Source organism: Cydia fagiglandana, chromosome 20 (genome assembly GCF_963556715.1).
Source record: "Cydia fagiglandana chromosome 20, ilCydFagi1.1, whole genome shotgun sequence".
NCBI classification, from domain to species: Eukaryota; Metazoa; Arthropoda; class Insecta; order Lepidoptera; family Tortricidae; genus Cydia; species Cydia fagiglandana.
In genome coordinates, this window is record NC_085951.1 from 4,794,072 (window position 1) to 4,866,160 (window position 72,089).

At 40.1% G+C, this 72,089-nt stretch overlaps 2 protein-coding genes and 1 pseudogene across 2 annotated transcripts; 2 read left to right on the top strand and 1 right to left on the bottom strand.

The window, feature by feature from the left end:
- Positions 1-19,258: 19,258 nt before the first annotated feature.
- On the bottom strand, positions 19,259-21,021 carry LOC134674932 (cytochrome P450 6B6-like). Its single transcript, XM_063533090.1, has 2 exons — positions 19,649-21,021; positions 19,259-19,428 (listed from the first exon to the last, which is right to left on the bottom strand). Exons 1-2 carry the CDS (start codon positions 21,006-21,008, stop codon positions 19,259-19,261), a joined length of 1,530 nt encoding a protein of 509 aa, XP_063389160.1. The 5' UTR covers positions 21,009-21,021.
- A 15,464-nt stretch (positions 21,022-36,485) lies between these two features.
- On the top strand, positions 36,486-46,152 carry LOC134674816 (chymotrypsin-1-like). Its single transcript, XM_063532968.1, has 4 exons — positions 36,486-36,627; positions 37,055-37,322; positions 44,863-44,988; positions 46,006-46,152. Exons 1-4 carry the CDS (start codon positions 36,530-36,532, stop codon positions 46,150-46,152), a joined length of 639 nt encoding a protein of 212 aa, XP_063389038.1. The 5' UTR covers positions 36,486-36,529.
- On the top strand, positions 37,918-43,440 carry LOC134674817 (uncharacterized; annotated as a pseudogene).
- Positions 46,153-72,089: the final 25,937 nt, after the last annotated feature.

Consider the following 72,089-nt stretch of genomic DNA (forward strand, 5'->3'; position numbering starts at 1 on the left):
AAAAACTTCTAGTCGTAAAAGCTTTAAACAAACCAAACTATATCACTAAATTAATTATTTGGAAAAGACGAACAAATTAAAAAATAGTGCAGAAATGGTTGGCTCATGGGACATAACTACAGGTATGTGAAAAAAAAAGGCTTCTTAGATAAAACTAGTATCACATCTTAAACTTTCCTGTCTTTGCTGATGTTCATATATCTGTTTTTTTAGCGTAACTTTGAAACTATGCACACTTTTCAGGTTCCTTAAAGGCGGAGACAGATTGTTCCAGCATTTTGTTGCCAAATATCTGAAACTTCCGCGGAATGCAGCCGAACAGTGACGGTGCGTTAACAACTGCAACCCACATTGTCGAGCTACTCGCGTCTTACGGAAGGAAAGTTTCTCAAAGAGATACGCAGGAGACCGCTGGTGTACTACCTCAAAAAGAAGACTTGCCAGATGAAGCTTACGTCGGTGTAGCATTTTAAGCATGTTGCATTTGTTTAAAAATGGGGTTACATGTGCCCTTAACGGAATATTGAAGCAAAAACGGGCACAAGCGTTCTGAACTCGTTGCACCAGTCGCTTTGTTTTAGTGAGTAGTCGTGGACCATATACTATATCCATATAATTTAATTTTGACAGAACAAGTGAGTCAACTAATTGGATGCGTAGAGTTTCACACAAGAAAGGTCTTATCTTGTACAAAACTTTTAACTTATAGAAACAGCTCCTAACTAAATTTGAAATATGTTTCTCATACCTGAGCTCCGAATCCATTAATAGGCCTAAGTTTCGTGCTTCACTGACACGCTCGATGGCATTTCCCATTAATTTTACATCCATTGTAGGATTAAGCCTAGCCAGCTGATGTTTACTGCCAAATGCTAGGTACTTTGTTTTGGCAGGGTTCAATAATAAGCCATTACTGGTAGCCCAGTCCGCTATTCTACAAAGATCCTCATTTAGTTTGCCTATTGCATTGTCAATGTCCAACTGCTTGAATGAGATATAGGCTGAGATGATGATAGATCTTAGACATCTTAGGTGGTAAGTGTCTAGTCTTTTGACATCTGGCTTGTACAGGCACCATGTCTCTGCGCCATACAGAAGGACTGGGATTATTAGGGCCTTATAGACGCTTATCTTAGTCTCTAGATTGATGTCATGGGACCTCCAGACACGATCAGTGAGTCGGCCGAAACTTGCAGCGGAGTTGCAATGCGAGAAGGTATTTCTGAAGCCAGGGTGTTGTCTTGGCGTATAGTGCTCCCAAGATATTTAAAATGGCACACTTCATCTAGTGGTTTTCCATCTAGATTCAGCGGTGTTGAATCAGATTCAACTCCCCGGGGTGGTTGTTTGAGGATTTGCGTCTTGGAAGCACTTATTACTAGGCCGAATTGTTGGCAAGAGCGGTTTAATGCGTCCAGGTAGCTTTGGAGATGCGCCATACTGTCAGACATAAGGCATACGTCGTCAGCATAGAGTATCTCCAATATGGAGACCCGTTGCACTTTAGATTTCGCCCTGAACCTTGATATGTCAAAGACACCTTTCTCAGTCCTCACATTTAGTTGTATTTGGTTGCCACAACACTTTAAAGCGTCTCTCATCACCACTGAGAAGTATATGGCAAAGAGGGTGGGTGCCATGACACATCCCTGCTTCACTCCGCTTGTAACCTGAATCTCCTCAGAGAGTTCGTTTTCATGTTGAACCTGCGCTTTCATGCCATCATGGAAATGGCGAATGAGGTTTACGAACCTCTTTGGATATCCAGATTTTCGCAGAACAAGCCATAAAGCTTCGCGTGGGACTCTGTCAAACGCCTTTTCCAAGTCCACAAAGCACATGTAGAGAGGCCGTTGGTGCTCAAGGCTTTTTTCTTGGAGTTGCCTCACAACAGCGATAGCGTCAATGGTACCGCGGCTAGGACGGAATCCACATTGGCTCTCTGGGAGGTGTTGTTCAGCTAACTCACTTAAGCGGGCGTTTATAATGTGAGCGAGGATTTTACCAGCACAAGAGAGAAGCGATATTCCACGGTAAGAGCTGCAATCGGAGACATCCCCTTTCCCTTTATACAGCTTACAAATTACCGCATCCCTCCAGTCCTGAGGCACCTGTTCAGCATGCCACGCTCTTAGTATTAGTAGAATCGATAACAGAACATGTTCCAACAGTTTTTAGAATTTTTTTCTGTTTGTCTGTTTGTCTGTTTATCTGTTTATCTGTTTATCTGTTTATCTGTTTATCTGTTTATCTGTTTGTCTGTTTTTTTGAACGCGCATCACGTGAAAACGGCTGAACGGATTCTGATGCAAACTTTACTAATCTGTCGAGAAAATCTCCGGCCAGGTTATAAGCTATAAAAATCCAAACCCTAAAAGGGGGGGTAGCCACAACACCCGTTTGATTTAAGTTTGCCCCTGAATCTTATGGCGCTACTTAGGAAGGAGGGGCAAACTTTTTTCAAATATGTGCTACCACTATTGAGTACCCTGGAAAACTAACAGGTGGCGCTGAATTTAATACGTAGTGACACGAATAAGCCACCGAGGAAGGATTTTGCCAAATTAACTCTATGTTTAGAAGACCGGGTATCAACAAATTTAATTGAATAATTATGTTGATTGAATAATACAACAAAATTAAACAAATTAATTGCCCCTAATTGCACAGTGCCGTCTTTTTACACTTCACGACTGCCCAAAAGAAAGACCAGTGTATGTAGGTATATATTTATTTATGTGAGTTTCTTTATTCCGCCTTAACTTCTGAATGCCTTAACCGATTTAGACGTACGATACATCACGCCTTCGGCGCCCTCATACTCAAAGCATCGGGCGTAACCCGAAGCACGCGGCGCGCTGTGCCAGTTCCAAAGCCGGGCGCCTTCGGCGCCCTCATACTAAGAGAATCGGGCATAGCCCGATGCACTCATACTCAAAGAGTCCGGCGTAGACCGACGTACGTGCCACGCTATACGCTTACCTAATCCGGGCGCCTTCGGCGCCCTCATACTCAAAGCATCGGGCGTGACCCGACGCACGTGGCGCGCTGTATCAGTTTCAAAGCTGGGAGCCTTCGGAGCCCTCATACTAAAAGAGTCGGGCGTAGCCCGATGCACTCATACTCAAAGCGGCGGGCGTAGCCTGAGGTACGTGGCGCACTGTACGCGTTCCATAGCCGGGCGCCTTCGGCGCCCTCATACTAAAAGAGTCGGGCGTAGACCGACGTACATGCCACGCTGTACGCTTACCAAATTCGGGCTTCGTCGGCGCCCTCATACTCAAAGCATTGGGCGTAACTCGACGCACGTGGCGCGCTGTACCAGTTCCAAAGACGGGCGCCTTAAGTGCTTCATACTAAATGAGTCGGGCGTGGCCCGATGTATGTGGCGCGCTGGAAGCGGACCAAAGCCAAGCGACTACGACTTTCTCATACTAAAAGTGTCAGGCGTAGCCCGACGTACGTGTCACGCTGTACGCTTATCAAAGCCGGGCGCCTTCGGCGCCCTTATACTCAAAGCGGCGGTCGTAGCCCGACGTACGTGGCGCGCTGTACGCTTCCCAAGCCGGGCGCCTTCGGCGCCCTCATACTAAAGGAGTCGGGCGTAGACCGACGTACGTGCCACGCTGTACGCCTACCAAAGCCGAGGGCCTTCGGCGCCCTCATACTCAAAGCGTCGGGCGTAATCCGACGTACGTGGCTCGCTGTACGCGTTCCAAAGCCGGGCGCCATTGGCGCCCTCATACTAAAAGAGTCGGGAGTAGACCGACGTACGTGCCACGCTGAACGCCTACCAAAGCCAGGCGCCTTCGGCGCCCTCATACTCAAAGCGTCGGGCGTAATCCGACGTACGTGGCTCGCTGTACGTATTCCAAAGCCGGGCGCCTTCGGCGCCCTCGTACTAAAAGAGTCGGGCGTAGACCGACGTACGTGCCACGCTGAACGCCTACCAAAGCCGAGGGCCTTCGGCGCCCTCATACTCAAAGCGTCGGGCGTAATCCGACGTACGTGGCTCGCTGTACGCGTTCCAAAGCCGGGCGCCATTGGCGCCCTCATACTAAAAGAGTCGGGAGTAGACCGACGTACGTGCCACGCTGAACGCCTACCAAAGCCAGGCGCCTTCGGCGCCCTCATACTCAAAGCGTCGGGCGTAATCCGACGTACGTGGCTCGCTGTACGTATTCCAAAGCCGGGCGCCTTCGGCGCCCTCGTACTAAAAGAGTCGGGCGTAGACCGACGTACGTGCCACGCTGTACGCCTACCAAAGCCGAGGGCCTTCGGCGCCCTTATACTCAAAGCGGCGGTCGTAGCCCGACGTACGTGGCGCGCTGTACGCTTCCCAAGCCGGGCGCCTTCGGCGCCCTCATACTAAAGGAGTCGGGCGTAGACCGACGTACGTGCCACGCTGTACGCCTACCAAAGCCGAGGGCCTTCGGCGCCCTCATACTCAAAGCGTCGGGCGTAATCCGACGTACGTGGCTCGCTGTACGCGTTCCAAAGCCGGGCGCCATTGGCGCCCTCATGCTAAAAGAGTCGGGAGTAGACCGACGTACGTGCCACGCTGAACGCCTACCAAAGCCAGGCGCCTTCGGCGCCCTCATACTCAAAGCGTCGGGCGTAATCCGACGTACGTGGCTCGCTGTACGTATTCCAAAGCCGGGCGCCTTCGGCGCCCTCGTACTAAAAGAGTCGGGCGTAGACCGACGTACGTGCCACGCTGAACGCCTAAAAAAGCCGGGCGCCTTCGGCGCCCTCATACTCAAAGCGTCGGGCGTAATCCGACGTACGTGGCTCGCTGTACGCGTTCCAAAGCCGGGCGCCTTCGGCGCCCTCATATACTAAAAGAGTCGGGTATAGACCGACGTACGGTACGTGCCACGCTGTACGCAGTGTACGCCTACCAAAGCCGCTTACTGACACAGACTGAATTCCACGGGGGCGGAGCCGCGGGCACAGCTAGTACATCTATACAGTCCACTGATTAACAGTCCGCCGGACGGTATTGGCCTGTCAGTTGTTCGGAGGGCCCCTTTACTGTAAAAGACTTATAAAGAAGTTTAAGTACGAGTATATGCATGATTTAAGATAATTTAATTTGATGAAATTACTTTAAACTATTTTTACCTTCATCCATGACAATTGAAAAATCATCATCTCCGTGAACAGTGAAAAACTGATGATTGCTTACCTGTAACAAAAATAACGTTTGTGATATTTATTAAGTAACGGATTTCAATAACTTTAAAATAATATTATTAAATAAATATAAAACATTAAATTAACTTAAAAATAATAATACAAACTATCTCTAAACTAAATAAACTTAAGTAACTGATCACATCAATATATTTACTTATTGACCGAGCGTTAGCAAAGGTCTCCGTTTCAGCTTGGACAAAAATGCTTTCGTATATCCTGGTTTTGTTCTCTACCTGTAGTCACATTTCTCAACCGTATCTCGTGGAAGTTTGTGAGCAGGTTCAAGATTTTTTTATGTCGATTAAGTATTCGGAGTTTTTTGGCTGATGCATTTCAATTTCATCAATCAATGGCCTGTCACATCAATAAGATGATGGTTTAAGCAGCGTCTATATTAAGAGTGCGGCACTTCCGTAAATGACTATTAAGTCCAATGCGAGAGCGGCAGCCGCGACCGCATAGCTGGCAGGAGAATGCCGTGCCCGGTGACGAAGGTGGGAGGGCGGCGCGCTGATGTCTCAATTCTCGCCTAGTGTGAAGAAGGCTAAACCACGCTTCATCGTGTGCAACTACCCCTTCACCCAGGGTTTTCCTCCAGTGGTCGCGATCTTCAGCCTCCCTTTCCCAGTTGGAGGGAACGATCCGGAAGGACAACATGTCTCGCTTTGCGCTATCCTTAAAACGAAGCATTGGTAAGCATTTCAATTTAGTACCTACCATTATTAGCATAAGATTACCAAGCGGACCGCAGTATAGCGAAAATCAGTGCCTACGCCAATCTAATGTCTGCCTTGGCAGGCCTAGGCAAAAAGCAGGGACAACGCAGATAGATGGAGGGCATAGACTAGGAATCCTCTAGACCGAGTTTAGAGCAATTATTTCATGAAACCGATCATGCCAAAAAACACGGGGGTGCGCGGGACGAGGTGAGTAAAGTCCCGTGCCGTGATTGGTCCGTTCAAAGACACGGACGTCACACAAAGACACTTTCGACTCGAACATGGAGTAAATTGATCGTATGCGTGGCAGAGGGGGGTAGCGCGACTATGCTCAGTCTCGAGGATGTTTTGTCTGTGATGGAGGGTTAAAGATACCCGGTATTACACTTGGAGTTATTTACCCGCCGCCCTCAATTAGTTTCAGCCACAGATATATATTGAACTAGACACACCACTCATCAACATCGAATATGACAGAGTTATTTTTTGCAAATTTTATATCTACCTTCATTTTTTGATGATTTATCGGATACAGGTTTCACTCATCATGCGAGTACGTAATTGTGATAGGTGTTTTGAACTTTTAAGGTCTGACTTTTTCATAGATTTTTGTCAGGTAGTTTTCAGTCAGAGAATAAACCCGCTACCTTACACCTTACATAGGTGAAAATATATTCAGTGCTCATTGCTTTTCTAATTATACAATAAGTGGGTCTTGTAGTCACGACACGGCCAAGCGACGTATTAAAATATATATTTCTATAATAATAACATTTTGAGTAAGGTGTAGTGTTCATAAAGTTAGGGCTTGTAGAGTTAGGGAGTGTAGAAGCTTGGCTCTACATGAGATCTGATAATTTTTGACAGTGGAAGCCATATGGGCTCGTCTTGTCAACTTTTTACATGAAAATGTTTTTGGTGAGATCACTGTTTTTCAAGGCAGGCCATCTTTGGCATGGTAAGCAATATTGACCAAGAAAAATATAGTCAGCGATAAAAGCTTGTACAAAAAACATGCTTAAAATTTAATGGTTAGACTGAGTGATTGAAAGTTTACGATCTTGCGGGATCTAGTTCAATCTATGGTCTGTGGTGTCGGCAAACGCACGCGCGAGACGAACGCTTCAAGAAGCGGTCCTAATAGCGTTTACTTTCCTTAATACATTTACCCGGCGGTTTCGAAGAACATCAACTTTCTTCTTATGGCTCCTCTATACGATGGGCCAACGCCGGCCACTCCAAGGGACGCAGCCATGCGGTAGAATGAGATAGCAATATCACTTGCTCCCTCTAACGCAAATGCGTCCCTTGGAGTGGCCGGCGTTGGCCCATCGTGTAGAGAAGCCATAGGAGGATATAAGAGACGCCATGTCTATAATTTTCGGTACAAAATAATCTGCCGTTTTTTGCGGGGGAGGGGCACATCAAATGTATACGTAAAGTAAACATAGCCATGTCAGATAGCCGTCAGCCCATACATGTGGTTGACACATAGAAGTAGCATCCTATAGAAGTGGTGTGCGCGTGCCTCCGTGAGGGACAAAACATACGCAATGCGACAATATTAAAAACACGTTTTAACATTCCTGACAATATACCAAAAACAATCTACGTAATTCGGTCGGGTTATTTGTCGCCCACCATAGCCCATACTAACAAAAAGGTGGGGAACAAACAAAAAGTGAGACTGTGGCAAGGACAAGCAATAGTACCGCTTTCTCTGCTACTCCTACTGAAAGTTCTATAAGTGTATCTCGTTCGGTCACTCCCCCGTGTCTTCTCTATATTATTGTTCCTCTATGGGTTGACATGTCGTTGACCATTGGCCGCCTATTTTCGACAGAGGGGAACGCCTGTTAATGACCACTCCGTTTGGTTATATTCTCTAAGTTATAAAGGGTTAAAACCCTATAGTTCGTTTTTTTAGCATTAGAAAGAACTTGCAAGAAGGTAAGCGATGTTGACATGTCTTTTAATTGAAAAACGCTTTTTAAAATTCAAAAACTATTACTTATGAAAGCAGAAGAATATAAATGATCGTAGGTATTAGATTCATAATTGTTACATATTTGCCGTAACTTATTTTTAAAATGTGTTTTTCAATTAAAAGACACATCAAGATTGTTTACCTAATTTCTAATGCTAAAAAAAACGAACTATACCTTATAGTTGTCAAGATAAGTCTTTAGTCTATTCCCCAAAAAAGGATTTGTGCATACAAGCAGTATCTTTTTGGCGATTTTACGATACTTCGTGTAATGACCACTTAAAAAATATTGAATGAAATACAGTGTTACGAACCTTATTTTAAATGTCATCTCTGACAAATAAGTGAACCATAGACATGTTTTTTTTTTCATTCATTCATTCATTTTTTTCCCGCCCGTACCCTCCATTTTTGCTACTTCTTGAATTAAAAAGATTTGTTAAATTTTCAATTTTATTTCAAAGTAAGTGCTTGGTCGTAGAAAAAGTAATGTATGCAACGTTGTTTAACTGAGTCAAAAAATACTCGTGGCGTCGCCTCAAATTGTTACTCACGCCACTCGCCTTTTTTGACCTCTCTTAAACAACGGTTGCATAAAATACCTACTATTAGCTTTTGTTCAAAAATAGTTAGCTACTTTTTAATGGTGCGTTTTAGACCTATGTTCATGATTTTTTTTCTATCGAGCGAAAGTTGTTTAATCATGTTTCGAATCGATGAACTTACTAGAGAAAGGCTTTTCATTTTTTTTTTGCAACCGTGATATGAACTAAAAAGATGCTACGTTTTTCAAAAAACTGCTGGCTGAACTCAGTTAAGGAGGAAATAGCAAATAAGATTTAGGTAAGCAACATATGAACTGTATTAGAAGCTGCACGGATATGATGGTCGTTCTTGTCTACGCGACAGCGTGATAAAACGGTATCCGTCACTTTCTATCCCGTGGTGTTAGAAAGTGACAGTTATTTTATCACGTGGATAAACGTGGATAAAGCCATCCATAATACGCAGGCTGTTAAGCAAAGTATATGTATATACAAACGGACTATGTTAGCAGCAGTTAAGTCCAAATGGGCTATTATCGCAATTAACCGGCTACTTGGCGATTCCAGCGGCATAAAGGATCTTCACATTGGATGCAGATCCGCTCGCCGGTCCGGCGTGTGAGCTGGACATCGCTATATACGCGCATAGTGCTGTCTCGCTCATTTGTGATAATGGCGTATTCTGAGGTAATAAACTGAATGTACTCGCGATACGGGCGTTATCATCATAATAGAGCCCAATTAAGATAACGGGTGAATGTTGTGAAGCAGGGATGTTGCGGAAGCAGATTTTATGACATCCGCGGATGCGGATGCGGATGCGGATATTTAAAGCCTCACATCCGCGGATGCGGATGCGGATGTCAAGATTTGGTACTTAAAAACCGGGCAAGTGCGAGTCGGACTCGCGCACGAAGGGTCCGTACCATAATGCAAAAAAACGGAAAAAAATGCAAAAAAAAAAACGGTCACCCATCCAAGTACTGACCACGCCCGACGTTGCTTAACTTTGGTCAAAAATCACGTTTGCTGTATGGGAGCCCCACTTAAATCTTTATTTTATTCTGTTTTTAGTATTTGTTGTTATAGCGGCAACAGAAATACATCATCTGTGAAAATTTCAACTGTCTAGCTATCACTGTTCGTGAGATACAGCCTGGTGACAGACAGACGGACGGACGGACGGACGGACAGCGAAGTCTTAGTAATAGGGTCCCGTTTTACATTTTATTAGAATGATGACTGTGTTCCTGCAGCGTTAGCATGGTCGTGTTTTTATCCATGTATACATACATATCCTATCATGTCATGCATGTGTCACTTTCGCACTTACATACTTGTTAGAATGGGACCGGCATGGTGACAGGCGATAAAAGCTCGACCATGCTATCGCCACTGGTCCGTACACGCTGTAAACTACGGCATCCAATGAATGACTATGATCATTGATCACACCATGAATAACTATGATCATTCGATCGTATATCGATCATACGACGGTAGAATATAATCTTTTAGTTTTTATTGGCAAGTCTTTGGTAGGTATTTATACTAAGTGGGTCCCCCCACTCTGTCACGATTATTTTTGTCTTAATATCAAATCAATAAATAAAAGTTGAGTGCTATTGGATGTCTTTCTAGCTGTGGATTAAAATTATCTTGAGATAAATTTCACACAAAAAGCTTCACTCCGGCACATTTTTTCGGGACAAAAACAAGACAACGAAAATAATTTTGACCCGGGTAAGTAATAGAACGTATACAAACCTATAATATATTGCTCAGAATATATAAATTCAATTAGTATAATTTTGAATGGCATAACGTGCAATTAGTATAACGTGCGATACGTATAACAATGAATTCTATAATTGTATATTGTATAACGTACTTTACATATAATATCGTTTATGATAAGTAGGAAAATGTATAACATTGAAATAATATAATATACAAAACGAATATCACACAATAAATATACCAAAAGGTGTTTTCTGTGCGGGGTCACAGTTCTAACCTAACCTAACCCACTTTTCTGGTAGCAGTTTTTTTCTCTGAGGGGTCACAGTTCAAACCTAACCTAACCCACTTTTCTAGTAGTCGTTTTTTTTCTCTGAGGAGTCACAGTTCAAACCTAACCTAACCCACTTTTCTGGTAGCAGTTTTTTTTCTCTGAGGGGTCACAGTTCAAACCTAACCTAACCCACTTTTCTGGTAGCAGTTTTTTTTCTCTGAGGGGTCACAGTTCAAACCTAACCTAACCCACTTTTTGGTAGCAGTTTTTTTCTCTGAGGGGTCACAGTTCAAACCTAACCTAACCCACTTTTCTGGTAGCAATTTTTTTTCTCTGAGGGGTCACAGTTCTAACCTAACCTAACCCACTTTTCTGGTAGCAGTTTTTTTCTCTGAGGGGTCACAGTTCAAACCTAACCTAACCCACTTTTCTAGTAGTCGTTTTTTTTCTCTGAGGAGTCACAGTTCAAACCTAACCTAACCCACTTTTCTGGTAGCAGTTTTTTTCTCTGAGGGGTCACAGTTCAAACCTAACCTAACCCACTTTTCTGGTAGCAGTTTTTTTTCTCTGAGGGGTCACAGTTCAAACCTAACCTAACCCACTTTTTTGGTAGCAGTTTTTTTCTCTGAGGGGTCACAGTTCAAACCTAACCTAACCCACTTTTCTGGTAGCAGTTTTTTTTCTCTGAGGGGTCACAGTTCTAACCTAACCTAACCTACTTATTACCTGACAGTTATTATTAGTTAAGTACTATGAACTTTGAAATTCTGAGCTATTCTATTCCAATAATTTTACCAATGTTTTGGTCAGATAATTATATGAGATTTTATTAATTATTTTAATTTATATGCGTAATAAATGTTATATTAAATATAGTTAGTTTATATGTATAGTATACCAAACAACGATATGTATATAGAATGTTATATTATTTTTATGTATACTAATTGAAAATATACATTTAGTGCATTATACATAAGATAATTATACTTTTTGAACGTTTATAAACTGTAATTATACCAAAAGTGCATATTCATTATGATACGCACCCGAGTGGTCAGAGACAAGACAATGAAAACAATTTTGATCCATTGTACAGTCGCCATCAGATATATCGGAGCGGCCAAGGTGTTCACAATATCTGAACATGCACTCAGCGGGCCACTCACACACCTGCCGCAGGGGCAATACCGGTCGCACGGCGGTCGGAGCAATTTTAGGCAGTTTTCTACACACTAGCCTGCCACTCAGTGTGTAAGTGATAGTCCCGCTGAACGCACGTCGACGAGAATGGCTCCTTTTTATCCCACATGTGGGGCCGGCCTTTATATACATCTATTATCCGTGTCCAAATTTCACGCTCTTTATTCATTGTGACAAGTGACCTCCGTTTGGTTCGGTAGTCGCCAATGAACTGACTGGAATTGCCCCAATCGTACTACACATGTAACAACCTAACAGGGCGGTAGATACAATCTAGGGAGCTAGGAAGGTCTTGCGCCCCTGCCGCCCTGCTGCAGGCCCAATCTAAATATTGCCCCTGCTTCTCTACACACATCACAATTAAGGAGGCAATTAAATAAATAAATTAAATAAATTAGATTTATTTAAGACCAACAAAGGATCAATTTCGTTAGTGACACATTTTAATCTTACAACTAATGTTAGTAGGTATACACACACAACTTATTGACTATCTATTACATATATATTTACATAATAATATAATTAATTAATTTAATTTAAGCACATGTGGAGTGCACCACAGTGGTTCAAGTAGGCCCCATCAAACCTATCTGCATACATGGCTAGGATGCTGTTGGTGCTGTTCCTCACTCTGCATAACAATGAAGTGGCTCTTTTGCGCATAATGGCAGCAAAACTATCCACGCGCGCCTCCGCAAACATTGTTGACGCGCTGCAGTAGCGAGGGAGCCCCATCAGCACCCTAAACGCATTATTATACTGTACGCGCAGGGCACTGTACTGTTTTTGCGTGTAGTTCACCCACAGACTGCTGGTGTAAAAAGATGTACAAAAAGCTCGGAACAACGTAATCTTTACTGCCGGTGAGCTACACGCAAACCTGCGGGCAATCATGTTCGCCCTTACAGCCAGTGCCCTGCGCTCCCTTTCGACGTCGGAACCGTCCTTGAGGTCAGAGGTAATCATATGTCCCAGGTATTTAAAATTGTCTACCAACTTAAGCGGGTTATTGTTTAGTTGTAATACTGGGACTGTTGATGGACATTTACCTCTGACTCCAAACACCATCATTTCGCTCTTTACAGAGTTGTATTTAAGACCGTGTGCGGCAGCGTACTGCTCGCAGACCGTTATAAGCCTCGCGAGACCACAGGGTGACGCGCTCAACAGCACCATGTCGTCCGCGTAGCTAATGTTGTTAATGCAAACGCCCTGCACATGGCAACCGACATGTGTGCTGCTGAGCTCGGCAATAAGTCCATTTACGTATAGATTGAAGAGCTTCGGGGAGGTTAGCCCTCCCTGCCTTACCCCGCACTCCAAACTATACGGTTCCGACAACGCTCCCGCCCATCGAACGCTATTGACCTGTCTTGTGTACCAAAATTTGAAAATGGATATAAGATCTGGAGGTACCTCCATCTCCTCAAGCTTTCTCCATAGTATATCATAACAGACCAGGTCAAAAGCCCTCGACAGGTCGAGAAAGCATGCGTAAACAGGTGTGTCTCTATCAGTATAATACCTAACAGTCTGCTTTAAACACAATATAGCACTTTCAGTCGACAATTAAGGGTCCAATTCCAATATTGCCCCTGCGGCAGCTGGTGTGTGAGTGGCCCGCTTAACGCTTTGACAATAGAGGCGTGTTCAGATATTTGTGGCCACCTTGGCCGCTCCGATATATCTGATGGCGACTGTACTAAAAATAGATTCACTGTACGATGTTGGGAGGTAGATTTATTTTTCTACGTTCCCAGCTCCTAATATTTATTTTCAATGACAACATTTACTAAAATCCCGTCCCATATTTTCCCTGAAGACCCTTCGGTCCTCGACTGCTATTCTTACTGACCACTTATTCCAATTATCCTGATTCCATGAAGGACTCATCTCTAGAATAATAAAAACATTATTTAATCCAGTAAAACATTTTCAATATACCTATCGCGTATAATGAAATGATCTTCATAGCATCCTGATTTTAATTAGAATAATTAATTTCCTTGATAAATTGCGTTTCTGTCGTTTTTGATTTTCTGCCACGATTAGAATTTTCAATCCGTCACTCATTTTATCAAAAAGTTGACTGACATAAATTATATCACCCGCATTAACAGCAGTGTAGGAGTCGCGGTGGCTGCTTAAAGGTGACATTTCCAACGACAGCTGCACTACTGTTCATTTTACTATGCAAATTGACAATAACACCGACGCGTTCCAGCTGCGGTCAGAAATGGAATGTTACCATAACACCAGTCGGGCCACACGCTTGTTTGCCACCATCGTGGTATACAAAACTAGAGATGCACTATCCGGTATCCGGCCTATCCAGCTATTATTTTTATATCTAGCCCGATACCGGATAGTAACTTTGCTTGATTTCACAAATTGGTTTTATGAAACAGTGTCCGCGCAGTCCGCGCGAAGGTTCACTACGAAATCTGCCCAATGTTCACCTGAAAAATCGAAATGTAGATATAGTTCTGCCGGCCGAATATTCGGCAATCAGATACCGAATATTCGGCAGAACATCCGGTATCCGGCCAAACAACTATCCGTTGCATCTCTATAAAAACCGGTCAAGTGCGAGTCGGACTCGCGTTCCAAGAGTTCCGTACGTAAGTCCGACTCACGCTTGACTGCACATTTCTAATAGGTTTTCCTTTCATCTATAGCACAGAATAAATAATAGTACTAGGTACAGAAGACTCATTCTCTAACAAAACGCGTCTGTTACGATCAGCACAGATATGGCCGCTAGATGGCGACAGCGCCACGCGCGGCTTATGGCAAACCCCAAAATTGGGGTCGAACGGATGGACTTAGCTACCTGTAGCAAAGCGACGAATTCGCGGAGTGAGCCACGCCTGTCTATAGGTAAACTACCTACTATTTTGTGTATTTTTTTCAAAATTTTAGACTCAGAAGTTTCAGAGATAAAGGGGGGGGGGAATGGTCGGACGACAGACAGACGCACGAGTGATCCTATAAGGATTCCGTTTTTTTTTTGAGTTACGGAACCCTAAAAAACAGAATCGGCTTCCCGGACGGCACGTTCCTCAAATAAATTAGACAAGTTCTGGGCCATTATTCATCCTGGGCGAGGTACCTTCCGCACGCTTGGTTATCAAACTAAACTTGCGCGTTGGCGTTTATCTGCTTATTAATTACGGCTTTTAATCGGGTTATACTGGGTTAGTGGATTATATAATCTGACCTATATTTGGTGGCTTAATTAATGAGCCCGACATTAAAGAGTGCAAGTTTCAAAACAGTTTTATACAATGATGTGAATATGACATACATACATATGAGACCACGGATTTCCACTTGCTACGATCCTGACATACCTCATTCGCTTCCTTCACTTTCATAACATTCCTCATACACGCTCGCCGGTTTAGGGTGCTCTTGACCTGGCCTTTCTTCAGAATTTCCCCGATCTGATCAGAGAAAGTCCGCCGAGGTCTACACCATCCAACTCCCACTTCCACTTCTCCCTTATACACTCTCTTATGTGAATATGAGATTATGAAATATATAAATATTTATAAATAGGTACTTAAATACATACATAGAAAACACCCATTACTCAGAAACAAAATTTAATATCCGTAATATCTAAACTTACTAATTTATCTATGGTATGACAGTGGTGTGTATCTGATATTGATTTATCCAAAAGAACACCTCAGCCAACAAATTGTTGTCACGAAACAAAATCAATCGGATGAGATGAGTCGGTGATTCAATATATAGCGAATCTATTTCTGTGTGCTGTGGACAAACCCCGGGAGACAGTGGGAAATGAAAAACGCCGTGGCGTGGCGCCGCATCGTGATGCGGCTGAATAAAGATATTTATATAAATCAGTGCGGATATGATAGTCGTTATGATAGCGTGATAAAACGGTGTCCGTGACTTTCTATCCCACTGTGTTAAAAAGTGGCAGTTATTTTATCACGTGGATAAAGATGGATAAAGCCATCCATAATACGAGGCCAATACGGACATGATGGCCGTTCTTGTCTACGTGACAGCGTGATAAAACGGTGTCCGTCACTTAGGTACTATCCCGCGGTCTTAAAAAGTGACAGTTATTTTATCACGTGGATAAAGATGGATAAAGCCATCCATAATACGCTGGCAGGCAAGAAATCTAGTTCGGCTGTCATACTCGACTCGACATTATAACTCTTCTACAATTAACAACTCTTTGATATGTATAACACCTTAAACTCTCGCGTTTTGTATACATATTTAATTAGGTACACCAACGGGTCAGATACATTACAAGGGACATTATTTTTACCGTAAATTCGCCGTTTAAGCTGAGTTAAAAAAAATTAAGTAAAAATAATGAAAGTATATCGCGGTGTTTGGGTAATTAAATATCTTTGATATTCATGAACGTAAGTACCTATAGCCGGTGCCACCATTTGCGTCACGACAAAAGGCGCTTTATTCAATTTTATATGTTTAATTCATGACTACATTTTATAAATTTTCCTCCTTTTTATTGAATGAAATATTGACATAAACGATTCAAAAAAATATTATTTTTGCCATGTTTTGCCTACTTAATTATAACTTTTAATTCACCTTATAGGTACTATATGAGTCTATGATACTAACGCCCGCCGTATTCAAATTCATCTCGCCATCCATTAGTAGTAGTAAGTAGTAAACTCTTTATTGTACAAAAAGACATTAAAAATAACATACAATTAGTAAGAAGTACAAAGGCAACTTATCCCTTTGAGGGATCTCTTCCAGTTAACCTTACCACGCCAAGGATATGAAAACATTGTAAAACTTTCTGCAACCTTTAGTGCTTCATTGATTCTTACGGCGCGCGGCGGCCGCATACGAATGTTGTGATAACGCCTCCACATCCTGTCGCATGCCACACTGAAATAAAATTACGAAACCGAGAAACATTGGCGAGTTTTACCTTATACTACTCGTAAAAAGTAATGTCTGTATTGTGACTTGATAAACACGAGAAAATGAGAAATTTCTTATAAAGTCTTGATAAGGTTTCTTCAGTTTTTAATCAACGATATTATTTAATTTCTTATCTAGCACGAGATTGTTCCTCTCGCCGTTTTTATAATATGCCGCTGAGGTACTTTAGAAAATCGTACATATTAAGTTAAAAAAATGTGCACGCCGCTTTTGAAATGAAACTCCAAAAACCCGCGCGTCACTAATATTCTGTTGGGTGAAGTGGAGAATTGCTTATATGATTTAATTAATTGTGATGAATCCCTACTAATCATTTTAGTTCGGTAAAAGAAAGTTTTCCTGCCCTATTTAAATTCTTTTTGACAACAATCACAGCACCAAGACTATGAACACATAGCAATGTACAAATTGCAGAACATTCCCAAAAAGCGGAAACGTTCTCGAGAATGTTCTCAGAACATTCCTGCAACATGGAAATTATTCTTTAAACAAGAGAATATACTTGAAATAAAGTTTAAATAGGCATAACTTAAAACTAAATGTTATTATGCATATATTATTGTCTATTACAGTTAGCTATTTTGTTGATGTGATAAATTTACCAATAAGTTGCTTAAATTCTCACTGTATATCAGAGAACATTTCGACTTTCGACAATATTTTCCAAAATTTTTTTTTTGTTTCATTACAATCTAGAGGCCTCTATCTCCCGCCATGCCAAATCTCAGCGCGCTCGGACCAACTTGAAAAAATTTTTAAAAAAAGTCGGCCATTTTGATTTTTTTTAATGCAGATTGTTTTGTCTCGGGGCCCTCTATGACATTTGGTCGAGCACCCCCCACCTATCACGCACCGTTTAAAAGTTGCCATACAAAATAAAAGTGGCCAGTTTTCCCGCAATTGTAGCATTTTTCCAAAAAAAAAATTTTCATAAGTATCTAGGGGACCCCGAGATTCCGTGACCAAAATTTCAGCGCGCTAGGACAAAATTAAAAAAGTTTAAAAAAAAGTCGGCCATATTGAAAAAAAATGGCGGCGTCAAAAACTGCCAGGGTCCCTCTATGACATTTGGTCGAGCACCTCCCACCTAAATCTGACCGTTTGGCCGGGCCGTCATACATTTTTTTGACCGGAAGCGGACGACCAAAAGTCGGAATTTTCTGGGGGTAAGGACTACACCTAAACTATCGTGAATATTCATGGTAAAAACTACGATAAATAAATAAATTCTCGTTCTCGAGAACATTCTCAGAAGTTACCGAGAATTTCTCATGTGGAAAGTTTCGCAACTTTGGAAAGTTCTCGTGCGTGCATTGCTATGAACACATTGTAAAATGCTGTGTACCTACTTCATTAATTCTTAGAGCGCCCGCATACGAATATTATGATAGTGTTATCACATCATTGGTATCAAGTGGAGGTGTCTCCACTGTCGCATGCTACACGAAATTACGAAAACAACAAAGTTTGTACATAGACAACCGAATTTTGATGTTGAAGAAGAGTCATGCGCTCATCTACATTTTTTATGTTACGTTTTCTATTAAACGATTGTCACTTGGCTGGACCCTTAAGGTGACAGTCCATTTCCAACGACAGCTGCATTACTGTTAATTTTATTATGGAAATTGACAATGACAGCGACGCGTTCAGTACTAGTAGTGCAGCGGCAGTCATAAATGGAATGTTACCAATGGTAACATTCCATTATACGGCTCAATGTACCAAGTAGGTATATATTTATCTCAAGAGCATGCGGCAATGAGTCGCGACACGATGCCCCCAACACTTTAACCTATAATGCCGTTGTAACCACTGGCTCGTCCACAACTAACTTTCCGATTGCCTGTTAGGAACGAGATATCGGTAACTTTATACAGCTCTGAACAAAATAAAACACGATATCCGCTCGCTTTATCTATTGATTGTAGTTTTACCGCTGTAACTCAGTTTTGTTTCAGGTTGATTTCGTTTTGTTACAACATTTGGTAAAGTAATTAAAGAACATTTGTAACGCTTTAATATTTTAAAGTTAGGTTTTGATTAATGGGTTTTAAAAATGATGGGAAAATATATGGGTTAATATATACCCATATATTTTCAGAACTAGATTTAAGTCTTAATTTCTTGAGATTGCAATCTTTCTCTACTGATTTTAAAGAATAGCAAGGATATTTCAGTGGGTTGGAAACAAACCGTTGAGCATATTAAGCAACTACGGTGTTCTACAAAATTATAGCGTATCGCTTTTATAAAAAATACTTTTACTAAATAATTATCCATTGACACAAGCCGCAATTATCTGGGTAACCAATGTAACCATACGTGTTTTTTTGTAATAATCAAAAGTTATAAAACTAATATTCACAACAAACGCCACGTCATGTCTTCGTGGTTTTTCGCGGTCAAGTATGTCCTGAACTGCCTAGTAAATCGACGCTTAAGAATCAATACTGTCTAAGTAACAGATAATTTAAAATTTAGACAATTATAGCATTCTATTCGTTACTTTTTTCTGCACCTAACTGCATTAAAAGGTAAAAACCGTCAAAAATGTCTAAGAAAGTATTGATTCTTAAGCGTCGAAATAGTTAATCCGTATGGTTCATTGACACTTTCAACGTCTATTGGTGAGTTTGAGTGGCAATCCTCCCCGGACGGCTTGTACGACGTTCGAGCGGGAATCGACCGGCGGCACACGCTGGGTCCCGGGCGCCGGCGACACGCTGCACTGCTGCAGCACCGCTGCTAGTCCCGCCAGTGACTGCATCTCGCCTAGACGGGATCCTATAACACATTAGAGCCAATACAAAAAGTAGACCTACACAGAAAGCACTTATACAAACTCAATATCATTATTATCAAGGTCTCCATTAAAGGTGCACCAACGATCTGGCCAAGAAATCAGGTTGCACGCGGGCTGCATTTCTATAACTGATGGTTATAGAAATCCTTGGAATACGAGTAAAAACTTGGAATATCTTAGTTAATAGTTTACATAACATACCTATACACGCTCTGGGCCCATCTCCGAAAGGCAAGTATACGTATTTTTGTCGCTTCTGCACTTCTTCGGGAGTGAATCGCTCCGGCCGGAATTCCCGCGGGTTATCGAAATACTTCTCGTCATTTTGCAGCGCCTCCAATGGGATCACAATTTTTACCCCAGGATCAATAGTCAAACCTAGTTGAGGGAATGTATAAGACCGAGCGCACACACGGTTTAGTACGCCCAGCGATGGAAACATCCTCATTGCCTCCTTGAAAGCCATACCAAGCAACGTCATCTCCGCTACCGCGTCGTAGCACAGCTTATTGTCATATTTTTGTAACACTTCTTCGATCTCCGACTGGATCTTGGTTTGTGTTTCGGTATTGAATGCCAGTTGGTGCAATAAAAAACTTGTAGCAGACGACGAAGTTTCAAAACCTGCACCAAAGAATACAAACACTTGGGCAGCCATCATTTTGATATCCATTTCCATGTCCACAATTACGGGGGACCCGTCAGCGTTCCGGTGCTCAACTGATTCTCCTACGATTTTTCCCTTGCTTTCCAATTCTAGGAGTAGATCTATGAAATCATTACGACCAGAAGGCTTATATTGTCTATCTTTTCTGACGGTTTTCACCAAATCAAAAATGGCATCACGAACTTTCGGATTGGCAACATAAAGGAACGATCTTAGCGGTGGTAAAAGTTGCCACAGCATGAGCTTAATTAAGATTGGAAGTGGGGTAGCGAACATCATCCTGCCGATGTTTCTGAAGGCGGAGTCTTCATTTCCGAGGGAGTCGGTATCGACGCCAAAGCCGCAGGCGCCGATGAATTCTGTGGTGAAGCGCGCCATCAGCTCGCGAACTTCGCAGGTATCAGACCGGGCCGCGGCATCGCGCGCCACTCCCTGAAGGCGCTCCGCACACCTTACCACCAGCGGGAACATCGCCTTCAGCTTAGCGGTCGTGAACGCGGGCGTTATTCGCTGTCGCTGAAGCTTCCATAGATCTCCTTCCGCTTGGAACAAGTTCGCTATCAACGGCTCTACCTTTGGGTTTCTTCCTAGTCCCCGAGGATAGAAATGAGCGAAATCATTGTTCAACACATCTCTGATGATATCTGGATCTCTTATGTATAGCTCCGGAGTGGAGCCCCTGTAGAAGCCGACTACTTTTTCGGTTGGGAACCGGTTGTAGAGGTCATTGGCTACCTCTGTGAAGCTTTGCCGTCCAATGAAGCCCTTGTAGTTGTTCCCGAACAGAAACGCCGGGGGGTCGTGCTTGACATTTCTCTTGGCCCAATAGTCATGATTGCGGGTACCGAAATAGTAGATGGCTACAACCAGTACCGCTATCAATACAACGATCATCTTCACTATTCGGTTCCACTTTGATAACTGAGGAAATAGATAAGTTCTAGACATTCTTATAATAAATAACATAAGATTAAGTACTTAAGTCTTCTAGGATAACGGCATAATGCCTTGATAAACGCTTGATATGAAAAAATAACACTATAAAAGTACGAAAGTAAATAGTAAAGATAAAAGTCATAATAAAAAATAATCGATTACATAACGCAATGAAAGATGTTTTTTATTTCATGCGTGATGCATACTTTGCCATGTCATTCTTCATATCATCGTCATCTTCCTCGCGTTATCCAGGCATTTTTGCCACGGCTCATTGAAGCCTGGGATCCGCTTGGCAACTAATCCCGATAATTGTCGTAGGCTCGTAGGCACTAGCTTTATTTTTACGAAAGCGACTGCCATCTGACTGTGGACATTGGTTACCCAGATGGTAAACTATGCCTTAGGTATTGGGGTCCGATTTCCTTACGATGTTTTCCTACCCCAGGTACCCCCCTGCATATAAATTTGTATGCAAAGGTGCTAAGCTAATAGTATTGCTGACTGTACACAAAATGTACAGTAGCCATCAGATATATAGGAGCGGCCAAGCTATTCACAATATCTGAACAAGCACTCTAACGCCTTGACAATAGAGGCGTGCTCAGATATTTGTGAGCGCCTTGGCCGCTCCGATATATCTGATGGCGACTGTACAAACGGAGTAGGTAGAGGCGTGTCATCGTAACGAGGCCATTTGTTTGCCGCGTAAGAACAAGGTGGTAAGTAATTGAGCAAACAACATCCATAGGTACCAACTTATACCTTTACATTGCTATAGCAGGGATTTCTACTTGAGAGACATAGGTATTTTCAACACGTGGGTTAACAGAACAAATAATGCTATAGTAAATCAGCTATACATTCGTAGATCGCAACTCGTTTGGCTGGAGGTCGGTCGGAGACACATCGGTGCCTAATTCTGACGATGTTACATTGTCAAACATAATATTTACGTTCATCGCCAACTGTGCGTATCTCTAAAATGTGGAATGAACTGTCTTCTGAGGTATTTTCGGACTGACAAACCCTTCAAGCCTCCAAGAAGCAGGCTGGCTACGCACGTGCAACCTCTCTGATCGCGAATCGTCTATCCGTTTGTCTCCTATATCAAAATAAAAGAAGTCCGCCAGACACATTCATCTGACTTATCTAACCTATCCCAGTGACAGTTCTATCTCGGAACGTGACAGCCCTAGCAAAGATAACAAACATGAGCAACAATAATCAAAATCGTCCCAGCGAGATAAACCCGTCAACAGATATTGCATAGGTACACGTGTAATGTAAAATGTGGTCAATATCACGATTTGCTGATGTGTATGCAGTGAAAATTAATTTACAGTTTAAAAAATTGTCATAGTTTACGTCATCATCACATGCCTTTCCGTCTATTGTAGACGATTTAAGGTGGTGGTACTACTGGTGCTCGACGCGGTCCCAGTACATCATCTTGAAACTTAAGTCATTGTCGATAGAGGTGACAGCAGCGTGTCATCTATTGGGTATTAGCATGTCGAGCTCTAGCACCAACACCTTATGCATTGCTGTTTAGACAACGGGTTTGGTGACTGTGGAGGCCGATGCGTGAGCGTCACGACCTCCCACATTTTTGGCAGAGAAAGCTCATGCCACCTGAGGTTCCAGTCCCGGTTTGCTTTCTGCGACACCTTCTGCTATTTCGCGCTTCTGATAAAAGTGTATTTTTTGTCATTTGCGTTTTGCACATAATTGGAAAAGTATAAACCTCTCTAGCAGTCTCTGGTAAGTAGTACAGCTAGTTGATGTCTGTGCAGTTTTCTCACCTTAGGAAATATATGCACTGATTATGGTATACCAAGAAACATTTTCCGATAATTGAGTTAAGCCGATTTCTGAGTGGATAGACTAACTAATCCCTAATCAGACCGTCTTCAATATTAACGCATTATTCCCATTAATCATCTTAACTACTTAGCGTCTATACCCGAGTAAATTTATATACATCAGCCGGCCTAGCCAAGGTAACAATCGCTTGCGCTGTGACAACGAAACGCTTTGTGTCTCTTCACAGATTAGTGCAACAGTGACAATTGAGTTTCATTCGCTATGGAGCGTAAGCGATTGGCATGTTGGCTACGCGGCCTGGTAGTTAACCGAGCGTCAGCGAAGGTCTCCGTTTTGGCTTGTGTAAAAATGGTTTAGTAGGAGATGTTTTCCTCTACAGGTCGAAATTCTCAACCGATTCTTGTGAAATGTTGCGAGCAGGTTCGATGATTAAATGTAGTTATTTTTTGGTCAATAATTTTTTGGATTTTTCAAAATGGCGGAGCAATATATTTATCCAGTTTTAAGTTATGCTCGTGAGATCTACAGCTCGCAGAGCCACTAAGTTATTTTGCATATACATAGTAATTTCAGTTTGAGTTGCAAAACTCGAAACTTTCTCACCTGTTCTATTGGTTCAGACGCAAACTCAAAAACAAACAGGTTTCAGGATATTGTTCGAATTAAGCGCTTAATCCGACAAATCCTGTAAGTCGACTTGATTAAACCCTTCCTTGTAGGAAAGCCTTTAAAGCGATTAGTTTATAGGTTTTCAGGCACCGTGATACTTTAATGTTACTGGGTCATTTAGTATAAGGCACTTTAGCGAAGAAGATATGATACAGATAATCGAAGACCGTGTAAGGATTGGTGAATCATGTGGATTTCATAATATTGATATTGATATTGATATTTATTGAAATCAAATTTTACAGCATTACAGCTAACACCAATGCACTGTAAAATCAAGTAGTAAAATTAAGTACCTAAGTAATAATAAAGCAATTAATAAGCTACTAAGATATTACATGTTTGATTCGCAAAAACGTAAAAAATCTTTAAAAAGTTTATGACTTTCGTCGGCAAACAAGTCGGAGTTAGGTGCAAAAGATAAGAAATTATTAAGGAGTGTCCGGGAACGGACAATTGGAGAGTACTGGTGTGCAGTCGTATGAATGGTTCCATTATCTAGGAGGTGATGGCTACGACAACGTAGGTAGTTGTCGGGAACAAAAAAGGTAGTCGTTTTCGTCACCAAGTCTAGGCAGTCAGATTCTCCCCTTAATATTTTAGATGTAGTAGACATTAGATTGACATTACGCCTTATCTCGAGGGAGTTAAAGCGTAGCATGCCCAGCAAAAATTTGGTTGGGTATAAAAAGGGGTAATACCCGTAAGTTTTTTTATATAAGAAACGGAGAAAAGCTTTCTGTACCTTTTCTAAAAGCAAGGTGTAGGATTTTTCATGCGGGTTCCAGATTAAAGAGCCAGATTCAATTTTACTTCTAACTAAAGCAATGTATAATAGCTGAACTACTTTGGGATCATTAAAGTTTTTTGAATTACGGATGATAAAGCCGAGTTTTTTATAACAATCTTTAGCGAGAGATGTTATATGCTCGTTGAAAGTAAGTTTAGAGTCAAACATTATGCCAAGATCTTTAACTGTGTTAACCCGGGTGAGTGGTATATGGTCTAGCAAATAATCATTATGAAATGGAGAGTGAGCACGGCTAAAAGTCATGACACTGCACTTAGATAGATTAAAGAGTAATTTGTTTTTCTTACTCCAACAGACCAGTGCATCAATATCTTGCTGAAGTAGGTCACAGTCCGTGGAGTTATTTATACAACGAATGAGCTTCAGGTCGTCGGCGTAGAGTAATGTGCGAGAGTGGTGAACTACATCTTCGAGATCGTTTATCATTAAAATAAAAAACAAAGGACCAAGAATCGAGCCTTGGCTTACTCCAGAACGGGTATGATATGGAGGTGAATCGTAACATCCGTGACGAATAAACTGTTGTCGATCTTTAAAATAGTCAGCAATGAGCTTAAGTAGTTGCGGAGTGAAGCCAAACGCGGTGAGTTTCTCCAAAAGGATGTCGTTGTCGACACGATCAAATGCTTTTTGAAAATCAAAATATATTATATCTATCTGTAAACCTAAATCAAGGTGATGGGAAATAAAATCTGTTAGTGATAATAAATTTGTGTTAATCGAACGTTTAGGGCGAAATCCATGTTGACTACAATATTATATACTAAGATAATACACATTTAGCAAAGCTGGGGTTGCTGTGTGATTTCAGCGTACTTAAACTTCTTGTTACGAAACAAAAAATACGTTGACAACGTTTTTTCTAATTATTTTATTAAGTACTTACATAACTAGTACAAAATAGGTTAAAAATGAAAACTCCACTCTTCACTTTGATACACAAACGTTTGCGTTTGTATATCAACGTGAAAGGAGGCTATTTTGAAGACAATTAATATTTGTTGCATAAAAAGAGTGTAGTTTTAATTTTTGACTTACTTTATACTAGTTATGTAAGTACTTAATAAAATAATCAGAAAAGACGTTGTCAACGTATTTTTGAGCCAACCTGTATATCTACCTACTTAGATTTGAGATTTATTAAAACGCAACGCCAACAAACTATACCTCACCGTTTGGCGAAACATTAAACCAAGGTAAAATGTAATTTTCATTACATTTTCACATACAATGTACATTTCATTTTAAACTGGCGGCCTAGCCAAGGTCACAATCGCTTGCGCTTTGCCATGGAATCATCATCATCATGCGCATTGTCATGGTTTATGGAGAGTTGATAAACTGTCACGGTCGCCATGTACGGATGGAATTAGGAAGGATGTAAATCAAACAAATGTTACGCTCGACCTCAATTATAAGCACGATTATATAGTGTACATAAAGTTGATGACTTACCATTACAGCTTTGTGTCTCTCTATCGCTCTTCAATATTAAGCCCCCCATTCACACTCCTACCTCATAGTCCGCTTCGCAGGACTACCGCTTAGGTTATAGCTCACACACCCTCCTACATTGTAGTACTCCTTGCAGGACTATGGCCAAGAAATAGCTCACACACGGTACTGTTTTGCCGTCCATCATCACTATCATCAGTATTGCTTCGTTTCTCACAAGTGGCGGTCTACTTACTCTTGAAAATGTTACGTGCAATAAAAAAAAACAGAAAATAGCTCTTCTGCTATGTATTTTCTTGTTATTGGATAAAAATAAAAAAGAGTGTGGGAAAAGAAACTGCTAAAAATTCGCCAGAGAGTGTCATATTGGTAATAATTGTTCCAATGCCTATTCCTCCATTGTTTGTTGGAGTGATTGGGTGATTTTTGGTCCCACAAACAGCGATTTTCTTTATAAATTTCAAAAAAATGGCGCGCACTGTTGTCATACGTCAAACACGGCAGTCCGCAACGTAGGACGACAACCCACACACAATCCTGCGCGGCGGACTACAACGGTGGGCGGGGCTTGTAGGATTTGTAGGACCCAAGAGGCATCCTACTTGGGTGTTGTAGGTCGGCACGTAGTCCGCGAGTTCCGCGACCCCCATACACAATCCTACCCAATGAGGCGGACTGCGAGGTGGACTACAAGGTAGGAGTGTGAATAGGGGGCTTTAGTGTTACAGTGACAGATGTGTTTCGTTCGCTACGGAGCGATAGCGATTGGTATGGCTAGAGATGGGTAGTGAGTAAATACTCACGGGTAAATACCGAGTAAATACTCAGTATTTACTCAATATACCCGTATTTACTCGTTTATACCCAAATTGGTGGGTATAAACTATTTAGAGTGCTGAAAGGGGCATATAAATTTGAAATATAGGTGTATTTTGTAAGCCGCTACTGGATTAAGTACTCAAAATTGTAAGAAATGTATTTTTAAGTGGGGCACTCCATACATGTAACTAATTGTCACAAAAAAAAAATTCAGAAACCACCAACGTGTTGCACATCATTAAATGGGTCTTTAAAAATAACTGGAATGTATCTAAGAACATTTTTGGATAAATTGAATATTTTGGGAAAAAAACCGTTTCGAAAGGCCAAAATAATGTTTATCTCTCTATAACTTTAGAACTAAAGTTCAGAAAAAATATGAAAACATATCGGGAGATTAGCCGTATAATAGAGTACAAAAAACAATATTTTGAACATCATCGGTTGAGCCATTTTTGAGTTTTCATTAAAAAACCCTTAATAAAAGGTCGTAAGTGCCGCGTAAACACACACTTTTTGCGCGACATGCAGTTATCTAGAACATCAATAGAATTTAAGTACCATATTTTTAATGTAAATACCTTCTTATTTAAAACAAAATTGTTAACTTTGCATTATCACAATTTGCCTCTCACAAATAATTACCTTTTTTTTCTAAATTAATCGTCCTATATGCTTTTTATTTTATAGATATTGTTAATACACGTTAGCACTCTTCAATAAAAGACAATTTTGTTCTTAAATGTCACTTTTTGAATATTTTATAAGCAATCGTTTTTACCCACCTAAATGAGTAAATACGGGTATTTATCGGGTGCTTTGAGTAAATATCGAGTAAATACTCAGTATTTACTCACCCCTACCCATCTCTAGGTATGGCATGTTGTCTACGAGGCACTTTTCGGAGGCAACTAGAAACGCAAAGATGATAGACAGTAGCTAAAGCACTTGACTCACACCTACGTAAAAAGGAATGTAAGGATATCTGCTAAACAAGAATATATTTAATTTAATACGCTTTCACTATTTTATGAGCCACATAAACAATGAGTGTTCCGTATCCAATTCCATTCGCGTTTAATGTAAACACGGTTTACCGTCATCGTAAACATTATTGTTTACAACTCGACAGGCAAATTCGAACGTAGGTACACTGATATCAGAATGAGATCTAACTGGTGTCATTCAGTTATCGTCATTTCGTACGTACTTGTATTCTACCCTATTTTCAAATTATAAAAAAAAAAACAGAATGAGCAACAACAAAAAGATGGCGCTAGTGCAGAATGGAGGTAGATGGGTTAGGTAGGGCACCGTCATTGAGACCGAAGAAATGTTGGATGGGTTTGAATTTGTGCCGTGTCCCACGGATAGACTTGGTGGTGGCTCGGATTATCCAAATTATAATTTTGGATCTAAGCCAGCCCATTACGGGATCTACACTACGGGATCTGTCCCAACGGTCAGCGATGGCTTCACCGAGATATTTGATGAAGCGAAGACTCCATCGTACTTGTATTAGCTTGGGCGAGACGCACGATAGCTAAATAACATGATTCAGATATCATTCTGATGTCAGTGTACATTCGAATTGGCCTGTCTTTTACTACTCGCAACTTGCACGCGTGTTTTTGACAACGATACAGCGTGTTTAATTAAAGTTATGACCTTTCCCGACAGATAGCGATGTGAATAATCCCCCTTTTGTGCGGTCTGCGCACGTTCTTTTAGCATTGAGTCATTATCAGCTTAAAGCGATGTCCTATATAAGTAAATACTTTCAGCGTTAATCGCTTAGAGAGTGTTTTTTTTAATCTATGTAGGCAAAAGTACCTACCATTGTCCAACAATGATATTGAATTGCACCAATATAAGTATGCACGGCGACTACTGCGAGTTTATAATAATGTATCTTCTTCCTCGCGTTATCCCGGCATTTCGCCTCGGCTCATGAGAGCTTGGGGTCCGCTTGACAACTAATCCCATGATTTGACGTAGGCACTAGTTTTTACGAAAGCGACTGCCATCTGACCTTTCAACCCAGAGGGTAAACTAGGCCTTATTGGGATTAGTCCGGTTTCCTCACGATGTTTTCCTTCACCGAAAAGCAACTGGTAAATATCAAATGATATTTCGTACATAAGTTCCGAAAAACTCATTGGTACGAGCCGGGGTTTGAACCCGCGACCTCCGGATTGCAAGTCGCACGCTCTCACCGCTAGGCCATCAGCGCTACATAATAATGTATAAATTATTAAATTATGTATAAATATGAACAAATGACGTCATGGTGAAGTCGGTGAGGTTATACTCTTTATATACGATTCATATAATAATAATTCTTATTGTCTACGTTTCTCTTTTAATTTTCTGATGCTTTATTTCATGCATGGTGTGAAATAATTTATTTTAAATACTGCCAACATCCCTATTCAGGTCTGGCGATACCCAATCTAAACCAAGCCATCAAACACTGTCTTCTCTTTCAAAATGAGTCCAGTAATCCGTCCACGTAATGCACACTTTGCAGAATACGTGTTTCGAATGCATCGTGGTATCATCATCCTTCTAGCGTTGTTTCACCATTATACCACGAATAGCTTGAGGATTAGGTGATTATATATCATTATATATGAAGATCTTTGCAAAAGCAACTGCTATCTGACCTTCCGACATTGAGGGTAAACTAGGCTCTGGCCACACTAACTTTAAAGACACTTGGCAGTAGGCAACAATGGATTGTAAAACACCTATTCCCTTCTGTGTCCGGCGGGCGCGAATGGGAATACCGCTCCGCTACTGTCCAAGCTGAAATTAAGCCACAGTCCAGCTAGAACGAAGGCCGCAGACACATAGGTATAGGTATGTAATATCGTATACTGTATTGCTCAAACTGCAACTTGCACTTCAAGACGTACACCAGACTCGCAGCATTTGACACCGTTGTAAGACTTCGGCCGAGCGAACGACCGACTAATCGCATTTAGAGGCCGGTGTAACACGCGGGTTATACCCCAAGTAACACGACGTAGCTGAATATTGTTTGAATAATAGAGCATGCCGTACTTAATGCTGAATAAGGTAGCTGTATAACAGCTGAATAAGCGTTATACAGACGTTATACAGAAGGTTTGGGCGCAAAGTGGGCAGTGCCCACGCCGCTTATTTCTGAATAACAGTAATGTAATAGCTATATAAGTGTATGCCCACACATTGAATCGCTGAATAACACTTGTATAGAGGCTGTCAAAAGCTTATATACCGCTTTTAAACCAAAGTTATCCAGCTTTGTACACAATGAATCAGTTATTCACACGTTATGAAGCTTTTGGTTCCAAAGTGCATTTTTACAGAAAATATATTCAGATATTTGTGTTAAATCAATGATTTGTCTTCCATTTTAATTTGTGAACTCGTGTCAAAGTGTAGTTTCTGCAGTGGAAACTTACAAAATAAGGAGGACATCACCCATATATTTATTTGATGTTTACATAACTTCAATTTCATTGCGCATGCGACTTTACTGTTAATATATATATGCATTTTATTTAAAATTTTAAAGCGCCGCGTAAATAATGCACCGTTTCAAAAGTAAATATAGAAAATTTACTACTCCACATTTAAATTTGTAATTTTTCTGCGGTGTTTAGATGTTTTAGTGATAGAAAATGTACTTTAACAAGTTATGCTACGATAAAACTAGTTTTATAAATGAATAAAATGGGTTTTTCAGTTCATTTTCAATTCCTATATAATTGTAGAGGTTAGAAAGTGAGCAACCGTAATGGCGTCCGACTGTGCTGAATATAAGCTGCTGCCACAGCTATTATTGTGCTAATTTCTGAATAAGAATTCACATTATTCGCGTTACTAAGCAACATGTTAGATAATAATGGTCTTAACACAACAAGTTTTGAATAACATCAGTATAATAGTAATTGTTTTCTCAATCTTAAAGCCTATTAGGGTTCTATACACAAATAGTAAAAACCACATAGATCCTCACTACTTTGATGATAAAACATTATAGGTATGTAACACGGGCGCGCACGGCGGCGGCGGGCGGGGGGGCGGGGAAGCGCTGGTGGCCTAGCGGTGAGAGCGTGCGACTTGCAATCTGGAGGTCGCGGGTTCAAATCCCGGCTCGTACCAATGAGTTTTTCGGAACTTATGTACGAAATATCATTTGATATTTACCAGTCGCTTTTCGGTGAAGGAAAACATCGTGAGGAAACCGGACTAGTCCCAATAAGGCCTAGTTTACCCTCTGGGTTGGAAGGTCAGATGGCAGTCGCTTTCGTAAAAACTAGTTGCCTACGTCAAATCATGGGATTAGTTGACAAGCGGACCCCAGGCTCTCATGAGCCGTGGCGAAATGCCGGGATAACGCGAGGAAGAAGAAGAGGTATGTAACACGGGCAATATTCAATCCTACTTCCCACTAATATTATAAACGCGATATAATATATAAGTTATATGATAAATCTGGGGGCACGGCAGTTTACACAGTTATTTTTTCCGTTATCAGTTCCGACAAATATGTAATGTAGTAGGTAAAGGTAACGCAAAGATATACGACGTGAGTACGAAGATGTATATAGTATGAGTGGGATGGTTACGAGTATGGTATGAATATGAATATGGTATAGGTGCGAAGGTGAGGGTATATCATTCATTCATTCATATTAGTAGCGGGTATCACGGGTATGAGTACAATTAAGTATAGTTTGATATGGGCAATATTGTTTAGGTATGAGTACGAGTACAGTGTAGGATGGGTATGAGTAGACCCACTTGAAAACTAAAAACAGTCTGTTCAAAATCGACAGGAGAATCGATTTCGATATGAGGGTGATTATTTTATTTTTCTCATACCCAGTCCAGTCTACAACTTTTTAATGCAACAATATGAATAACTAGCATTTAACACGTTGTTTGCCAACTAACAGCAACCTTAAATGGCCATTGGTAAACTTTATCTCGTTGCAGTAAGGTATGAAAATGGTCAGTTAACAGTGTTTACGATGGTAACTAGCAATTGTTTTACGTCATTAAAAGTAGAGATGCAACGGATAGTTGTTTGGCCGGATTCCGGATATCCGGCCTGGACACTGGCCGAATATCCGGTATCCGGCCGCCGGATATTCGGCCGGCGGAACTATACCTACATTTCGGTTTTTCAGGTGCGCATTCTGCAGGTTTGACCTGTTTCCTAGTAAACGTTCGCGCGGACTCATTTCTAGGTTCGAAATGAGTGCGCGTGCAAGTCAGTGGAATGATTAAATTGTTTTAAAATAATAAACAAGTACGATTATGACCATGTCTGTTTCTTAAATCCAATTTGTTTACTCCGAAATCATGCAATGTTACTATCCGGTATCCGGCCGAATAGAAGGTCACTATCCGGTATCCGGCCGGATAGTAAAATAGTGGCCGGATAGGCCGGATAGTAACCGGATATCCGGTGCATCTCTAATTAAAAGGACTATGCATCTTGTGTAAAATAACCAATCGAAGAGAATTGTTAAGAAAACTAAACCTCGATTTTTTAAATAATGGTTGGATTAAAGAATATGCGTATTTATTCTTGATGCGTTCAAAATAAAATAAAAACACGCTCAAGCTCAAAGCAATCAGACTCAAGTAGCACTGTTGACTGTGTATAAAGCTACGGAACCCTCTCCACTGCGCACTTGTTGATACTAAGCAGTAGTTTGAATAGCGCTTCTCATTGCGTTCATTTTGCAGCTTTTAGCAAGAAAATATAGTATATGTGTACTAAAATCGCTATAACTTAACTATAAGTGTTGTTTTAGTATTTATTATTCAGACGTTATGTCAATAAAAGCCATAATTAACCCATATATGCAGCTACTGAATAACAAATAATATGTGGATGTTATTACAGCTTCCAGTAATAGCGTCCACCTTTATTCAAAAACTAGCGTTAAAACAGAAACTGCAACCGCTTTTATACAGTTGAAAGTCTTCACCGACGCTTCTTTTCAGCATTTAGTAGCCACTATCACAAATTTCTTAATATTGTCTGCTTAAAATCATACAACACAGAATATATACAGCTAATTGCTGCTAATGCTGCTATTATGCAGCTTTTAGTAACCACAAATGCTTTAAGCTGAATAATGTCTAAGTAACTGTGTAAGAAATAGGTATTATTCAGCTTTAATATGCAAAACCGATACTATGCAAAATTTATTCAGCATTTATTGGTATAAAGGCCCCACTAGGCCCACATATTTTCTTATTCCGAATTTAGTAATTTCCACCGCATATACACAAAATTTATGCAACCTTAATTTGAATAAGATGATAATTTTACTCTATTATCCTGCTTGTGTGTTACTTGGGACCCGTCTCTATCAAATGTTGCGGTGTCTTTTATTTAATACTCTAACACACAAGGGCGTGCAAGTCGGCCTGATGTCCTACGGACACTCATGCGGCGTCGTTTGCACTGTATGTACCAGTAGCTATGTCAACTGGATCCATGATAACATCCTCAAGAACGTCTCGATTACCTTTTATATAAGAGTAATACGAAACATTTAATCTAACTAGATTGAAACCATGTTCGATTGAACAAACTATTCATTATTGTAATCCAATTTTAATCATGTAATCAATTACATATATTCAAATTTAATATTTTTAATTAGGTAAATTTTTCAATGCATAATATAGCAAGGTCACGGGAGTACGCTGGATGCTAGTGGCGCAAGACTGGCCATTGTGGCACTTTTTGGGGAAGGCCTATGTCCAGCAGTGGACGTCCTCTGACTGATACGATGATGATGAATGGCAATGTTATCGTAGAGAAATTTCGACAGTAGATATCTGTCAATTTTGTGTGTTCTCTTTTAATTTCGAATAAACTAGCTGAATCCTGCACAGTCCCTTATTTTCACCCATTTATTTTTTTATGACAAATTATATAAGTACCTACATTTATTTTTAAAAGACATATCTAAAAATTTACCTTAATTTCCAATATATGCCACGAAAAATCCGCCATTTTATTTACGCCTACTGAGTAAGCTCACTGTCTTTGTGTAACATGATACATCAATAGAAATGCGAAAAATACCTTTAAATATATCCTTATAAATACCTTCAACGGCTTCAACATGTAAGCAGGAAAATTGTCTCAGAATATTGTGTGCGAGTTTTTTGAGTTAAACCAATAAGGATCACACAGATTTTCAGATTTAGCTCGCAATCTCTGAAGCCCTTTTATTGATATCCATATAATATAATTTTAAAAATGTACAGCCTATACCAGAAGATAATGAAGTACAATGTTTAAATGCTGATAAATCGAGCGCAGATTTTTATTACTTCATTCGTTAGGGTGCCAATGTCAGTGCGTCTCACTCTCTCATTAAAGCAAAATATGAGATGCAATACACATAGGACAAAGAAATTGGATAGGTGGAATACTCCACCCTTAGACACCTTGCGCGTTGAACGGTCCGCCATCTAGAGGCCTAAATTGAAAACTTAAATTTTACATTCACACTTCGCACCAACATACAGGCGGTTCCTTGTGCTGCCCCCTATCCTCGTGTCCTTGTATTAAATTACTAAAATCACTAATAGTAGGTATATAAAGGGGCCGATTGATTAACAGTCCGCCGGACGGTATCGGCCTGTCAGTTAGAACAAAATTTTGACAGTTCCGAACAACTGAGGCCGATACCGTCCGGCGGACTGTTAATCAGCGGGCCCCTTAAGATTGTATGTATGTACATGTACATATATATTTAGTGTTTAGGTACGACGTATCCTCATCTAATTAACCGAGGAGATGGCATTTTACTCTAGAGATTTCGGATCGGATAATGTGAATCCGTTCTTGGAAACATATTAACCTCTAGCCGCCCATACGTCAAACCTTGCCAAGCAAAATGAAATTTTATTTTGTCAACACAAAGTTCAAATGGAACAGGAGACCTTTTTATAGGTCTCTGGGCGGCTAGAGGTTAACTACATATGTGGGAATTTTCACCACATTCGGACATTATCATAGTAATAAACATACATCGGCGTTTTTGGTGCAGGAATGTTTGACACTAGCCAAAAAATAGGTAAAAATTGTAAAAACCAACACTAATTTAAGAGCCCATCAACGTGCACACTAGCGCCAATGCTAAATAATCGTGATTATTTAAATTTAACGACGGGTAAGTATTTAAAAAAGAGAGCCGCTACGGACTGTATTTTGTATTTAAGTACCTTTTGAATCCATCAAACTAGTTTTTATGTCAATCAGGTAGTAAATTGTGTTGCCTTGCAATTTACCTTGATTAAAATAATAATGATATAAAACGAATTAATTATTCTCGTTCTTTCTCATACTAACAAACCCTAGAATATTAAAATTGTTATATTATTGGATATTCGGTTTATTTATGAAAAAAATAACATTAACGGAATTATTAATACGGGATTCGTGGTGATAATCTAGATAATGAGTGCAACGTTAATACTAATTAATCAAATTATTTCATCGGTACATTAGGTATTTAACCAATTAGGTATTTATTCTGCAGGGTATAAATATGCCCTGTCAATAATTTCATATTACATATTATTCGTGTGTCGCCATGACTCGCTTACTGATATTATTATGTGTGACTGTTAGTATATTATGTCCAGTAGCATCGGGGTCAGGTAAGTAAATATTATTTTCACCACACCAGCTCCGAAAGGCTTACTTTGCACTTCGAAAACGAATAGCAAAGTTGCATTTTATCCACATGTGAGGCAAAGTAATCAAATGCAAATTTTGAGTTGTTTTCTTATGTTTGCTGGTAGAATTGACTTTTAAATGATGATTTTGGATGATAAATATTTAATAACATTCATTTGGATTTGATTTGGTTTGATTTTGTTTGATATTTTACACTTAATATTTGGTTCGTGTTGGTGAGGTGAAAAAATTTGTGTTTCACTCGGGGGCAAATTATGTTTAACTCTCGTGCTTTGAAACCCTCGCAACGCTCAAGATTCCATTTTTCGAACCACTCGCTACGCTCGTGGTTCAATTTTGGAATCTTTCGCTTGCTCGGGTATCAATATTAGCACGAGCGGTTAAACAACAACTTTGCCCCCTTGTAAAACAAATAACTATTTCTAATCTACATAACGTAAATAAACTGTGATGTGACATTGATGTCTTTCTTTTTAACGAGGTGATTGTTAGCTATGTACCTATTTACTACGGACTGCGGAACTTTTTCGCCAGATGATTCATCCATGCTAGCATGGAACCGGTTCATACCGCAGGGGCGATTATTCCATTTAATTTTAATATTTCATTTAAATGTTATTTAATATTGTTTTAAATATATGAGTGAGTACTTTTTTTCTATTTATTATTTAACAGGACCTTTATACTATTGTACCTTACCAAATACTACAGGGGGCCGATTTTTGAATTTCATTCACTCGATTTCGTCACTCGAAAATCGGTGGAAAACGGCGTAATGGTAACATTCCATTTCTAACCGCAGCTGCACTACCGGTACTGAACGCGTCGCTGTCATTGTCAATTTCCATAGTAAAATTGACAGTAATGCAGCTGCGGTTAGAAATGGAATGTTACCCTAATGCTAATTATTGAAATACGAGCGATCGAAATTTGAAATCTAGTGGTATTGACCACTCGATTTCAATTCTATTAGTAGAATTTAAACGCCTAGTAGTGGAGATATTATATAACAAAATACACGAAATCGAGTGATCGAATTTCAACAATCGGCCCCCTGATATTTAAATTATAAAACTAACTTCTCATTTACTTTCAGCCTTACGTACATTAGATGCTCACTTGGGTATATACGGTGGGCATGCTATCTCCATTGAAGATGCGCCTTACATGGCAGCATTGTATGGCGACTATTACGGTTTCCGGTATTTTTGCGGTGGATCCATCATCCATGAAAGATTTATTCTGACCGCAGCTCATTGTATAAGGTTAGATTATTTCTAAAAAAAATATAATGGCAATAAAAGAAGGGAAGCGTAATATATTATTATTTATTTATTTATACAAGGAATTCCAACAGCTATGAAAGATACATTAAACTTTTTTTAGATATCATTACATAGCCAGTTATAGGAACCCGCAAATAGAATAAAATTATTTCAATCTTATACTTGTTTTAGGTCTTTGATACAAATATTAGGTAATGCAATTTACCGAATGCTTTATACAGATGAATATACACATGTTAGTACCTACGTTTTTATACATAATTAATGCGTGACACACCGAAAACTCTATACAAGGGTTGAAAGGGCCAATACTTTTGAGTAGAAAATAAAATAAAAAGAGTAAGCATAATGAGCCATCGCTCGAATAAAATAATTTACTTTTAACCAATAAAACAAAATATTACAGGAGTATCGAAGACACCTCTTCAATAAAGGTTCTGGTGGGTTCCGACAATTTAGAACAGAAATCTGGAGTCTTTATAGACATGGAAAAGCATGTTTGCTATAAAGCATTCATCCCTTTTGGTAACTTGAATGATATCTGCCTCTTGAAATTGAAGGAGCCTATACGGTTTGGGAACAAGGTGGCTAAAATTTCTCTGCCTGATGAAGAGTTGGAGGTAGAAGAAGGAGCTCAGGTCAATGTAACTGGATGGGGTTCTACAGATGGATATGTAAGTATTATTAAACTTGATTTACGTGTAACAAGTGTAACAACTGAGTAAATCCCAGTAGTTACTTACTACCGACTCTCTTCGGGACTTGTGCACAAATCACACGAAAAAATCACGACAGACGACAGACGTTGGAGGAGGGGTATATTTTTAATTTTATTTTAGTTTTTTTTATGTGCTTTTTCTCTCGTGTCCTTTTTAAGAAAGAAAGAAAGAAAATACATTTATTTACGTCAAACCAACAACTTAAATTACAAATTAATATAGAGACATAGACGTTAAATAGGACCCCCACTCAGCGTAATGCTACGACGGTAAGCCGCAGCGCTGATTTTCGGTGGGGACCTAACTTATCACTAACTTAAAACTAATAAGAAGAAAATCAGATAACAAATGTGTTGAGGCCTACCGCCAAACAAAACAAAAAAAAACATGAGGATATAATAAGAAAAAGTTAAGGGTAAAGAAGAAGTTAAATGTTTAAATGAAAAAGAAAGAAATAAGGGTAAGGGTAGGGTAGGGATGGTATTACTTTTGCCGCTAAATATTTTGGGTGTTATATAATAGTATACGGTATTTATGTTTGAAACTATTGATGGTTTTCAATGTGCGAATAGGTGGAGGTATGTTATTCCAACATTTGGTAGCGGCGTAACGAAAACTACCGCGAAATGCGGTTGAGTGGTGCATTGGGCAGACAAGTAGTAGGACCTTGGAGGACCTGACCTCCGCAGCCCTGGAGCTTTGGAGCCAAGTCAACTTGTCGTAAAGGTACGAGTGTTGCAGAATGGAGTTTTTATCCCAACATTAAAAAGTTTATGTCAATATTGTCAACTGTCTTCTTGGAAAATATATCTTTCGTTTCCTACGTACATTTTCTATTTTAATTCTATTAATTTACTTATTTGGACCCCAAGGCCCAGGTTTAGCCTTTAACATGGTCCTATTGAGTCGGGAACCGTAAGTAAATAAAATTAAATGCGTAGAAGCGGATTCTAAGAAGCACAAAAAAATTTTCATTCGACTCGTCTGGAGTTGCCGATTTGAAGGTGCCGCCATTGTGCGGAGCCATCGCAGCGTTCAACGAGCCGCGAGCAAGCGTTCTATAAACGCACCTGCACCATCCACTGCGCAGCGATCCTGCGCGCGTGGAACGGAATAAACAAGTAACGTTTTGTTTCAAATCTGTTTGACATTTTGTTCTTTTCCAGATATTTTAGTGTTTGTGGTGGAAAAGTGTTTCTATCTTGTAATAAGTTTAAAAGCTTGTCAAGTTAATTGGTTTTTGCCGGTTTTTATGTGCGTCTACGAAGTCGTTTTTGTGTTTTCCACATGCAAAGCATTGTGCGCAATTTAACATGGAAAAGACAGAAGAAGAACGACGTCAATTAGTTGCGCGCAGAGGCACGAAAAAAGGTACTCTAACAAGATTGAAAAACAAAATGGAAGAATCGTATATAAATGATATAGAAATGCTAAAACTGATGTTAGAGAGGGCCCAGACGGCATTCCACGATTATGAAGATCTGTGCGAGAAAATAGGTGATGAGGAGGATCCCATTGCTGTCGAAACGACTTTTTATGAATGCGTCGCAGCAATGCGGCAGCGAATTGCGGATTTATCGGCACCTGTACCCACCCCTGCGGTTTTGCCGGCAGTGACGCCTAAAGTGTCGTCGAAAATAAAGTTACCGAGCATACAAATACCATCATTCAATGGCAAGTATACAGAATACAGACCTTTCATAGAAATGTTTACTGCCCTTGTGCATAACAATGAAGGGTTCGACAATATACAAAAGTTTTTTTACCTGAGAAGCTTCCTAAAAGCTGAGGCATTTGATTTAATCAAAAACTTACCTGTCATCGGTCAAAGTTATTCCGAAGCTCTCAAAATTTTAGCTGATAGGTACGATAATAAATATAAAATCATCAATGAGCACATAAATGCTTTGTTTGAGTTGCCTATGCTAACTAAGTCAAGTCCTAGTGCTTTACGCTCATTGATTTCAATAACAAAACAGCATTTAGCTGCATTAAAAAACCTTGATGAGGCCATTGAAAAATGGGACAGCGTTCTCATTTGCCTATTAAATAAAAAACTAGACCCAGTTACTAACCGAGAGTATCATTTGCATAGGGATTCCTCAAAACAGCCAACCTTTAATGATTTTTTGAAATTTGTAGAAGGTCGGGCCCTTGCCCTAGAGAACAGTGAGGGACGGGGTGATACAGCAAGCTGTGCTGCTGGCAAGGTAGCTCCAGTGAAGATGGCATCATCATCATTTGTCACTACCAAAGCATCCCAAGGCTGTCTGTACTGTGGTAAGGAACACAAATTATATGCATGCCCTAAATTTGCTCTAGCTTCCATATCGGAACGACTAGATTTTGTTAAGGAAACAAAGCTTTGCAAGATTTGTCTTAACATTCACCCAGGAAAGTGCAAGTTTCATTTTAAATGTAAGGAGTGCAAAGAATCCCACAACTCGCTACTTCATGTGAATGAAGAGAAATCCTCATCGGTGTCATTGACTAACATTAATAATCAGACACTGGTGTTGTTGCCAACGGTTAAAGTTAAGGTAGTTTCTAAATGTGGCAAGGAGATCATAGTTAATGCAATGCTTGACTGTGCATCTCAGAATTCCTTTATTACTGCGAAGCTTGCAAAGCAACTAGGTTACCCACTCTTGCCATGTTCTACTACAATAACTGGTGTAACTCTAGAAGATAAATCGGTCAAACATAGTTTGCGCCTGGATATTTGCTCATGTGTTTATCCATATAAAACACAAGTAAATCTGTTAGTGGTAGATAAATTTAGTAACGAAATGTTGCCACAAACAGAAATAGATATTTCAAAAATTGAGATCCCTGAAAATATAACATTAGCCGATGATTCCTTCCATATCCCAAGTGAGATAGATATTTTATTGGCTGCAAATATCTTTTTTCAGTGCCTGTTGTCGCAGCCTGAGGAGCTGCGCGATCCTGATGCCGCACCCAGCTTGGTTCACACACAGTTTGGTTACATAGTAGGAGGTGATGTTCCATCTTCTATTCTTAAACGACCTGCTGTTTCTCTTTTCTGTCAAGAATGTCAAAGTGATGTACGCGATACTATGTCTAATTTTTGGCAAACAGAAAAAGTACCTGAAATATATGCGGAACATACATCTGAACAACAACAGTGCGAAAAATTGTTCACTGAAACTGTCAAACTTGAAGACAATCAATTTACAGTTTCATTGCCATTAAAAATACCTATCTATGATGTCAACAATACATTGGGGGATTCATTTGGGTTAGCTCTCAAGAGATTTTATAATCTCGAGAAGAGATTTCAGAAGGATCAGAATTTGTATGAAGGTTATAAGGATTTCATACATGAATATCTCGATTTAGGTCATGGATCATATGTTGACATTTCCTCATATGATCTTACTAAAGATCCTGTGTACTTTATGGGACATTCAGCTGTTTTAAGGCCGGATGCAGTAAGTACCAAGCTCCGGGTAGTCTTTGATGGATCTATGTTAACGAGTAATAAGATTTCATTGAATAATATTTTAATGAATGGACCAACTGTTCAACAGGAACTGTTCGACATACTGTTTTCATTTAGAGTGCACAAATATTTCATTGCTTGTGATATCAGGCGTATGTTCCGAAATATTTTAGTACAGAAAGATCAGCGATCTTTGCAAAATATTCTCTGGCGAGACACTCCTGTGAACTACAAAGTAACCAACTGTGGTGGTGCGGACCGACTAGCATGTCTGATCCAGAGTATAAATTCACAGATGATAGTAATAATTTACCTGACAACTTACCGGAGATCAAGCATGCTGATGGTTCCAAGCCGGTGTGTATGGCATCATATCAATCGGTTTCTCTTGCAAATGATTTGTTAGATAAGTTTTCTAACATTAATAAGGCAGTTAACGTGCTTGCCTACATACAAAGATTCTGTAAAAATGTAAGGCCGGGTTCACAAAAAATAAAGCTTAATTTTATTACTTTTAGCGAGGCAACCCAGGCATTGCATATGTTTATAAAGAATGAGCAGGAAAGGTTCTTTGATAAAGAGCTGGCCTCTTTGCGGGCAGGTAGACAAGTTTCGTCGTATTTACTATCTGTCAACCCCTTCATTGATGCTAACGGTATTCTCAGAGTAGGTGGACGTTTGCAACACTCCTCCTTACCTTATAGCCATAAACATCAGATAATCTTACCAAAAGAATCTAAGGTCACTTACCTTATTATTGAAAATGAACATTTAAAGCTTTTACACGCCAGTCAGAAAGAAGTACTTAGCAATTTAAGTCAACGCTATTATATAGTTAACGGTTTGAGATTGGTAAAAAAGTTTGTGAATAAATGTCTCACATGTTTTAGACTGAAAGGTGAAACAGCAAAACAGCTGATGATGGGTTCATTGCCCGCTGGTAGAGTCAGCATAGATCGAGTGTTTGCTAAGGTTGGTATAGACTTTGCGGGACCAATCCTGATAAAGCAGTCAAGAGTGAGAAGTGTTGTCACTACTAAAGGTTATATTGCTGTGTATGTGTGCTTTGTCACCAAAGCCATACATTTAGAGTTAGTGTCAGATCTCACCACTGATACATTCTTGGCTAGCTTCAAACGATTTATTGCTAGACGTAATGTTCCAACAGAGGTCTATTGTGATAATGCCGCTACTTTTAAGTCGGCTAGTACTCAGCTGTCTGAGTTATATAAATTGAATAATAATAAATGTCATCAAATTCAAGTTCAAAATGTAACTGCAAAATTGGGAACAACATTCCATTTCATACCGAGTTACTCTCCGGTGTTTGGTGGTCTATGGGAGGCCGCAGTAAAAAGTGTTAAATATCATTTGAAAAGAATGTTGGGCTCACATGTTTTAACATATGAATTGTTGTACACGGCACTTGTTCAAATTGAAAGCATTTTGAACTCGAGGCCTATAACGCCAATGTCATCAGACATTGAGGACCTCTCCTATTTAACGCCAGGGCACTTCTTAACTGGTGCGCCCTTAACTTGCTATCCTGAGCAGGATATCACAAACTTACCTGATAATAGATTGAAGTTTTGGAGGAAATGTACTGCTCTGCAGCAGCATTTTTGGCGATATTGGTCTAAACAATACCTTAATGTCTTACAAAACCGTCCTAAATGGAAGGCCGCCTTGCCTAATATTAAAGTAGGTGCTCTAGTTATCTTGCGTGAAATAGATACTCCGCCTATGTCTTGGCCTATGGCTAGAGTTACTAAGGTTTTTCCAGGTCAGGATGGAAAGATAAGAGCCTTAGAAGTAAAAAAGGCTAATGGTAAAGTTCACTTCTATTACTAAAGTGTGTATACTACCTTTAGATGAATAGGTAGTGTTTCAAAATGTTATTATATGGTATTTTAATATTTTAGTTAAGTATTATGGCTAATATCCTACTGAATTGTATTGATACTTAATTTATAACTGTAAGTAGGTAGTCATGTACTATGTGTTGATGCTGGGTGCATCTAATGTATAAGATGTTTATTTAGTTATATAAAATGTGTCTTATCTTATGTTTGTTACATACTGTTTCATAACTACTTTCATAGCAATCTTGTAAACTTATTAAGTTATTAGTAAGAGTTATATTAATTTCAATTTCACAAACCTTAAAAGATTACAGTCCACTCTAGATATTGAAGTATACAAGGGAGCTAATGTGAAATGTAGTTTAATATTTAATAAGGTATTAATTTGTACCTAGTTATGTTATTTTATGTTGGCGGAATATGTTGCAGAATGGAGTTTTTATCCCAACATTAAAAAGTTTATGTCAATATTGTCAACTGTCTTCTTGGAAAATATATCTTTCGTTTCCTACGTACATTTTGTATTTTAATTCTATTAATTTACTTATTTGGACCCCAAGGCCCAAGTTTAGCCTTTAACAACGAGGGCGTTTCACTATTAACAATACCGAACATAAGGGTGGCTAGGTGTAATTTCTGACGCATTGACATCCGTAAAATTTTATTTAGATTTAAAAATGGCGTAACATGTGCTCGCGGGGGAATATGGAAGCAGAAACGCGCACAGGCGTTTTGCACGCGCTGAATGAGTTTCTGAGTTCGTGCCAATAGTCGCGGCCCGTAAACGGTGTCACAATAGTTCAGCCTGGAGAGGACAAGTGCATCACATAGCCTAATTCTTAGACCAATGTCAACGAAATCGCGAATTTTGTACAATAATTTGAGTCTGTAGAAGCAGTTACGTACAGCACTGTTGATGTGGGTTTCGTAGCGCAGTTCTCCGTCCATGATAAGACCTAAATTCCTAACTTCTTGTACTCGTTCTAAATCTTCATTATTTATTTGGACTTTAAAATTGGAATTTGAAATTTTTTCGATTTGTTTTTTTGATCCAAGAATTAGGTATTTTGATTTTGTTGGGTTTAGGGAGAGTGAATTCTTGCTTGACCATCTAGTGACATGTTCTAGATCATCATTGAGCTTGTTTACCTGTGCAGTAATGTCGTGCATGCTGCATGGTATATACAGCTGCAGGTCGTCGGCATACATATGATAATGACAGTGTTTTATAGCATTAGTAATATCACTACAGTACAGAATAAACAATATAGGACCAAGAATAGAGCCCTGAGGAACCCCTCTTGACACTGGCAGTATTTCTGATGCCATGCTTACTCCATCCGGTCGCTGCAAATAGTCTAATATAAAGTTGGTCAAGCAGATCTTGTCAGTAGAAAAAGGCGGAAAATTTGAAAAATGTAGGCGTGAAGGGATATCGTTTCATACAAAATTTGAATTTCGCGCCGTTTTCTACTGACAAGATTTGCTTGACCATCTATAGTTGTTAAGTTCAGAGTTACTAACCATATTATGGAACCTGTCTTCTGAAATAAAGGTTTTTTTTTTTGACTAGTGGAAATAATAAATTGTTAGTTAGCAGTGTGGATGATGGTAGCAAATAGAAAGCATAGAAAATGTATGGTGGTTTGTTTTTTGTAAACATACGTTAAATAAAGATCTTATACAATAATATATGGTTCACAATGTTTTGCCATTTGGCATACATATGTACATAAAATCAAGAATCTCGGCTATAAAACCCTACAATTATTTAGTAAATTATATTTTAATTGGTAACAAGATATTTGTGAAAGCGATAGCGTTTTTAGGGTTCCGTACCCAAAGGGTAAACACGGTGCCCTATTACTAAGACTCCACTGTCTGTCCATCTGTCTGTTGACCATCACCAAGCTGTATCTCATGGACTGTGATAGCTAGACAGTTGAAATTTTCGCAGATGATGTAGGTATTTCTGTTGCCTCTATAACAACAAATACTAAAAACAGAAATAAAATATTTAATTAGGGCTCCCATACAACAAACGTGATTTGTTTGCCGTTTTTTGCGTAATGGTACGGAACCCTTCGTGCGCGAGTCCGACTCGCACGTGGCCGGATTTTTTTTCCCAAAACAATACATTCAATTAATATGTTATGGTTTTAAACAGTATTATGAGAACAACCTCCGCCAAGTGACAATACCGGTGGAGTCGCAGGACATCTGCCGGAAAATCTACGTGGATCTGACCGACTACAAGATCTGCGCAGGAACGGACGGCCACGATGCCTGCTGGGTAATCATCGTTAACATCATTAGCTAGGGATATCCCTACGTGCGTCAAACAGATCACTGTGTTACGTTCTTTCCTGTAGACATACACAAGAGTTAAAGGGCTATAAAGGTTAATTTTCTTATTTAACCCTTATCCACGTAAAAAGGTCCTCCTTTTATTTACAGAACTATGATAAAATCATTACTTACATGCCCACAAGCTGTTAACTATTGCCCACAGGAGAGAAAACTAGTGTGTTCGCGCGAACTGTACATTTTTCTCTAAGTAATGATTTTATCATAGTTCTGTAAATAAAAGGAGGACCACGTGGGTAAGGGTTAAATAAGAAAATTAACCTTTATAGCCCTTAACTCTTATGTATGTCTACAGGAAAGAACGTAACACAGTGATCTGTTTGACCCACGTACAGACAGACGTCAGTATAAACATTTGTACGTACTCACGGACACATCAGAGGGCCTACCGCAAAAAACGAAAATCGAAATATCTTTATCTGCCTCTATCGCTTTTGCATATTTGAGCGATAGAGAGGCAGATAACGAAATTTCGATTTTTGTTTTTCGCGGTAGAGCCTCTGATGTCGTAGGTATCTGTGTGGCAGATGTTTCTGGTGGACAAATCCTCCGTAGTTGATCTGTTCGCGGGCACACCTATACTTAATTCGCCTTATACATTGACAAAATTTAAAGTTACTCTTAACTAGGTACATCCCTGGAGGATATAACCAAAAGGAGACGCCTTGTCTGTAATTGTCTGTACAAAACAGTCTGCCGATTTTTACGGGGAAGGGGCACGTCAAATATATAAGTATCATAAAAATAACCATGTCAGATAATCGTCAGTCCATACAATGTATACGACCATTGGACATCCAGTTTCGAAGAGTTTCGACAAGGGGAACGCCTGTTAATGGCTACTCCGTTTGGTTATATCCTCCAAGGGTACATCATTTGTTTTGAAAGCTAGGTTATTTTTAATATAAACATACTAACTATATAGTTGCCATTTTATATGCAGGGCGACAGCGGTGGTCCGCTAACGTACAACGACGTACAGATCGGTCTGGTCTCGTACGGCGAAGGGTGCGGCAAACATTCCTCAGTGTACACCAGAGTGTCCAAATACGTCAAATGGATCAGCAAGACCATCAAGCAGAATCTATAATACCACTATTACCGAGATTACAGATGTAATGGACAATCCTTTCCCATCGTATTTTCTCGAAAACGTTCGAATTTGTCATGTACTTCAGTCAACATCAGTAATTTTTGTAAAGAGACTGACCGAAATGGCATAGCACGTTCGTGCGTTTCCGTGAAAATACGAAGGATTATTCGCTGCATCTGCATTGATCTCAATGTACCCCGAATAAATGAACTTATCAGGTTTCCACCAGGGCTTCATAGTGGGGGTGAAATTCACACCAGTGCTGTTGTTTTCATCGCATACACAGCGTTCTCCTCCTTCCACCCTGATAGAACTATTTGGTGTTTTCTAAATCACAACCATTAACTCTAGCAACCACAAAATAATTCTATATTCAAATTTTCAATTACATTTCTTTTTGTATGTATTATTGTGATTTATAACAGGCAATCGTGTATATTTTAAACCTGAAGGAGTGATCGAAGTGGCACTTTTCTAGTGAAAGAGTTAACACTAAATCCGGGTCACGTCATATGACGAGTATGCGCCGCATATGTGACAAGCAGTAGGAATACTCGGCAATAGCGCGCCCGACTGACTGCCTGATCGGATAACAAATAACCAGAGGAAATATGTAAAATTGTGTGCAAACACGGAACTCCGTATTTCCATCCGTAACGAGAATCCGGAACCACAACATGCTGTCAATTTTTAGGAATAATAAATAGCGAGCATATTTGTCCCTCATCATGGATATTGGAGTTTTATTTAATGAATGCAAGTACAAATTGCGAATACATACAACATACAACCACCAACTCATAATGTTTTATTAAAGGTCATAATTAAAGGTCATAAACTTAAGTGCCCTCTTTTCCCAGAATTAATTATTTCTGTCAAAAGTTCCATCGAAGGTGAAATCCTACGATAACTGTGGGCCAGTGTGGGTGTAAGAGAATAGGGCGCGTAGCCAGCGTGGCAATCGTTAACGCTCCGTAGCGTACCGTAGTCATGTCTCTTTATCACTCTTCTACACTAGTGTGACAGTGACAGTTGCGTTTCGTTCGCTACGGAGCGTTAATGATTGCACGTTGGCTACGCACCGATTTAATGAAAAGGCCATTCTAAGAACTCTTTTGAAAATAATTATCATAACTTTGTTCAATAATCCCTTTGAATATTTTCTTCGATAATAAAGAGGAATTGATGCAATCCCGACTAATTGGATAGAAAAATTTAACCGTCTATTTAATTGTTTCGGATAAAATTTATTCAAAACTCTGATAGCAAGTCCTAAAGTCTATTTTACAAGTGCGCAACATATGTAGCCATTACAAAGAAGCGATAGTTTGAGCTCGAACAAGTTTGTCCAGATTGCCAGGGCTGCTGATCCAATAGCCTGTAGAGGTGAACCAGATCAGTGTGATATCTAATTAGAGTCGTGATGGTGTTGAATCTGATTACATGAACCTACTACGTAAGAAAAAGTTAGTTAAATTCAATTATTTTATATAATTTACATACTAATAAATAATTTAATAAAACGGCTAAGAGCATGTCGGGTCATACTAAGTATTGGGGCAAGTATTGTACCTATACACACCATTGATATCTTGTAAAATAAAGTCCTGAACACATCAACAACAAAAAACTCTTTGTTATATTGAAGCGGCATTCGATCTTACCAATTTGATCTAATTGTACCAAATATGTACGGACGAGATGTGCATAGCAATGTACAAATTGCAGAACATTCCCAAAAAGCGGAAACATTCTCGAGAATGTTCTCAGAACATTCCTGCAACTTGGAAATTATTGTTTAAACAAGAGAATATACTTGAAATAAAGTTTAAATAGGCATAACTTAAAACTAAATGTTATTATGCATATATTATTGTCTATTACAGTTAGCTATTTTGTTGATGTGATAAATTTACCAATAAGTTGCTTAAATTCTCACTGTATATCAGAGAACATTTCGACTTTCGACAATTTTTTCCAAAATTTTTTTTTTTGTTTCATTAGAATCTAGAGGCCTCTATCTCCCGCCATGCCAAATCTCAGCGCGCTCGGACCAACTTGAAAAAATTAAAAAAAAAAGTCGGCCATTTTGATTTTTTTTAATGCAGTTTGTTTTGTCTCGGGGCCTTCTATGACATTTGGTCGAGCACCCCCCACCTATCACGCACCGTTTAAAAGTTGCCATACAAAATAAAAGTGGCCAGTTCTCCCGCAATTGTAGCATTTTTCTAAAAAAAATTTTTTCATTGGTATCTAGGGGACCCCGAGATTCCGTGACCAAAATTTCAGTGCGCCAGGACAAAATTATAAAAGTTAAAAAAAAAGTCGGCCATATTGAAAAAATATGGCGGCGTCAAAAACTGCCAGGGTCCCTCTATGACATTTGGTCGAGCACCCCCCACCTAAGTCTGACCGTTTGGCCGGGCCGTCATACATTTTTCTGACCGGAAACGGACGACCAAAAGTCGGAATTTTCTGGGGGTAAGGACTACACCTAAACTATCGTGAATATTCATGGTATAAACTACGATAAATAAATAAATTCTCGTTCTCGAGAACATTCTCAGAAGTTACCGAGAATTTCTCATGTGGAAAGTTTCGCAACTTTGGAAAGTTCTTGTGCGTGCATTGCTAGATGTGCATAAGAATAAGATTATTTTTTAAATGATTCCTCAATTTGTGGAGGGCTGGAGGCGAGAGCTCGATAAGCAATATTAATAGTAGCTTCGGACGTATAATCAATATTCTGCGAAAAGTTTGGATATGCGAGAAGCTTATTCAGAGGCTATACTAGTGTATCTTTGCGAGGATGATTGATTACGTCTGAAAAAAAGGATAAAATATGCTTGCCTAGCCTAGGCCAAGGCTATTTAAATTATGACTCATACTAATTAAGTCGCGAGGCCATATAAAATATGTGCGCGCTGTCGGATGCCTTTGTTTGACATAATTATTGAATGTAATGATTGTCAGATTATCATTAGTCATAATTGTGAAACCGTTAACTTTTCAGGATTTTTCAAGTTCATAAATTAGGTTAGTCTAAAAAATTAGTAAATTTTTAGGGTTCCGTACCGGGACGGTAAAACGGTAAAACGGGACCCTATTACTAAGACTTCGCTGTCCGTCCGTCCGTCCGTCCGTCCGTCTGTCTGTCACCAGGCTGTATCTCACGAACCGTGATAGCTAGACAGTTGAAATTTTCACAGATGATGTATTTCTGTTGCCGCTATAACAACAACTAAAAACAGAATAAAATAAAGATTTAAGTGATAACAAACGTGATTTTTGACCAAAGTTAAGCAACGTCGGGCGTGGTCAGTACTTGGTAGGGTGGCCGTTTTTTTTTTGCAGTTTTTTCCGTTTTTTTTTGCATTATGGTACGGAACCCTTCGTGCGCGAGTCCGACTCGCACTTGCCCGGTTTTTATATAAAAACCCCGTCTTCGTTATTTTTTTAATTAAAAATTATAAAGACCTATATAAAATGTTATTATTAATATTTACAACAACGATTCTAAATAACTAATTCTACTCGTAATTCTTACGTCGAATTTTATCACGATAATAATATGAGGAGTTTATTAAACACATTCTGACGTTATTCTTCCTTTAAATCTATCTATCTTCTATACATATAATAAAGCTGTAGAGGGTCGAAAGTCTATACATGGAAGATATTTGAAAAAAAGTTGGCTGGGGATACTTAGAATCGATAACAGAACACGTTCCAACAGTTTTTAGAATTTTTGTCTGTTTGTCTGTTTATCTGTTTGTCTGTTTATTTGAACGCGCATCACGTGAAAACGGCTGAACGGATTTTGATGCAAACTTTACTAATCTATCGAGAAAATCTCCGGCCAGGTTATAGGCTATAAAAATTCAACCCTTAAAAGGGGGGGTAGCCACAACACTCGCTTGATTCAAGTTTGCCCCTGAATCTTATGGCGCTACTTAGGAAGGAGGGGCAAACTTTTTTCAAATATGTGCTACCACTATTGAGTACCCTGGTAAACTAACAGATGGCGCTGAATTTAATACGTAGTGACATGAATAGCCACCGAGGAAGGTTTTTGTCAAATTAACTCTAAGTTTAGATGAGGGGGTACGGACATCAAAAAATTTAATTGAATAATTATGTCGATATAATAATATACAACAAAATTAAACGACAGTAAATTAATTACCCCTCATTGCACAGTGACATCTTTTTCACGACTACCCAAAAAAAGTGAGAGAGAGTGTTGTGTTTTCAGCGTTCGTGTTTGTATGTAGGTATATATTTATTTATCTGGGTTTCACTCTCTCTCACTCTTTTGCGGTTCGGCGCTAGGTCTTATGCGAGGCCTTCTGCCTTACGGCAAAGTTGATCTTCTGCCTTAATTACACTTGGGCGTGGATCCAAGCTTTCCTCTTTCGCAGCTGGGCCTACTGCCTTGCTCACACTTCGCCAATTCAATTCTCTTGGTCAATTCCAAGCTCTGCTTTCTTGCATCTTTTATGCATGAAAACAACCTCGCTGAAATCCTTAAATATCGAGCCCTATGCGAAGCTAGGCTGATAGAAAACTGTCCCATCCCTTCTTTGTATGAAATCCTGGATTCGCGCCTGGTTGGGACTAAAAGTAAAATTGCGTTTTTTATATCGAAAAATTTTCGCGCTCGCTTCGCCCAAGTTTTTAATATCTTTCTAAGGTATGATAAAGGTGACATTCGGGTGGCGTCTGCAGCAGCATTACTCTGTTGCAACGTTACTGTCAATTTTCGTCATAAAATGATGTGACCGATTTCCATACTAAAAGTAAAAATGTACAACTGTCTATCATATTGCGTTTTTATATCGAAAAATTTTCGCGCTCGCTTCGCTCGCGTTTTCAATCACTTTCTAAGATATGATAAAGGTGACGTCGGGTGGCGACTGCAGCAGCATTACTCTGTTGCAACGTTACTGTCAATTTTCGTCATAAGGAGCATTCCACGAGCTGTCCCGTACAAACGCATTTTATTTCGTATATTAGAACTTTTTTTCGGCGTTTAAAGCCGACAATTATTTTTCTGGTCATATTTTTGACCAATTGTTACAGAAATAGAAACTCGATCATGTACCTGCAAATCTTCAGAAAACTCGCGTTTGTACGGGACAACGGTAGACAATTTCATGGAATGCTCCATAAAATGATGTGACTGATTTCCATACTAAAAGTAAAAATGTACAACTGTCTATCTAATTGCGTTTTTATATCGAAAAATTTTCGCGCTCGCTTCGCTAGCGTTTTCAATTACATTCTAACCTAAGATATGATAAAGGTGACATTCGGGTGGCGACTGCAGCAGCATTAGGTACTCTGTTGCAACATTACTGCTGCGGCACTGTCAATTTTCGAGATATAATAATGTGACTGATTTCCATTCTCAGCTGTAATGCGGAAATGAACTTCACTCAATTTACCAAAAAAAATAATGTAATCTTAATGACCCTAGGGAGAGGGGGCACCATGGTCTAGAAATGCTTAGGGCATTAAAATATCTTTATACGGCACTGCTTCGGACTTAAGCCGACGTACGTGTCGCACTGTACGCGTTCCAAAGCCGGGCGCCTTCGGCGCCCTCATACTAAAAGAATCTGGCGTAGCCCGACAACGTGGCGCGCTGCACGTGGTCCAAAACCAGGCGACTTCGACTTTCTCATACTAAAAGAGACGTACGTGACACGCTGTATGGTTACCAATGCCGGGCGCCTTCGGCGCCCTCATACTCAAAGAGTCGGGCGTAGACCGATGTACTTAATTGACACACTGTGCGTGTTCCAAAGCCGGGCGCCTTCGGCACCCTCATACTCAAAGCGTCGGGAGTAGACCGACGTACGTGCTGACACGCTGTACGCATTCCAAAGCCGGCCTTCGGCGCCCTCATACTAAAAGTCAGGCGTAGACCGACGTACGTGACACGCTGTACGCATTCCAAAGCCGGGCGCCTCCGGCGCCCTCATACTCAGAGCGTCGGGCGTAACGTACGCGTTTCAAAGCTGGGCGTCTTCGGCGCCCTCATACTAAAAGAGTCGGGCGTAGACCGACGTACGTGACACGCTGTACGCTTGCCAAAGTTAGGCGCCGAAGGCACCTTCATACTCAAAGCGTCGAGCTACGCCCGACGCACGTGGCACGCTGTACGCGTTCCAAAGCCGGGCGCCTTCGGCGCCCTCATACTAAAAGTGTCGGGCGTAGACCGACGTACGTAATACGCTGTACGCGTTCCAAAGCCGGGCGCCTCCCTCATACTCAAAGCGTCGGGCGTAACCCGACGTACGTGTCACGCTGTACGCTTGCCAAAGTTGGGAGCCGAAGGCACCCTCATACTCAAAGCATCGGGCTAAGCCCGACGCACGTGACGCGCTGAATGCGGTCCAAAGCTAGGCGACTTCGACTTTCTCATACTAAAAAAGTCGGGCGTAGTCGGACTACTACAAATCGCGCTCTAAAAAGTATGAAACAATAAGATAGAATTATTTTAAGAAATTATCATGCAGGAAATTATAAATGTTATAATTTTTTGAATAAAAAAATACAGTGTATCTAATGTAATTTACTATTTTTTATATGTTTAGCAGCTTACTGACACAAACCGAATCCCACGCGGGCGGAGCCGCGGGCACAGCTAGTTTTAAATATTTTAGAATTAAGTAATTGTCAAACCGCCGCGAAAATCCTATAAAGTGCACAAAACAGAACAAGACACGTGTTATATTATTTGAACAGTCTCGATGTAGACAGATGGCTCCAAACGGGAAAGTTTGTGTTATTTTAATCTAGCCTTCCTAAATATAGAGAGGGCAGCGGGAAATGACCAAAGTTTCGATGTTTATCCTAGGCTTCGTTGGACTGGTCATGAGACAACCCACACATATACAGTCGTACAGTCAGCTAAATTATTAACTTAGCACCTCTACATACAAATAATAGTATCGCGACTACATACGAAGATTGATGATAAAAACCGGCCAAGCGCGTGTCGGGCCTCGCATAATGGAGAGTTCTGTACGTTCATATGATATAAAAAGTTATACCAGCAAAGCCTATTTATTCTTTACGCAAAATTAGTACTTTATCTACATGTTTTTTTAAGAAATTTTCCAGTTTAGAGATACTATAGTTTTCTTATTCTATTTTTCTTCGTACGTATCTTAAAGATTCAATTTAATTTACATGTATTTACAATTCTTGTACAGCAGGAAGTTTGCTTATAAGTTCTCATGTTTTTTTGTATATTGTTGTAAACGATGTTGAACTTCTCAAGAAATAAATAAATAATAAATACCCACTGCCGTATTCGAACTTCAAGATATTCACAAGAGGCGACACGTACTAGGTCTATTCTAGATACGTCATAGTGTAGATATCAACTAGTTCTCTTTTGCAGCGCAATTCGGGCAACCAATGTCACTTTTACGTTAGATAGAGTAAGATGTCTATTAGATGTGAATTGGATCTCTAAGTCATATCCTGTGGAAATCGTTCAAGAGTATATCTCCAGAATCACGCAAATGTCAAATTTGACAGGTTAGATCTTAAACATATCGTTATCGTATCTTGGTGATGTCTAAAAGATATCTAATAGATGTCTATTTCAAGATCCGAATCAAGCCCCCAGCCATCACTGTCCGTTCTACATCTACATACATACCTACACATCATGATTTAATTACGTCGTCTGAAAACATCACTTTGTAAAGCGTCCATTGTACTCATCATACTTTGTTGGGCCGCGATTGTTAAGTAAATTGGTCTTGAACAAAAGCCCACACTGTTCATTTCGGGTAAGCAGAATCAACTTATTATAAAACCCTGAACACTCGCTCAGTACTTTGTTAATATGGGTGCTGCTTAATAAACAATGTTGACCTATTTATTTAATTAATGTGGAAACCCTTGGAAATATCATGTCTAAAGACACTAATAGTACCTATGGAAATTCAGTGAAAGTCTAAATATAATTTTATTTCCTACTAACAATTAAGTAGACTTGAGAGTTGTTCAAGAGAAACTTTAGGCTGAAACTGAAAGATATATTTAAAATTCTTTCGGTATAGTGTGTAGCTTTCACATAGAGCTCGACGGCTAATCCTATTGTCTACCTATTTTTAAGTAAAACCGCACGTGCTACTTACCTGCAAAAAAGGGTCTTCATTATTTTATTTGGCACGCGGGCTAGTCCAACGCTCAAAAAACCAGTGTAGGTGCGCTCTCCGATAACGCGCCTTTGTTACGCATCTCGATGACACATTTTAGACTGGTTCTGTAGCGTTCGACTCGCTGGAACTCAGTAACCGAAGTACGTATATTTTATGCAGGTGGTTGTGGCACGTGGCACGAGCGGTTTTACTTAACAATAAACAATAGGATTAGCCGTCGAGCTCTATTTGAAAGCTACACACTATAGCAAACAGTTGATATTTTGGAGTGGGTATTATTATAATACGTACGTGTAACTCAATATTCTTATCAGTTATCATATTATGAGCATTCCATGAAGTTGTCTACCGTTGTTCCGTACAAACGCGAATTTTCTGAAGTTTTCAGATAGAGGAGTTTCTTTTTCTGTGACACATTATAGTAGTATACCCTATAATGGACGTGGAACCAGTAATGGGATAAAAAAACATAATTCCTCTAAAATAAGTATCTAAAAGTAGTTTATAAACACTGGCTGTATATTATCATAAATAAGAGTCCTAGAGCTGTTTCGGTTTGAAGTTTCATTAAATTTGGTTGCTTTTTAAGAAATTGGCTTCAACACAAAAGTTGTCGTGTCACTGAAAAAAAATACCACTACGAATTCTTAACAACTTCGCTAAGAGAGGTGAGTTAATTTATTAAATTTCAATTAATTAATACTTGATGAAAACTAGAATGTGTTTTGTTAATTGCATTTACCATGAGATAAGGTATACAACACACTATGTTGTGACTCCACAGATGTAAAAAAATAGTGGTATTTGGCCCAATCCCATTATAGGAGCTGTAAAACTGCGTACCTCCTATGATGGGACAATTGACAGAATGATGCTTGCCATGCCATAATTTCATATTTAAACAATACAGAAGTAAAATGTAGTTACGAAATATGTCAATCAGGAGGTATTCTCGGACTTCGGATAAATTAATATCGTTTTTCCAAACTTTTATTTAACTTGCCATGTTAGTTAGTGTGGGTCCAATGTTGGTAGCTGAATTTGAGCCACTTTTCGATTTCCGATTCAGTTGAATTTTGTGTAAGTACGTAATTAAGTATGCAAATCAGATGATAATGCAATATTATGATAACATGGACCTAATCTGATGATGGAGACAGGAGATGGCCATGGGAACTTTATTGCAATAAACCCTAACTAATTGTGGTTGGGTATATTAGAATTGTCTCGATGGATCTAATACAATAATAATTGGCTGTGGAAAGAAAAATACATTCAGCGATAAAAGCTTATACCAAAAATAGATTTTTTTGCCATAACTTATTCCCCATTTCAATATTTTATACTGATAGAGCAATGTCCATTATAGGGGGCCCATTACTGGATCCACGTCCATTACCGGGGGCCGATTACTGGAGATTTGGTGTCCATGACTGGAGAAAAAAAGCATAGTTTTAATTTGTTAAATATGAGGAAACTAATTGCTGTATCTTTGATACAACACGCCTAAAACATGAAAGACGGATAGGACTTTTATCTTTTAACACGCTAAGCGGTAGACCATTTACATGTATACGGGAAATATCATAAATACTCCAAATTTCCTCTTAAATGTCCCATGACTGGTGCTGTTACTATAGTAGAGTTTGTTCGGAAAGAGAAGAGTCGTGAAATGTATTGGGCCCCATACATTCCACGACTCTTCTCTTTCCGCACAGACTCTACCATTGTCAAAATAGGCCCATAAAAATTATCATTGACTTTAATCATCATTGTTAGTGTTAAATGTAAATCTGGAATCTTGAAGCGCCCAGTTAGTAAATTGTGTGTAATAACGAAGTGAAGTTATACATAACTAAGTTATACTTGTACATATTAATTTTAAGTGCCGACTGTGTTATGTTTGACATTTTTATTGTTGTTACAGTATAGATTTTGCTGTGTAAATAAAGAACTAAGTTCTTGGCGGGCGGAATGTCCAAATTAGGCTAAGTAGTTAAGTACTTATGCGTTACTTGCGAGCGCATACCTAATTATAGGTCAATATATGTATACAGTCCACATCGATATTCAAGTAGTATAGAATAAATAATCATCGAGAGAACACGCTTTTGAGTTTAAATTTCCCGGCTCCTCAATAATCAACCTTACCGCCTGGACATATGCCGCCCGCCATAGGTGCAGTGGGGCAATTTCGACTGCGGGTTAATTTCAACATTTTCAACTAAGATGTTTATCTTCCATGTTTCATTTTTATTATTAACTAGAGTGCCATATATGTCCACATAGCGAAAAATATGTGTTGTATGTGACTCTAAATAAAATGCGTGTGTACGGGACGGACGGTGGAATGCTTCATTATCCGAACTATTACCACTTCAAACACGATTTTCACAAACACCGGCCGTGCGCTGCTTACATTAAATGGTTCTTTGATCTTATTCAGGCCCTCGATCTATCATGAATGCCTTAATAACAGACCTAGGCCTTGGCTTTGCCTTCCGTTTTGCTACTTAAGAAACAACATGCACGATCATGCACTAAAATGTCTTCATCAACATTCACCATTTCCAAAAATCAGGTTCGTGTAGCTTAATTTTCCTGCAGAAAGGTAAATGAGTTTGGTTACTTGTATTACAGCACTTACAGGCAAAGGGACTCGATTTACGATTTGTATTAGGTTTCGTGGCACTTTTGTGCCTCACAATTTGAGGCAGAACAGTTAATCCGTTTCAACTCACGAAGCATTTAGCTTGGACGGTGATCTCGTACTTTTTGACTTGATCCTTAGATTCGTACCGACTAAGGGGTGGTCGGAGGTCTGGTACCTATGTTCGTGGTCAAGGTATTGGTATAGTATTGTGAATAATATTTCTATGTTATTATTGTTATTGCTTAACGAGAACATGGCTCAAAGGAAGCAACCAATATACTGAGTGTTGGTTATATGAAGTAATAAAAACTAGATAGAAGAGAACAGCCATACAAACGAAAGCAGGTGTTGCCCATACCGAAACGGAGGCGCGATGCTCGCGCTTCGCGGTCGCTCGGTCAAAAAGTTGAGATGAGACAATAAAAAGTACGCTTACACTGGTACTTCTTTGAATGCTGAAGTGTACGCAATCTCTCGGCACGGTAATTGGCGCCGGCGATTAACGCTACGTCTTACGTAGGCGAACAACGCGCGAACGCGGCGCGGCGCGGCGCGGCGAAATCAATCCTTTGATGCCCATAGAAGTGTCCTACGAAAGCGATCTCGTTGCGAACGCGGTGCGGCGCGATTTGCACGCGAATGTCAGGCGGCGCGGCGCGGCGCGGCGCGGCGGCGGCCACTTTCGCCGCGCCGCGCCGCGCCGCGTTCGCGCGTTGTTCGCCTACGTAAGACGTAGCGTAAACGGCCCCATCCGCCTGTGAGGCCCTTTTTACGATAACGCCCGACCGCTAAACGAACACGATCTATATTCCCGTGAAATTACAAATGTAAGACAACTCGAATGTTGTGGTTTCAGGGTTGAAAATAACAATGAATGAAACAAACGGGGACCGGAATTCTGTTTTAAAAATCTGTAACATACACTGCGAGTACGAGTATGAATATGCTTTATTGTGCATTAAAAAAAAAACATTCGAGTCATATCCGAACTAGGGAATGCAATACCCGGATACCAGGATCCCGAAATACCGGGATCCCGCATGCAATTTGCGGGATTAATCCCGCTCGTAAATTAAGCGGGATCCCGCGGGATTTGCGGGATCGAAGAGCGACGTGATTCTTACGTGTTACTACAAGGAACACAGGCTCGGGCACGTGCCTTCTGGCGAAAATTCTTCACGGAGCCTAAATGCATCTATGGAGGAAAGGGGTAATGACACGGAAGAGCATTTTGCCCGAATTTGTCTATTTATTTCATCACACTTTCTCGTAAAAGGTGTTATTTTACGTAGGCCACGCGGTCCGTAAATCTTAAATTTGTACCCAGGGAATTTTGTTATGTAGGTACGTCCGAAATTAGGCAGACTTTTTATTGTTTTCCCTCTTTTTTCCTCACAGGTGTGATGAAAAACATTGTGTGTGCCACGAGTGGTACAGGACTTACGAAATCGCGTTAATTAAGCCTTTACACACGTTCTTAAATTCTTGATTACTGTCATTATACCGTATTCTTTTAATACAAAATGTACTATTTCTAATTTTAGTTTATTTTTTGTTTTCAACCTTCAAATTTAGTACTAATTCGTAAAATTGTATACTAACTTGCGGGATCCCGCAAATACCGGGATCCCGCGGGACTTAAAATGGCAATCCCGCGGAATACCGGGATTGAGTTCCTCATGCGGGATTGCATTCCCTAATCCGAACCATATCAATATTTTAATAAATTGTAAAATCAGAAATGTAGTATTCTAGTTTAACTACTGTACTTGTCTTATACATCAGTCTTTTTACCAATATGATTAAAGCGTTAAGCTAAACAACTAAAAGTATCACATATTTTTTTACCGACTAAAACACAAACTTTGTAAAAAAAATAGAGACAAACGCACGCTTCTAAATATTGTTATTTAAAAAGAGCCTAACATTATAAGAAATTAGGAACGCTTCCGTTCTTTTAGTAAGTTCTATGAACAAAGGCAATCTGTGAAAAAATGTGTCTCGGAAATGACAGCGACGGGAAGTGCTAATTATTTTTAAACGAGCAGAATCCAGCTTTTTATGCCTTCCGTGAGTCGCCTCGAAAAACCAACGCAAATCGTAAAAGTGGTGCCTAATTTATAAGTGACATACATATTCATTCTATCGAGTATCGACATGATGACACATTTATTTCAACAATAGGCATTTCCACTTCAAGAAAACTTTCGTAAGTATCACATATAACTTTAACCGCACTTAAACATTTACGTGGACATTTCTAGAATGTTAAACGAACACTGCGACAGTGATCGTAAAACTCGCTATGTGACCCTTTGAGCTCGGAGATACACTCTAAATTTAATTACTGTCTATTAGGTAGTACAAGGCTATCCTAGTATTTTCTTGAGACGAAAGACTACGAAGTACGAAGTCACGTGTCCGCTTTTCCTTTACAAACGTAATCCCCATTTTCCTATCTAGATATTAACATTAAAACGATACGGCTATTAAAAGTAGGATAAAATCGACTTAGATTGTTGCAAGTTAAAATAATGGGTCTCACTATCCATCCTAAGGTTCCGATCTATAAATGGAATATCGTCGGTATTTATAAAAGAATCTGGCCACCTAAACACACAATGGATTAATACAATAAGCGGAAAGTTTCAACCTGCCGGGATCCCCCGGGATTATACTTCGAGACTTCATCTCGCTTCTAATAACAAACAAAAGAATACCGCTATCGGATAGTTTGGTGTTTAAACGTGACCGACTGTACCTTTTACAAGTGTACCGTAACTTTCAATTGAGATCAGTGTAAAGAAAGAGAAAATTCTTGAATAAACACTTAGTAAAAGCTCGTGCTCGATACAGAGGCATCAAAAGAATCCGCTTCTTAGTCCGTACGCGTCAAAAGTGTTTACCTTTCTCTAACAGCTTAAGAGATATATATTATGTCTCTATATTAGGTATACAGGGTGTTACTGACCATCGGGCTTTAAATCCAGGGCTCGATTCTACTCGCTAAACTGAGCTACTTTTATTATAGCACCAACCCCGAAATCCCGAATTTTTTTTTTACTTTTTCATACATTTTGGCTGATCAGATGTAGATGTTTTCTATGGAAAAGCCAAAATTTTTTCCCCGATTTTAGGGTTGGTCCCATAGTAAAAGTAGCTCAGTTTAGCGAGTAAAATCAAGCCCTGGATTTAAAGCCCCATGATCAGACACATACCGTATAAACATTAAGATTGTGAGAGATACTTTTGATCGCGAACTATAGAGATATAGAGTCTGTGCGGAAAAAGTCGTGGAATGTATTGGGCCCCATACATACATACAAACACTTCTCTTTCCGAACAGACTCTACTCTACAGTATTTATTTTATCATGTTTTAAATATCAAACTAATTAATGCCTATTTTATTGCAGCTTAATGCTTGTGAAGAAAAACAACTCTACTCCACTGGTAATTTCATTTGATATAAGTACATACATACTTTACTTTACTTTAATAAAATTGTCAGTCAAACTGCCGTATTCGAACTTCAAGATATTCACAAGAGACGACACGTACTTGATCCATTCTAGATACGTTATCAACTAGTTCTCTTTTGCAGCGCATTTCGGGCAGCCAATGTCACTTTTACGTTAGATAGTGTAAGATATCTATTAGATGTAAATTGGATCTCTAAGTCATATCCTATTCCTGTGTAAATCGTTCAAGAGTATCTCCAGAATCGCGCAAATGTTAAATTTGACAGGTTAGATCTTAAACAAATCGTTATCGTATCTTGGTGATGTCTAAAAGATATCTAAAGGGGCCCACTGATTAACAGTCCGCCGGACGGTATCGGCCTGTCAGTTGTTCGGAACTGTCAAAATTTTGTTCTAACTGACAGGCCGATACCGTCCGGCGGACTGTTAATCAGTGGGCCCCTTAATAGATATCTATTTCAAAATCCGAATCGGACCCATATTGTTATGAGTAGCAGGTACCTATAGAACAACACAATATTTTTTATTAAGCATTCATTAAAACCCCTATTGAATAACCTTGTAACCCCAATTATTTTCTGTTGTAAATAAAGCTTAATTCGGAATAATTTTATCAAATGTTTTATATTCACTGTTACATTTTTCGAACTCCTATAACACGCAAGAGTTTTATTGCAAAACGACCCGTATGCTGAGAATAATAAGTCTCAATTTCTTAAAAATCTAAATACGAGTTTGTTGAAGAAATTGGAATTATAATTCAAACCAAATTGGTTGGGCGTTGGGGACGAATCTGATTCGGATTGATTTAATTTTTTGTCAGATAATAGATTCAGTGGGCCCTGAAGTCTTGTTGTTGAGACTATGGTGTAATCTAATCCATTTTGGTAGAATTCCACCACAATAGGGAATATTAGGCAAAGCTCTGCGTAGGTGGCACCACTAGCACATACAGTAAACAAATCTCATTGGCATCATCAATGACACATCATGCGTCACTAGGTCAATCACATGGCCTACCGTGAAACACGACAATCGAAAGTTCGGTTTCTGCCTCTCTATCACTCTTGCTTATTCGATCGATAGAGAGGTAGATAAAGAAATTTCGATTTTCGCGTTTCGCGGTAGGCCACCTGTAAACAAACCGCCTTGGTGCATCAAATACATAGTGAAAACTTGTCAAAAAACTGTTTAAGGCCTAGTATATATAAGTTACTCTATGGTTTACTAAACACATTAGTGCTGCACTCTGGCGGCAGAACATTGCAGTAATTCTCCCTATTAAGTAAGATTTCAAAAGTGAAGTGTAAAATAGGGATTTAACTACTGAAATAAGCACGAATGTAAAATAGCACATGTGAATATATTGACGACTTCCGATTGACAGACAGTTTATTTTTCTATACGTAGACAGCCTACATTGCACTCCTCCACAATAAATTATTAATAACACATCAAACTAAAGGACTCCCTTAATGAGTACAACAACAAAACTATAGATCTAACCTAGTAATTCCCTTAAGGCGGCATTGCCTAAAAGGACGAGCCTGGGGCGGTGACGGTGTGTTCGGTGAAGAAACATTTGGCGATGGTGGCGCGCTAGGTAAAGCATCTTGAAAAATAGGCGACCCAGGTGGTGACTTAGAGGGAGAAACGCTCGGTTGAGACGCATGCTCCGGAAACACCACCATGTCTGACGTCGATCCCACCGACCGCCCGACTGAGTCCGTCCGGGTCTCCATTTCAAGACCGTCATCGTCAGGGTCATTTGTTACATTAAGTTTACGAACTCTTTCATTATTAGGATTTGTACGGATATCAGGTTCTAAAGTTTCTGGAACGGGATATACATGAGACTGTCTACCCGATCGCCGCTTTAATTGATCGACATGTCTATGTACCACTGACCCATCAGCCCCCTTGACGCTATAATCACCCGACCCGGTTCTATGCACTATTTGACCTGGGGCCCATTTTTCCCCCTTAAGGTATTGCCTGTACCAAACCTCTTCTTGTAACCCTAGTTCCCTATGTGCTCCTCCCGCAGCTAACTTCTGCCGTTGCTGCGCCTGACGCACCACGGCCCTAGTGTCGGGCTTCAAAGTGTCGAGCTTGGTACGAAGACTCCTACCCTGAAGTAATATGGCTGGACTCTGGCCGGTAGTGGGGTGAACCGTATTTCTATAATATAACAAATAAGTCCATAGAGCCTTATTTACATCATTTTTTTCATAAATAGCTTTTTTGATTACTCTCTTTAGAGTTTTTACCGTAACTTCAGCCAGACCGTTTGAAGCTGGATGATAAGGTGCAGAAAAAATATGTTCGATACCGAGTCCCTGGCTGAAATTTTGCATTTCGGTACTAGAGAAAGGTGGCCCATTATCTGAAACTATTTGTTTGGGTATCCCCCACCTGCTAAATAATTCGCACAAAATGGCAATCACAGCGGTAGCTGTGGTACTAGTCATGTGGAATATTTCCACCCATTTGGACATCGCGTCAATTACTACAAGATAAGTCTTTCCAGTAATTGGACCCATAAAGTCGAGATGAATTCTGGACCATTGTCGATCCGGCCAAGGCCACATGCAAGGCGCTTGCTTTGGGGGAGCATCCGCTTGTACTGCACACGCGTCGCACTCGCGGCACATGCGCTCTACTGCCTCGTCGACCCCGGGCCACCAGACATAACTCCTAGCTAAAGCTTTAGACTTCACTATACCCATGTGAGGCTCGTGGAGCATCCGTAATACCCGATCCCTGCATGACTCCGGAATCACTAACCTGTAACCCCACATAACGCAACCCAGCTCTTCGTATAATTCGACTTTCCTATTAAAAAATGGTTGTAAACCAATTATGTCACAATCGGCGGGCCAACCCTCTCTAATGTACCTTAAAACCCGTGCCATTATGGGATCCCGGGCAGTCTGTGAACAAACCTCACCATAGTTGAGCAACAATGCCTGCTGAATAAAATGTAAGTATGTCTGCTCGGGCGCCGTCGGGCTCGTTTCTCCGCACTGGACTACCGGTAACCGAGACAACCCGTCTGCTCCATTTTCGTTTGTACGAACATACTCGATAGTGTACGTATATGCTGATAAAATCAGAGCCCAGCGTTCCATGCGACTAGCGGCCATAGCTGGTATTCCTGTGTGCGGCCCGAAAATGGATACCAACGGTTTGTGATCAGTCCTAAGTGTGAAATGCCTACCATAAAGGTACTGATGAAACTTATTGACACAAAAAATTATTGCCAACGCTTCACGGTGTATTTGAGAGTAATTTTTCTCTGCGTCCGTTAGCGTCCTAGAAATGTAAGCGACTGGACGTTCACCCCCTCCACTCTGGTTTGGTTGCGACAAAACTCCACCAATTCCCCGTGCTGATGCATCACAAGTCAAACTCAGAGGACGATCTGGGTCATAGTAAGCTAAAACCGGCGCAGTGGATAACACTGTTTTAATTTCTACGAACGCCTGCTCACAATCCTTCGACCAGTGCCATTCAACGTTCTTCTTTAATAAATCATACAGTGGTACGAGCCGTCCACTTAAGTGCCTAACAAACTTTGCATAAAAGTTAATCAACCCAAGAAATGACCGCAACTCTGTGACATTACTCGGTCGGGGTATCTTGGTGATTGCTTCTATCTTATCCGGGTCCGTCTTGACCCCGTCCTTACTTAGAACATACCCCAAATATTTAATCTCGCTAACTAGGAATACACATTTCGCAGCCTTCAATCTTAACCCGTTTTGACGTAACCGATTGAAAACTGTCTCTAACGCCTGTATATGCTCCGACACATTCTTGCCCCCAATTACTACGTCGTCCAAAAACACTTCGACGTTGGGAATTCCGCCTAACACAGTACACATAATTCGTTGGAAAATACCTGGGCTAGAAGCAAGACCGAAAACAAGCCTGTTGTATTTGAATAAACCACGATGAGTATTTATAACCGTGCAATTGTTAGACGAATCCAACTCTATTTGATTATACGCTTGTGATAAATCGATCTTTGAAAAGAAACGTGATTCGCCCAATCGAACAATTAAATCGTCAATCTTTGGCAGTGGATAGCGGTCTACTAATAATGCCGGATTAACAGTCGCCTTGTAATCCGCACAAATCCTTAAAGAGCCGTCTGGTTTGTTTACCGGTACCAATGGAGAGGCCCAGTCGGAACAGTCGACGGGCTCGATGATACCGTCGCGTAGCATGGCGTCCAGCTCGGCGTCGACGCGTGCGCGTAGCGCGTACGGCAGCGGACGCGCACGGTGGAATACCGGGACCGCGCCGGCCGCAACTGCAACGTCGCTTTACCGCCCGTGTACCGCCCCAAACCGCCTTGAAACAACTCCTTATACCTGTCACATAAAGTTTTAATGTTATCATTTAATTTCGAATTTTCATTATTTCCACCTACATGATGACAGTTATCAAAAATCGGAATGCCTGTTTTTAATTCCACTAACCAATGTCGACCTATTAATGGGGTTTTACCACCCTTAATCACAAACAACTCTAACTCTTTCTCTGTAGCACCATAACGAACCTTGGGCTTTATCATTCCGGAAGGAGTCAGTGGTGTTCCGTTGTAAGACGTAAAGGAAGCACCTGGTGGTTGTAAAGGAATATCCTTGAAATAGGTGTTGTAAGTCTCACTACTTATGCAGGACGCAGCCGACCCCGTGTCGACTTCCATAGTCAGTGAATGATTATTAATGGAAACAGGTAATCTCACCGGTGGATAGTCACTTAAGCATAAGTGATGAAAATCTTCCTCCTGCAAGGCCTCCAACGCGCGATGCTCTACTCCGTCATCTTCCGTTTTCCCGCATAGTTGATGTAAATTAGTCCGTCTATCGCGCGACCCTTCTGCTGTCAGTTCTGGACAGACGCGACGCAAATGGCCAATGCGCCGGCACCGGCTGCACTCGTAACTCCGGAACCTGCAAGTCTGGTAAGTATGGCTGTTCGCACCGCACCCGCCGCAGTGGTGGGTGCCTCCGCCCGAACTCCGCCCTGGTGAACCACCATGTCCGCGCGATCCGCGCGTTCCGCCACGTCCTCCGTGGCCGCCAGCGTTGATACGCCGACCGTATGCCGTGGTTATAGCGTGTACTGGGTCCGCTCCCGCTCCAGCACCCTCGCCGTTAACCGCTCCCGCCGAACCGTCAACCGCAGCCGAATCTTTGATTGCGGCCTCTAAAGTCGTCGCTTTCTTAACCGCGTCCGAGAAGGTCAAACCTTCATCTTCGGCAAACAAACGTTCTCTAATCTGATCGCTTCTGATACCACATACGAACTGGTCCCGCAGATCAGTGTTTAGATTAGTCGCAAATTTACAAAAACGGGCTGCCTTCTTCAACTCCGCCACATAATCGCTAATACATTCCGTGCCCTGTCTCTTTTGCCTAAATCTGTAACGTTCCGCTAAAACTGACGGAGTCGGTTGTAAATGATCTCTGACTAATTTGACAACTGCATCGTATGTTAGCTCCGATGGTTTCTTCGGACTCGCGAGGTTCGTTATCAGCTCATACGCCTCGTCCCCGACTGTAGCTATCAATGTAGGCAGTTGATTCTCCGGTTTGATATCATTTACCTTAAAATACATTTCCATTCTTTCAATGTAAGCCGACCATGTTCCGTTTTTAACGTCAAACTCTTTTATTTTACCAATCGGCATTTTCTTGCCCTATTTTATATATGTATGGTGAGAATAAATTACCGCAAACACGCTTTTCCTTATTTCCTTTCGTCGCCAGTGTAAAATAGGGATTTAACTACTGAAATAAGCACGAATGTAAAATAGCACATGTGAATATATTGACGACTTCCGATTGACAGACAGTTTATTTTTCTATACGTAGACAGCCTACATTGCATGAAGGTTACTAGTTTGAACCCCGAATCGTACCCACCCAATAAAGCCTGGTTTCCCCTCCGGTTTGGAAGGTCAGATGACAGTCGCTCCTTAAAAGCTACTGCTATGTCAATTCTTGGGATTAGATTGTCGAACGGACCCCAGGCTCACTAGCGAACAAAATGCACGCTAGGAGGTGCAATAAGGTACAGTCTACAACTGAATAGCTACCCAAGCTGATGTGGTACTAAAAAGTTCAGCAAATGGTAAAAATGGAACCCCTACAATTTCGTCCAACCTAAAGTAAAAATCAATAAGCTCATGTGCCATAAAGTAATTTGTGCATTAATTGGGACCAGTAAATGATTTAAAACTCGGGGACCCATACAAATCCTCTATAGTTAATAAAATCCTCAAATTCGTGTTTAATTCAGCCGAAGTCAGAGGTCGCATCATCCATTTTGGGATGCGCAATTTGAATTTAAAATGAGGGTAGATTCAAAGTAGCTTTATTTCACACCTTCGGACTCGGCTAATCAACGATTTTTGTTTGAATTTGGATGTATTTTCCTTTTATTACGGGGTCCCAATTTACGTGACCCTGACCGATGAAGTGATGTACAGTCAAGGAATTTAAATTCCGACCCATTTCGTACTTTGTCACAGTGACAACCGTATGAGGTCTCTAGCGGCTTTCATATTGATTGTCACTGTGACAAAGTACGAAATGGGTCGGAATTTAAATTCCTTGACTATACCTGTAGAAAATGTATGTACAAGTAGGTATGTACAAGTATATTTACAATAATTATTTACATAAATTTACAAATTCCACTGAAGAAGGTAGAGAGGCAATAGAGAGTACTCTCTCCAGGCGGGTGTTATGCCTGGGGACCGAAGTCCATTGAGAGTTGGTCGGAAGTTATATATATGAAAACTGACATTATAACTCTGTAAGCGCGATGTAGGTCTTACATACTAATTGCCTTCTAGACGTAGTATCTTCTTAGTAGTTTGTGCGTTCTTAGCTTCCTAACGCCATCTGTTAGAATATAGGGTATTTTCCTACTAGTCAAATCAGTAACTTTTTTAGAACTGTCAAAACGGTTTGTTAATATGGAATTTATATGAATCATTACATCGTGACGTCACGGTCAACTCGCCTACTATTTATATTTCTATCCGATTTATTAAATAGAACTTGTGTTTAAAAATAAGTCCTATCTGTGTTTTTCTCATTATTATCTGGTGCTTTATTTCATACATAGTGTAAAATAATTTATTTTTAATACAGTATAATACCCTATTGCGGCACGGCGTTGGCAGTGACAGCTAGAGGAGCCGCCACATCAGCCCCCCTTTGAGCGGAGGGGTCAGCGACGACGTATAAAGTGTGCAGCGAAACCAAGTGTTGGCGAGTGAAGATGCTCAGAGTCACAGGCGAGCAGAGCGGCTCAGAGCCAGTGTGACGAGCGTAGTTGCTCAGAACCCTCAGGCGAGCGTAGTTGCTCAGAGCCAGAGAGGTGAGCGGAGAGAGAGAGAGAGAAATGGCTTGCTGCGAGGCGGCGTCATCAGGATCTTGAGGTCTTCATGGCTGTCCAATGTCGGAAGGTCACCAATGTGGAAGAGGTATATAGGGGAAACTATATTATTTACAAGAGAAGATGCCGCGGAGTATTTACAGGTATTGACGATGGTCTTACTGTTTCTTTTTTTTACTGCACGCCGCTTTAAAATTTAGAGGGGAAATGCATTTAATGCAGTTGCAGTTCATTAGCAGTCAAAAAAGTTTCAAACATTGCAGGCTCGTGAGAAATAAAATAGAAATAACGTTACAGATAACATATCGAAAACAACCTATGTAATTTTGTTTAGCCTTCCTAACAAAGTTCGTGATAAAACGAAACCCGTGCCTTAAAACCCTCGCCACGCTCAAGATTACATTTTTCGAAACACTTGATTGTTACACTCGTCGAATTTTGGAATCTTTCACTCTGGTATTGACATCATCGACGTCTAACGATTTATAATGTACCTAATGTTATTGTGAACTAAATAAATCGAAATCTATCTAGGTAATACAGCGGGGAAATGCTGCCAGCGTCCACGGCACCATGCCAAAGGGGCCCAATTTCTTATATGTATTTTAATTTTATTTTGTATTATTTTTTAGTTTTATTTTATAGATAAGTTAGTTTATTCTTCTTTTTAATGTATCTATATACAGGATGTGTCTGACCATGGGGCTTTAAATCCAGGGCTCGATTCTACCCGCTAAACTAAGCTACTTTTATTATGGCACCAACCCCGAAATCCCGAAAAAAATTTCACTTTTTCATACATTTTGGCTGATCAGATGTCGACGTTTTCTATGGGAAAGCCAAAAATTTTTCCCCGATTTTAGGGTTGGTCCCATAGTAAAAGTAGCTCAGTTTAGCGAGTAAAATCAAGCCCTTGATTTAAAGCCCCATGGTCAGACACAGACTGTATAACGCGATTAAATACGTTTCCATAGATTTAAGTAAAGTATTCTGTTTTTCATAATTTTTTGTCATTTCATTTATCACAAGGCGGCACCCGAAGCACACATCCATAGATCAGAGGGATTTGGCGGAGAGCCGTTTCAACCGACGGTGGGGGCCGAATCTAAACCGATTAAGGTCACTGGGGACATTTAGCTAGTCCTACTGATAAATATGTAAACACATTAAGGAAGACATCGGGGCAAACTGAAAGTTTTAAGAATAGGGAAAAACTTAATAATTAGGTAGGCAGGCATAATATAAATATGTATGTTTTTTTTTTGTTTATATTACATGTATTTCTTGTTTGAATAAATGGGTACTAATATGTATAAGTATATACTATTGGACGCCCGAGGTACCGCTGGAAAGACGAAATGCAGAAAGACCTTAGCGAACTCGGTGTCGTCGACTGGACAGAGTAGCATGGCGGTCTTTGGTGTCGGAGGCCAAGATCCACTACGGGTCGTTGCGCCACAGCAGTAGCTAAATAAGTAGGTAAGTATGTACATATTTATCTACATATACATATCACTATACTGCTTCTCTTGGAATGCTAATTTCTTGAAATAAATAACATATTTTGAATTTGAATTATTAAATATTACTCGTATGCCATAGTATGATAATAGCAGCAGTTACTTTAGGTACGTAGGTACCTACAGAAAGTTCACTACTACTTAACAAAACCGGTTCTACTAACTACTATGTACTAGTTTCCCGCTGTAATTTGCCTTAACCTTATATAGAGAAACAAGTAAATACTATAAATGTTAGCGAAATAGAATTGTTCGTGAGTAATATAATTGTTGACGGTACATTAAGGGTCATATACGTGCCTGGAATACTGGCTGGAACAAGCCACCCGTGCTCGTATCCAATATACTTCATCAGCAGAGGTGGTATAATAAATATCCCTACTGACAAGGAAACACCAAACTGTCCGGCTCCGGTTTGATTTATTTTTATGTAAGTATGTTATAGACTAGGTACTCTACAGTATGTAAATATACTTACTTTACTCTTTGGTATGTAAACTAACGAGAAACATTTACTCAAACCCGTTAATGTGTAAGTCACACTAAGCAACTTTTACTAAGGTACCGACCCCGAAATCGCGAAAAAAAATTGGTGGTTTCATATATTTTGCTGGTCTAGCTGAAATTTTCTATGGGAGAGTCAATTTCTTTTTCGCGATTTCGAGGTTGGTGACATAGTAAAAGTTGCTCAGTGTAACGGGCTTGAGAAAATGTTTTTCGTTAATTTACATACTGTATAATATTTAGGTATACCGTGTGTAATACGAGCAAAAAATTCAACTGTAGGCTGTACTCCTCACACTGACCAACATTTGTACAGCAACTTTTAAAAATAAGTTGTGGTTTGATTTTTAATACACTTTAAAATTTATTCTAAGACCCAATGTATTGCGAATTTTGTTATGGTTAAGGCATGACAAGCAACGTCAATCACAATGATATGACGTGGCGATGGCGTCCATTGAAGATAATATTTATTTTGTATGAAAAGGAGGGACTCTACATACTTCATAATTTTTAAAAGTTGTTGAACATGTGTGTCACCGTTTGAGGAGTACAATCTATGTTTTAATTATTTGCTCGTGTTACAGGCCACACCCGGTATATAGGCGAGTGAAGGGCTCTAACAAACCAATAAGAATGAGCATCAAATATATAGGTAGTGACGGCCAAAGTAGTCAAATATATCGTAACACACTTTACCTTGTGACCGTCGAAATAAAGATGTGTTCCTATATTGGCATTTCTTCTTCCTAGTCGAATCCTCATGTCTGAGGGTCGTGACCACCATAAGTCGCTCTGTGCTGTAGTGCTCTCCATCCTGGCCGATTCATTGCCTTCCTTAAGGAACCCTGGAACCCCTCACGTGTAACATCTTGAATGGCGTTGAACCAGCGTGTGGGTATCCCTCCCTGTTTTCGATGTCCTTCAACAGGCCCAACTAGCAGAGCCTTTTCCAGGCTATCAGGTTCACGCCGGACCAAGTGCCCAAAAAAACCAAGCATTCTCCCACGGCAAATAGCAGAAAGACGAGTCTGGATCTTGAGCTCCTGCAGAATAGATTGGCATTTAAGATTTGACATTTTGGTAGTGAAAATACCGCATCCTCATAAATTACACAATGGTTACTGTATATTCCACCAAATGTACGTTCCTTGTAATAGACTCATTTTCTTTTTTTTCAACGCTTTTCCGACAGTACCAAGAGCCCTTCTTCATAAAGCCGACAGGTGACAGGTGGCTTATTGTGAATATGAAGATTTAGGAAACGTTTGCGTGACAACTTGTAAATTGACATAATACTCATATTATGGAGTTATATGTCATCAATTGTCACATCTAAGAAGCCATATGCAATAGGCTCATGGTCATCATGGTTTCGGTATGTTTCGGGTACTCTCGCGGAACAAATTGCAATACTTACTTAAGGTGACAGTCCATTTCCAACGACAGCTGCACTACTGTTCATTTTACAAAGGAAATTGACAATAACACCGACGCGTTCAGTACCAGTAGTGCAGCTGCGGTCAGAAATGGAATGTTACCATTACTTACTCCTCTGGCGCAGCAACCGAAAGTGTGTCTTGGCTTCCAACACGACTGCTCGCCACTGATCCTGGCCCTGTGCCGTTTGTGTTGCAATATCAAACTGGTTTTTAAATAGATGTTGGACGTTTTCGAGTCTGGACATTCTTCGGCTCATTCTACTCAGAATAGACAGCATTCTCCATCCTTCCATTAAAAAAAGATGTCCCAAAATGTCCATTCCATTACGTCACGTTATATTATGAGAAAAATATTAAAAATATTTGGAGACAAGTGTTTTTATCATCAGGATTGAATATGCTAGTGATTCTGAGTTGAAAGAACCCAAAAACACCAGGATCTGTGAGAATCGGGTTTTATATTTATTTTAGAAAACGCCCTTTTGCGGCTGGTACAGTCGACGTCAAAGACATGTTTACACTTTTGCACACTCGTTTGTAATGAGGCGAAAAACGTAAACATATCTTTGACGTCGACTGTACATGAGATGTACGAGAGAGGTATAGATATAGAATATAGGTATAGGTACCTACATCATCCCCTGTTCATATTTATACCTAATTTAGAAGAGTTCTGGACTAAAACGTGTGATTGGTAGAGCTCTCATACTAAAGTAGTATGAGAGT

Excerpts from the sequence above, each read along its gene's own strand:
- LOC134674932 (XM_063533090.1), bottom strand. The coding sequence starts at position 21,008 with ATGATCGTTGTATTGATAGCGGTACTGGTTGTAGCCATCTACTATTTC. Across the intron at positions 19,429-19,648 it reads TGGGCCCAGAGCGTGTATAG|GATCCCGTCTAGGCGAGATG; the intron begins GTATGTTATGTA and ends AATGTGTTATAG.
- LOC134674816 (XM_063532968.1), top strand. The coding sequence starts at position 36,530 with ATGGCAGCATTGTATGGCGACTATTACGGTTTCCGGTATTTTTGCGGT. Across the intron at positions 36,628-37,054 it reads ACCGCAGCTCATTGTATAAG|GAGTATCGAAGACACCTCTT; the intron begins GTTAGATTATTT and ends AAAATATTACAG. Across the intron at positions 44,989-46,005 it reads ACGGCCACGATGCCTGCTGG|GGCGACAGCGGTGGTCCGCT; the intron begins GTAATCATCGTT and ends TTTTATATGCAG.